General features: G+C 43.6%; 1 protein-coding gene across 2 annotated transcripts; it reads left to right on the top strand.

Moving 5' to 3' along the window:
• The first annotated feature begins 19,405 nt into the window (after positions 1–19,405).
• LOC135539417 (protein jagged-1b-like) lies at positions 19,406–49,532 on the top strand. Of its 2 annotated transcripts, none has more exons than XM_064965292.1 (26): positions 19,406–19,759; positions 20,231–20,533; positions 26,357–26,414; positions 28,662–28,919; positions 29,712–29,772; positions 31,127–31,257; positions 31,578–31,697; positions 33,661–33,774; positions 35,449–35,562; positions 36,821–36,934; positions 37,657–37,703; positions 38,285–38,458; positions 39,204–39,354; positions 40,248–40,412; positions 41,434–41,547; positions 41,991–42,104; positions 42,360–42,473; positions 42,804–42,920; positions 43,282–43,309; positions 43,706–43,791; positions 44,535–44,648; positions 45,045–45,154; positions 45,299–45,532; positions 45,746–45,877; positions 46,104–46,254; positions 46,552–49,532. In XM_064965292.1, exons 1-26 carry the CDS (start codon positions 19,688–19,690, stop codon positions 47,088–47,090), a joined length of 3,735 nt encoding a protein of 1,244 aa, XP_064821364.1. In that variant the 5' UTR covers positions 19,406–19,687; the 3' UTR covers positions 47,091–49,532. The 2 variants fall into 2 exon arrangements, with proteins under 2 accessions (XP_064821364.1, XP_064821363.1); XM_064965291.1 differs by having other exon boundaries at positions 46,549–49,532.
• Positions 49,533–72,089: the final 22,557 nt, after the last annotated feature.

Raw genomic sequence — 72,089 nt, 5'->3', positions numbered from 1 at the left:
AGAGCATACTTAAATTCACACAGGACACCAGATAAGACAGGAGAAAGACTCCAGACATAACACACTGACCCTAACCCACCGACACATAAACGACTGCAGCATAAATACTGAAGGCTGAGACAGGAGGGGTCAGGAGACACTGTGGTCCCATCCGATGATACCCCCAGACAGAGCCAAACAGACAGGATACAACCCCACCACCTTTGCCAAAGCACAGCCCACACACCACTAGAGGGATATCTTCAACCACCAACTTACCATCCTGAGACAAGGCCGAGTATAGCCCACTAAGATCTCCGCCAAGGCACAACCGAAGGGGGGGGGGCGCCAACCCATATAGTATGTATAAGCTTGAAGTAGAAGCCTAAGTGTTATATTCCATTAGTTTACTCCAATTAGGGGAGATAAAACATTTATGTTTTAATTACGAAAACACATCTCCTGCGCTACAGGGGAGCTAAGACCACTTTTATTCTACCCACAGAAATACATACAAGGCCCTCGCTTTTCTCCCATCGGCAAATCTGACCATGCCTCTGTAACAGTATAACTTTAGACCGTCCCCTCGCCCATACCCAGGCGCGAACCAGGGACTCTCTGCACACATCAACAACAGTCACCCTCGAAGCATCGTTACCCATCGCTCCACAAAAGCCGTGGCAACCAGTGATCCGGGCCAACAGCATCAATGTAACAGTATAACTTTAGACCATCCCCTCGCCCATACCCGGGCACGAACCAGGGATCCTCTGCACACATCAACAACAGTCACCCACGAAGCATCGTTACCCATCGCTCCACAAAAGCCGCGGCCCTTGCAGTGCAAGGGGAACTACTACTTCAAGGTCTCAGAGGAAGTGACGTCACCGATTGAAACGCTATTTAGCGCGCACCACCTAAGCTAGCCGTTTCACATCCATTACACCTCTATTCTCTTGCTTCCTGTTAACAAACAAAAGTTCTAACAGGAAGTAGCAGTGACATGCTTAATAATGAAGTGGTATGATGAAGCAGACGCGAGGCTACAATAGTGTTTTGCTAGTACAGAGTGGTATATGTTCCGGGATTCATCCGATAGCATAGAGGAGTTTACCACATCAGCTACAGGCTTCATCAATACCTGCATAGACAACGTCGTCCCCACAGTCACTATACGAACATATCCAAACCAAAAACCTTGAATTACAGGCAATATCAGCGCTTGGCTTAAGGCCGCTTACGACCTTGGACGGGACATCAAAGATGCAAAAGGACAAAATAGAAGGAAGGTGGAATCCGCCGATGTTCGTCGTATGTGGCAGGGCTTGCAGACAATAACGGATTACAAAGGAAAAGCCAGCCGTGAAATGCCCACTGATGCCCACTCCCAAATGTGCTAAATGCCTTTTATGCTAGCTTCAAGGAATACAACACTATCTTGCATGAAAGCCCATGTTGTTGCAGATGACTGTGTGATCTCTCTCTGTTGCCGATGTGAGTAAAACCTTTAAACAGGTTAACACTCACAAGGCATCCGGGCTAGCAGGAATACTAGAGCGCGTTCTCAATGCATATGCAGACCAGCTGGTAAGTGTCTTCAAGCACATTTTCAATCTCTCCTTGTCCCAGTATGTAATCTCAACATGTTTCAAGCCGACTACCATTGTCCCTGTTCCTAAGAACTCCAACAGTAACTGTCAGGAGAATTTTCAATCCCAATGATAATAACTATCAATCAATAGCTTTGACCCAGCCCCAAAGCATGATGTTTCCACCCGATGCTTCACAGTAGCTATGTTGTTCTTTGGATGCAACTCAGCATTCTTTGTCCTCCAAACACGACGAGTTGAGTTTTTACCAAAAAGTTATATTTTGGTTTCATCTGACCATATGACATTCTCCCAATCTTCTTCTGGATCATCCAAATGCTCTCTAGCAAACTTCAGAAGGGCCTGGACATGTACTGGCTTAAGCAGGGGGACACATCTGGCACTGCAGGATTTGAGTCCCTCACGGCGTAGTGTGTTACTGATGGTAGGCTTTGTTACTTTGGTCCCAGCTCTCTGCAGGTCATTCACTAGGTCCCCCCGTGGGGTTCTGGGATTTTTGCTCACCGTTCTTGTGATCATTTTGACCCCATGGGGTGAGATCTTGCGTGGAGGCCCAGATCAATGGAGATTATCAGTGGACTTGAATGTCTTCCATTTCCTAATAATTGCTCCCACAGTTGATTTCTTCAAACCAAGCTGCTTACCTATTGCAGATTCAGTCTTCCCAGCCTGGTGCAGGTATACAATTTTGTTGCTGGTGTCCTTTGACAGCTCTTTGGTCTTGGCCATAGTGGAGTCTGGAGTGTGACTGTTTGAGGTTGTGGACAGGTGTCTTTTATACTGATAACAAGTTCAAGCAGGTGCCATTAATACAGGTAGCGAGTGGAGGACAGAGGAGACTCTTAAAGAAGTTACAGGTCTGTGAGAGCCAGAAATCTTGATTGTTTGTAGGTAACCAAATACTTATTTTCCACCATAATTTGCAAATAAATTCATTAAAAATCCTACAATGTGATTTTCTGGATTTTTTTCTAATTTTGTCTGTCATAGTTGAAGTGTACCTATGATGAAAATTACAGGCCTCTCATCTTTTTAAGTGGGAGAACTTTTTCAATTGGTGGCTGACTAAATACTTTTTTGCCCCACTGTACATGTACATATTACCTCAATTACCTAGACTAACGGGTGCCCTGCACACTGACTCTGTACCAGTACCCCCTGTATATAGTCTCGCTATTGTTATTTTACTGGTGCTCTTTAATTATGTTACTTTTATTTATTTCTTTTTTAGGGCTATTTTTTGTAAAACTGCATTGTTGGTAAATAAGGGCTTGTAAGTAAGCATGTCACTGTAAGGTCGACACCTGTTGTATTTGGTGCATTTGACAAATACAATTTGATTTAATTGGACTTAATACGGTCTACACACACCCGCACATCTTCACGACAGCGCCGCCTCCCCCTCAGGAGGCTGGAAAGATTTGGCATGGGCTCTTGGATCTTGAAAAGGTTTTACAGCTGCACCATTGAGAGCACCTTGACTGGCTGCATCACCACTTGGTATAGCAAATGCACCGCCCTCGACCGCAAAGCACTACAGAGGGGGGAGCAGACAGCTCCCTGTCCGAGCTCCCTGCCATCCAGGACCTCTAAATCAGGCGTTGTCAGAGGAAAGCACACACACTTTTACACTCATCATATGCTGCTGCTAGTCTGTTCTTTATTTTACTCACATTATTATCTATCCGGATGCCTAGTTACTTTACTCTGCCTTCATGTACATAACTACCGCAAATACCTCGTAACCCTGCACATTGATCTGGTACTGGTACTCCCTGTATATGGCTCCATTGTTATGCATTTTATTTTATTCCTTGTGTTCATTTTTTGTTAAATTTTTAAGCATTTCACACTAAAGTCTATACCTATTTTATTCGGCACGTGACAAATACAATTTGATTTAATTTTATTTACCCTACATTAAGCTCCATACAGTATGTCATCCTAGGTTGGTACCATGAATACATTTACATCAAGAACAATCCAAACTAGATCCAACAGCATCCATTTGGTTAATAACGGTTCCAAAGGAACCGTTTGGATTTTGTAATTCCCCCTTTCTTTTTTATTGGGGATTTTTAGTTCTGGTTGCCAGATGCCTCCGTTTTTGAAGTCGCTGCTGCTCCAGCTCATCTTTCCCTCGTGTTTATTGTCTTAAATCCTTTAAAAGGCAGAATAATACGAAGAAACATGTTACGCCTGATCTGATTATTACAGATCTGTCAGTTTCTGTAGACTTACAAAGATAAGGCATCCACACAAAAAAGGAGGGAAAATGCATCCTCTAGCTCGGAACAAAGGGGTCTGCATTATGTGCATAATGACATAGATGGTGTGTCAAAGATCATTTAAAGAATAGGAGTGTTGTGCCTCTTACGCTTTTCATTTCCTCATTAGGTTTCAACAGGGGAAACCTGGATGCTAGCTAGCATTATGGCCATCTGCACATCAGCAACGAATGAAGTTGAACTGGCTCAATATGTGAGTCAGTGACACCGAAAATAACTCTTTTGTTTTGTCCCTCGCGTGAATCTTTGAAGTGGAACATCTTGACTATTTCCAGCATGAGTCTCTTCGCAAACTGACTTCGCAAGACAAATAAAGTAACCTACCCAGCTAGAGGCCTTGCTGCTGTGTGTTTGTGGGTATGTTTTTTTCCGATACATCCCATTGACCATGTTGATGAAATCAAAGATGCATAGTACAGTACTAAACATAGCAAGAGAACAAGGCGCTTAAATGCAAAAAAACAATTTGTGCACGAAAATCTGTGCATCAAGTGTCTCAAAGTATCTAAACTAATATCAGGTGATTCGATTCTAGATGGGCAGTGTCCCAGACACCATAAGATAAAGGACTTCAGTGTAACGGCATTCATTAGAAGAAGGTGAAGACCAAGGTGCAGCGTGGTACGTGTTCATATTATTTATTCTGACTGAACACTGAATAGAATAGCTGAAACAGTTCTGACAGGTGCAACAAACACTAAACAGAAAATAACCACGGCAACTAACAGTGGGAAAACAGGCTACCGAAGTATGGTTCTCAATCAGAGACAACGAAAGACAGCTGTCCCTGATTGAGAACCATACCCGGCCAAAACATAGAAATACCCAACCTAGACATACAAACATAGAATGCCCACCCACATCACACCCTGACCAAACAAAACATAGAAACATACAACGCAATCTACGGTCAGGGCGTAGATAAAAAAATAAACGGAATGGAGCTAAGCACAGGCAAAATGCTAGAGGAAAACCTATTTCAGTCTGTTTTCCACCAGACACTGGGAGATGAATTCACCTTTCAGCAGGATAATAACCTAAAACATAAAGACAAATCTTAAATGGAGCTCCTTACCAAGAAGACAGTGAATGTTTCTGAGTGGCCGAGTTACAGTTTTGACTTAAATCTACTTGAAAACCTATGGCAAGACCTGAAAATGGTTGTCTAGTGATGATCAACAACCAATTCGACAAAGCTTGAAGAATTTTTTAAATAACAATGGTCAAATGTTACACAATCCAGAATAAATTTACACATACATGTTATTAAAACATTGGACCCACACTGCTCGCCCACGTCTGCGTAGCAAGGCGCTAAAATAGAACTTGGTTCTATTTGTGACACTTAGCAAACTGCAAGTCCCGCCTCTCCCATCTCCTCATTGGGTTTTAGGAGCATGTACCCACGTGGGTGACTGAAAAAGCCCTTTGGGCCATGGTCAAAAGTGTTGTCATGAAACATACTTACCTCTATTTATACTGTACCAATACAACTGGGAAACCAGAGTACTATGTTATACAAAGAGTTGTCGTTAAACAGATTGTTTTATATACAGTGGCTTGCGAAGGTATTCATCCCCCTTGACATTTTTCCTATTTTGTTGCCTTATAACCTGGAATTAAATAGCATTTTTGGGGGGTGGGGGTGTGTCATTTGATTTACACAACATGCCTACCACTTTGAAGATGCAAAACATTTTTTATTGTGAAACAAACAAGAACTGAAAAATTGAGTGAGCATAACTATTCACTCCCCCAAAGTCAATACTTTGTTAGAGCCACCTTTTGCAGCAATTACAGCTGCAAGTCTCTTGGGTTATGTCTCTATAAGCTTGGCACATCCAGCCACTGGGATTTTTGCCCATTCTTCAAGGCAAGACTGCTCCAGCTCCTTTAAGTTGGATGGGTTCCAATGGTGTACAGCAAGGGTGTCAAAGTCAAATGGACGGAGGGCCAAATAAAAAATTTAGCTACAAGCCGAGGGCCGGACTGTTCGAATGTTCATTGAAAAATTTTTAAATGACGCATATAGTCTAGTGAACCTAATTGAACCTACTGAAAACCTAACAAATATATTCCAATATGATCAGATAAATAAAGCAATATTTTCTTATGGCTCTGTCAGTAATCTTTAATTTTCAACAGACACAAAAGACAAATTTCCTTTATATAAAAATCCCCATAACATGAACATTAAATGAAATAAACCGGTATTCAAGGCACCATCAGTAGCCTATATTTTCTATTTTAGCAAAAGTGGGCTAAATTTACTTCAAAGAAAAAAACAATAATAGCAATTTTCTATCATCCACTCAACTGAAATATTTTTAAAATATAATTGGATTGAAATACAATAAAATAAAGTGCAAAAATCTATTAATCAAAAACAACACTTTGTTTAAGGAGAAGTAACATGCAGTGAAAACAAATATTAAACTTTAACTTTTAAACTTGAACTGAGTAAAAACTCTAAATATGTGATTGCACAGTAATGTTCACTTGTTTGAGGTTGAGGGTGATACTTGGTGGTGTCCCATCTTTTCCACAAGTTCATCAATGTTCGGGGTAAGGCTCTGAGCTGAGGAAATCCTCAGAATTGAGTGGAGGTGTTCAGCAGTAAGTCGACTTCTGTGTGATGTTTTGTTCAGGTTCATCAAAGAAAAAGTTGTTCACACAGGTATGTGCTGCCAAACATAGACAACGTTTGAGCAGCCTGGATGCGCAGCTGGGGCATTGTGTCGGGGAGGAAACGGGCGAACTCCGCAGCACCCACTGCCGCATATTTTGCCCTCAGTGCATCATTGCATTGGAGGTCAATCAACTCCATTTGGAGGTTTGGTGGTGAGCTTTCCACGTCAACAGCAAATGGGTTACCGAGCAGTTCCAACCTGCTTTTTTGTGCTTCAAAGTCAGCAAATCGGCGTCGAAAGTCAGCGGCAAGCATACCTATTTTATCAGCCAACTGTGCGCTCGGGAACGCACTGGTAGAGAGCTTCTCTTTCATGGTCTGGCAGCTGGGAAAGTGGCTCAAATTTTCTTTCCGCATCTGCGTCTCCCACAGAGTCAGTTTGGTTTTAAATGCCTTCACTGTACTGTACATATCAGAGATGACATGATCCCGACCCTGCAGCTGCAAGTTCATTGCATTCAGATGACTCGTAATGTCACACAGAAAAGCCATTTCACACAGAAACATTTCGTCTCGGAGTTGTGTTGTGTCTTTCCCTTTGCTGTCCAAGAACAGACAAATCTCCTCACGAAGCTCGAAACATCTTTGAAGCACCTTTCCCTGGCTTAGCCATCGCACCTCTGTGTGATAAGGCAAATCACCATGCTCCGTTTCTAACTCCGTCAGAAATGCCTTGAACTGGCGGTGATTCAAACCTTTGGCTCTGATAAAGTTAACTGTGCGCGTGATGATGCTCATTACATGCTCCATTTTCAAGGCTTTACCGCACAACGCTTCCTGGTGTATGATACAATGATAAGCTGTCAGCTCACCTGTCGCGTTTTCCTCTTGCATCTTTTCCCGTATCTTCGCCACCAGTCCGCTCCTGTGTCCACACATCGCAGGTGCTCCGTCGGTTGTCAAACCCACGAGTTTTTCCCAAGGCAGCTCCATCTCATTTACACATCTTGACACCTCTTCATACAAATCATGCCCCGTAGTTGTGCCATGCATAGGACGTAAAGCCAAAAACTCCTCTGTCACGCTTAGGCTGGAGTCCACTCCGCGGATGAAAATTGACAACTGGGCAATGTCAGAAATGTCGGTGCTCTCATCCACAGCCAAGGAATATGCAATGAAATCTTTTCCCTTTTTCACAAGCTGCTCTTTTAGATTGATGGACAACTGGTCTACTCTCTCGGCAATGGTGTTTCTGCTCAGACTCACATTTAAAAAGAGTTGCCTTTTTTCTGGGCAAACTTCGTCACAAACTTTAATCATGCAGTTTTTGATGAAATCCCCCTCCGTAAATGGCCGGGCTGATTTAGCGATCTCTTCTGCCAAAATAAAACTGGCCTTGACAGCAGCCTGGCCTTGTGATTTGGCTTTTTGAACAGAGCCTGTCGAGATTTGAGGCCTCGTTTTAATTCCTCTGCCTTTTGTAGCCTTTGTTCCATGTCCATATTCTTGTTTTTGTCCGCGTGTTTCGTTTCATAATGTCGTCTCAGATTATACTCTTTCAGTACCGCCACACTTTCTCCACACAGAAGACACACAGGTTTTCCAGCTACCTCCGTGAACATATACTCCGACTCCCACCTTGTTTGAAACCCCGGTTCTCAGTGTCCACCTTCCGTTTTGCCATTTTTGATGGGTATCTGAAAGTTAATTTTACTGTGATGCTGACGACTGCTGTGCCAATAAATATTGAAATGAAGCAGCCTACTGCTCGGTGCGTCACCGTTGCATTGTGGGAAATGTAGTATTGGTGCGTGTAAAAGATCTGCGGGCTGCCGGCTTGCTGCGGTCTGCGGGCCGGTTCTAATAATAAATCAAGATCATCCCAGGGGCCGTAAAAAACCTTCTCGCGGGCCGGATGTGGCCCGCGGGCCTTGACTCTGACATATGTGGTGTACAGCAATCACAGATTCTCAATTGGATTGAGGTCTGGGCTTTGACTAGGCCATTCCAAGACATTTAAATGTTTCCCCTTACACCACTCAAGTGTTGCTTTAGCAGTATGCTTAGGGTCATTGTCCTGCTGGAAGGTGAACCTCTGTCCCAGTCTCAAATCTCTGGAAGACTGAAACAGGTTTCCCTCAAGAATTTCCCTGTATTTAGCGCCATCCATCATTCCTTCAATTCTGACCAGTTTTCCAGTCCCCACTGATGAAAAACATGGGTGGTGTTCTTGGGGTGATGAGAGGTGTTGGGTTTGAGCCAGACATAGCGTTTTCCTTGATGGCCAAAAAGCTAAATTTTAGTCTCATCTGACCAGAGTACCATCTTCCATATGTTAGGGGAGTCTTCCACATGCCTTTTGGCGAACACCAAATGTGTTTCCTTATTTATTTCTTTAAGCAATGGCTTTTTTCTGGCCGCTCTTCCGTAAAGCCCAGCTCTGTGGAGTGTACGGCTTAAAGTGGTCCTACAGACAGATACTCCAATCTCTGCTGTGGACCATTGCAGATCCTTCGGGGTTATCTTTGGTCTCTTTGTTGCCTCTCTGATTAATGCCCTCTTTGCCCGGTCCGTGAGTTTTGGTGGGCGGCCCTCTCTTGGCAGGTTTGTTGTGGTGCCATATTCTTTTCATTTTTTAATAATGTATTTAATGGTGCTCTGTGGTATGTTCAAAGTTTCAGATTTTTTTTTATAACCCATCCCTGATCTGTACTTCTCCACAACTTTGTCCCTGACCTGTTTGGAGAGCTCCTTGGTCTTCGTGGTGCCTCTTGCTTAGTGGTGTTGCAGACTCTGGGGCCTTTCAGAACAGATGTGTATACTGAGATCATGTGACAGATAATGTGACACTTAGATTGCACACAGGTGGACTTTATTTAACTAATTATGTCACTTCTGAAGGTAATTTGTTGCACAAGATCTTATTTAGGGGCTTCATAGCAAAGGGGGTGAATACATATGCACGCACCACTTTTACGTTGGTAATTTTTGGACACAAGTATTTTTTTTCAATTCACTTCACCAATTTGGACTATTTTCTGTATGTCCATTACATGAAATCCAAATAAAAATATATTTCAATTACAGGTTGTAATGCAACAAAATAGGAAAAATGTCAAGGGGGATGAATACTTTTGTGAGGCACAGTAAATCCTCTGTGTTACATTGGGCCAGGCAGTTGAGACCTCCTTATTATTGAAGTCCTGTGATGCCCTGGCACCATTCTTTAGCTCCCCACTATGACTCCTCAAACAATACATCTAGAGTGAACCAAAAAGGGAAACCCTTTGTCATAAGAATGCTATCCACCGATGGGTACTCGTGCCAAGCAATTTCATTTGACAAAACAAAGAAGGAGCTTATTTTAATTGCATTCCTTTCAAACAGACTCGACGCCTCTCTCTGCATTTGTCAGTAAACAGCGGCATATTAGTAAGCCCTGCCAAAATAGACAGAGCTTGAATGTTTTCTTCTAAAGGAGGGCTGGCCAGATGAACTTAGAACACATTATCTCAACCTAAACATTTTGGGGTCTCATTTTAACATTGCAAATACAGAGTAGTACTGTTTTTACAAGGGAAATGAAGCCTGGGTTGCCTAAATTCATTGATAGTAGGCCTTTCTGAGAAACGTCTGAACTAGTATCAGAATTATGTGACCTTTACACATTGAGAGTGGACTGATGTTCAGGAAATATCTGAAAAAGGCCAATGACCCAAAGTCCTGCACACAAACAGGCACCTTTCATCCAGAGACAGGCAGAGTTTAACCTGTGCAGGTCCAACAAAGTACCTAATGGTCAATCCCGATGAGCAGCCAGTGTCCCTGTCAGTAAACATATGACACATGACATGTAATTGAACGCAGATGGGGGATACTCTGAATGCCAATGCTAGCTAAACTAACATAACCCCCTGCAAGCATTGGTAGCATTTCAATCATCTAAATATATGCTACTATGGTCAATTTAGTGTATCAAAAGCTGGTTGACTACTACACACCCTCTGGTCAATACATGACTACTTGAATGACTACTTGAGGAATGCAATTTGTTTGACTTGCATGGGATACATACGCTAGATACAACAGTACCGACGTCAGACCACATTAAGACGACACAATGATTTCCCAATGAGGTCAGCCATTCAGCCATCACCCCTGGCTTTCGATGGGACAATCTGTCTGGCTATCCTGAGAAAGTGTGTTGGCTTCGTGAACCAGTAGCTGAATTAATCATTGATGCGGTGCAGGCTGGAATATTACATTGGTAGCTGATTAACCCACCTGTGGAGCCGCCGTTTCGCAACCCGCAGCCACCTCCCTACGGGAGGGAATGACACTGAGGTTATAGGCAGAGATGCGAAGTGGGAAAGCGTGGGAACTTTTCACACAGTCAAAGGGTTTGACCTTAGTTTAGAGAGAATCAGTCATTTATCTATGCACAGAGCAGGCCGCACTGCTCAGGTCTTAAAACGTAGCGCTGTCTCCTCTGGGGGCGGAGGGTGGAGAGAGAGGGAGGGAGAGAGAGAGCGAGAGAAAGAAAGAGAGGGGAAAAAAGACAGAGGGAGTGGATGACTGGGCCAAAATACAGAATGCAATGGGCAGCGGAGATAGACATTTAGAAAGTAATAGACCTGATGTCCAAACTTAAAATATTTGTTGCGGCCCACCTCACTGCAAATTTATAGGAAATGTCCACTCTGTTGCTTCAAGGGGAACTGCAATCATAACTAACTAAATCATGAAATTGGCATGCCTAATGCCTAGTGGAAAAGACAAAAGAGACAGCATTCTTATTCACTGTTCATAAAAACAAGACCAGACACACACAGCCATACTAAGAGCCAGCAATTGCGAATTTGTGACCTTTCAAATCCAGTAAGACAATACTCGTTAATCCACCCTAAAGATTGTAAGGAAGGGTGGGATGGAGGGGTGACTAAACAAAGAGGAAGGTGACCAAAAGGCCAGACAGTGGCTCCAAAGAGTGAGTCATCATTAGGAGACTTGAGTTATGGGAGTGAGACTCTTAAGCCATGTTCACATTTGCAGTTTGAAGTGACTCAAATCCTATTTGCATATCCGATTCAAATCTGTTATTTTTCCTGTAGTCTGAGCAACCAAAAAGCACATGGAATCTGATATTTCAAGCTACCTTAGTGGTTTGAAGTCAGATAGAAATCTGATTCCTGGCCATGTGACTTGTGTCTGAACGGTCAAATCTGATTCATTTGCCCTCAAGTGGTTATTTGGCATATCTTGTTGCTTGCTAGCTACTTTGTTGACAGTTTGACAAGAACATGTGGTAGCTAACTAGCTTGTTAATTGTTTACAAACAAATGAGTGAATGTGCTAGAAAGCTAAACCGCTACCTAGCTAGCTAGTTGGGGCTAGCTAAAAAGGACTTGTTTTGAAAGTTGGATCGTCTTATCCTTTGAGGCTTTAAAGGTGGTCTTACCCTATGATTTTGAACATTCAAAGCAACTAGGAAACATCCATGGCAGGTATTGTTGACACCTTAACTTGCTACATAACTTCTGAGTGATAGGAAGCCAACACCAATCAGCCGACACCACTGCACACACACCTGTCATTACTATGACAACTAGCGTTGCCTTGTCAGCAAATGACTGCTGTCTGAACACACACAAATCCGATTTGGTCACTTGTAACTTGCTGTTTGGACAGTCAGTAGTCCCAAATGGATTTGAAGACAAAACTGATTTGAGCATTAAGACCTGCAGTGTGAACAAGGCTTTAGTCTTTTGCAAAAGAAGAAAGCCCATCAATGATATTGTCCATCTAGCGATGTACGGACAATAAGGTGTCGTTACACACCACCACCAGGGGGTGGTGTAAGTAAGGAGAATAGTTAAAAATAGACTCTTAGGGGTGCGCTCACTCTCTTGGGAGTATGTCGCTTGGGGGACATCAATATCTTTGACAATTGTAGAGGTGGCCAACAATGATATTTAAATTGTTGTGGGGGAGTTGATTTGCTATGGGGGTGTTTAGCCTCGCTGTAATTCAAACTGTGGGGTAAGGAAGGTGAATGGAGAACAACAGTAATGGCGTCATTTTGTCATTCCACCAATGGTTTGTTGGACAAAGCCTATGTGGAAATTAATAGAGTTTTTGTAGGGTCTTTGGATAAAGGCCGAAAATAAGGTCTGTGGTAAACACAGTCTTAAGACATCTTATACATTTTGTTCTATGAGATAATCTTCATCCGCTAACTTCACTTTTTGTGAATTTTGAAGCATTTAAAGCACATAAAGGCTTCATAATTCATAAAGGTCATGTTAACTGACTGATGTTATCTAGGGGTGGCAGGTAGCCTAGTGGTTAGAGTGTTGGGCCAGTAACTGAAAGTTTGCTGGATCAATTCCCCAAGCTGGCATTTATACCAAAACCGTATGCTTCCCCATTAATTTCCCCCATATAAATGGCTGAACGAACCAGAGGTAAGTAATTTACGTTTTTTACGACTACAAACTGGCGTGCTCTATACTGGACAACCAGCACATGAAATTAGAACAGCGATACCCAAACAGTTCCTGGGTCTGGGATTATCAGTGTGCTGATGTGGGCCTAGCAGTTAAGTAGCCTAGCAGTTAAGAGTGTTGGGCCAGTAACCAAAAGGTCTGGTTAGAATCCCTGAGCCGACTAGGTGAAAAATCTATCTATGTACCCTTGAGCAAGTCACTTAACCCCAATTGCTCCTGTAAATCGCTCTGGATTAGTGTGTCAGCTAAATATCATACATGCAATGTGGGAAGTAGGCCAAACCTTTTATGAAGTTTATTGGTTGATATATTTGGAACTGGCAAACCTTTTTGCACAATCCTGTACAATGTAATGATGAGAAATCTTGACTTGGGAAGCATAAATAAGGTAACAAAGGGTTACACAATTTGTTACAACTGCTCAGAAAAAAGAAAATTGCTCCTACACCATCCTGCCTCAGTTTCTCTCTCAGCTCGTAGAGCCACACACACTTGATGGAGCCCTCTGAAAGCAACCACAACTACCTTCTGCGCCCCCCTGTGCTACACACTGGCTGCATGCATCTCAATAGTCTGAAGTGGCTTCCTTTCCTCATGTCCTTTCTTTCATCAGCACTAAGAGGAAATAACTTGAGGGACGGTGAATGAAAGGAACTACGTGAAAGTCGCCCTCCATATTGTGGATGAAGTGCAGATGAAGGAGAAGAGATGACGAGAGCAAGCAACTTTACACTATTGAGATGCATTCATTGTTTTATGTGTGCTGATTAAACAGGTTTTTCCATTTTTCAGTAGTGACCTCCAGAGGCATCAGGCCTATCAGATTTGTCACATTTAAATACAATATACACTGCTCCAAAAAATAAAGGGAACACTTAAACAGCACAATGTAACTCCAAGTCAATCACACTTCTGTGAAATCAAACTGTCCACTTAGGAAGCAACACTGATTGACAAATTTCACATGCTGTTGTGCAAATGGAATAGACAACAGGTGGAAATTATAGGCAATTAGCAAGACACCCCCAATAAAGGAGTGGTTCTGCAGGTGGTGACCACAGACCACTTCTCAGTTCCTATGCTTCCTGGCTGATGTTTTGGTCACTTTTGAATGCTGGCGGTGCTTTCACTCTAGTGGTAGCATGAGAAGGAGTATACAACCCACGCAAGTTGCTCAGGTAGTGCACCTCTTCCAGGATGGCACATCAATGCGAGCTGTGGCAAGAAGTTTTACTGTATCTGTCAGCGTAGTGTCCAGAGCATGGAGGCGCTACCAGGAGACAGGCCAGTACATCAGGAGACGTGGAGGAGGCCGTAGGAGGGCAACAACCCAGCAGCAGGACCGCTACCTCTGCCTTTGTGCAAGGAGGAGCAGGAGGAGCACAGCCAAATGTGCTCAAACTGTCAGAAACAGACTCCATGAGGGTGGTATGAGGGCCCGACGTCCACAGGTGGGGGTTGTGCTTACAGCCCAACACCGTGCAGGACGTTTGGCATTTGCCAGAGATTGGCAAATTCGCCACTGGCGCCCTGTGCTCTTCACAGATGAAAGCAGGTTCACACTGAGCACGTGACAGAGTCTGGAGACGCCGTGGAGAACGTTCTGCTGCCTGCAACAGCAGAACGTTCGCCGCCTATTTGGTAAAAGACTATGTCCATATTATGGCAAGAACAGCTCAAATAAGCAAAGAGAAACAACAGTCCATTGTTACTTTAAGACATGAAGATCAGTCAATGCAGAATTTTTCAAGAACTTTTAAAGTTTCTTCAAGTGTGGTCGCAAAACTCATCAAGCGCTATGATGAAACTGGCTCTCATGAGGACTGCCAAAGGAAAGGAAGACGCAGAGTTACCTCTGCTGCAGAGGATAAGTTCATTAGAGTTACCAGCCTCAGAAATGGTATCCCAAATACATGCTTCACAGAGTTCGAGTAACAGACACATCTCAACATCAACTGTTCAGAGGAGACTGCGTGAATCAAGTCATGGTCGAATTGCTGCAAAGAAACCACTACTAAAGGACACCAATAATAAGAAGAGACCTGTTTGGGCCAAGAAACACAAGCAATGGACATTAGACCGGTGGAAATCTGTCCTTTGGTCTGATGAGTCCAAATTTAAATGTTTTGGTTTCAACCGCCGCGTCTTTGTGAGACGCAGAGTAGGTGAACGGATGATCTCCGCATGTGAAGTTCGAACCGTGAAGCGTGGAGTAGAAGGTGTGATGGTGATTTATTTAGAATTCAATGCACACTTAACCAGCATGGCTACCACAGAATTCTGCAGATATCCGCCATTCCATCTGGTTTGTGCTTAGTGGGACTATAATTTGTTTTTCAACGGGACAATGACCCAACACACCTCCAGGCTGTGTAAGAGCTATTTGACCAAGAAGGAGAGTGTTGAAGTGCTGCATCAGATGACCTGGCCTCCACAATCACCCGACATCAACCCAATTGAGATGGTTTGGGATGAGTTGGACCCGCAAAGTGAAGGAAAAGCAGCCAACAAGTGCTGCTTGATGGGTACACCATCAAGACTGTTGGAAAAGCATTCTAGCTGAAGCTGGTTGAAAGAGTGCCAGGTGTGCCAAGCTGTCATCAAGGCAAAGGGTGGCTACTTTGAAGAATCTCAAATATTTATTCCTCTGTAATACTACTAGCCACCTTCCATTATTATGAAGTTGGCTTTAGACAGCCCAGACAGGTTCCCATTCTCACAACTAGCTACCAATGAAGTTAGAGTAGCTAACTTGTCAAACAATCTTAGCTGGCATGCCTGCTGGCAATGTTGGTAGACTTTAGAAAAGCAAGCAATTACTAAATGTATAAGACTCACAGTCCTTTCAATCTTTTACCTAGATTTTAGCAGAGATGCGGAGAAGCATATTTAGATTCTAGTCAGGAGGATACAGACAGCTCAAGAGTTATGCTGAGATATACAGTGGGGCAAAAAAGTATTTAGTCAGCCACCAATTGTGCAAGTTCTCCCACTTAAAAATATGAGAGAGGCCTGTAATTTCTATCATAGGTACACTTCAACTATGACAGACAAAATGAGAAAGAAAATCCAGAAAATCACATTGTAGGAATTTTAATGAATGTATTTGCAAATTATGGTGGAAAATATGTATTTGGTCAATAACAAAAGTTTATCTCAATACTTTGTTATATACCCTTTGTTGGCAATGACAGAGGTCAAACATTTTCTGTAAGTCTTCACAAGGTTTTCACACTGTTGCTGGTATTTTGGCCCATTCCTCCATGCAGATCTCCTCTAGTGCAGTGATGTTTTGGGGCTGTTGCTGGGCAACATGGACTTTCAACTCCCTCCAAAAATGTTCTATGGGGTTGAGATCTGGAGACTGGCTAGGCCATTCCAGGACCTTGAAATGCTTCTTACGAAGACACTCCTTCGTTGCCCGGGCGGTGTGTTTGGGATCATTGTCATGCTGAAAGAACCAGCCACGTTTCATCTTCAATGCCCTTGTTGAGGGAAGGAGGTTTTCACTCAAAATCTCATGATGCATGGCCCCATTCATTCTTTCCTTTACACAGATCAGTCGTCCTGGTCCATTTGCAGAAAAACAGCCCCAAAGCATGATGTTTCCACCCCCATGCTTCACAGTAGGTATGGATGCAACTCAGCATTCTTTGTGCTCCAAACACGACGAGTTGAGTTTTTACCAAAAAGTTCTATTTTGGTTTCATCTGACCATATGACATTCTCCCAATCTTCTTCTGGATCATCCAAATGCTCTCTAGCAAACTTCAGATGGGCCTGGACATGTACTGGCTTAAGCAGGGGGACATGTCTGGCGCTGCAGGATTTGAGTCCCTGGCGGCGTAGTGTGTTACTGATGGTAGGCTTTGTTACTTTGGTCCCAGCTCTCTGCAGGTCATTCACTTCACCCCGTGTGGTTCTGGGATTTTTGCGCACCGTTCTTGTGATCCTTTTGACCCCACGGGGTGAGATCTTGCATGGAGCCCCAGATCGAGGGAGATTATCAGTGTTCTTCTACGTCTTCCCTTTCCTAATAATTGCTCCCACAGTTGATTTCTTCAAACCAAGCTGCTTACTTATTGCAGATTGAGTCTTCCCAGCCTGGTGCAGGTCTACAATTTGGTTTCTGGTGTCCTTTGACAGCTCTTTGGTCTTGGCCATAGTGGAGTTTGGAGTGTGACTGTTTGAGGTTGTGGACAGGTGTCTTTTATACTGATAACAAGTTCAAACAGGTGCCATTAATACAGGTAATGAGTGGAGGACAGAGGAGCCTCTTAAAGAAGAAGTTACAGGTCTGTGAAAGCCAGAAATATTGCTTGTTTGTAGGTGACCAAATACTTATTTTCCACCATAATTTGCAAATAAATTCATTAAAAGTCCTACAATGTGATTTTCTGGATTTTTTTCCCTCATTTTATCTGTCATAGTTGAAGTGTACCTATGATGAAAATTACATGCCTCTCTCATCTTTTTATGTGGGAGAACTTGCACAATTGGTGGCTGACTAAATACTTTTTTGCCCCACTGTATATTCAGAAAAATATACTTTTTTTTACATAGAATTAAGCATATAAGCTCTAGACTGCAGGAAAAAGGTGTTATAGGTGTTTGAAAAATGCTAACCCATCATCACATACTTTGTGGTCCCTCAGATTTTTTGGGAGAATTTGAGGTCCCCGTGCATCATGCAGCCCAAAAATCTGAGGGAGTCTACATCAATATGATACATTGGGTCAAAATTCTCTGGTTTGTAAAAGAAGCCTGGAGACAAAAGATATCTATGGACATGTGATACAGTATATTCAGACTTCTGTTTGTAGCACATGCTTGCGTTGGATACAATTTTGTCATCATGCTTTTGTTTGCACATTGATGAGACTGAAGGGGCACTGGAAGGCCAAAAACACCAGATGCAAGTGGGCACCATATCAGCTTAACCCCTTAACCACTGGCTTCTGCTCCAATTACTTATCTTTCTTCTTTGCCAGGAGCAAAGCAAAGCTTTCATCAGGATCATAGAGTGCATGCTGTCTCCTTTCCCTAAGTAGATTGAGAACAGAGTGAATGGACAAACGAAAACCGTCGCAGAGATTTGATCCCTGCGGGCAGCAGGTAGGCAGCAGCAGCCCACTTGCCTTTTCAGATTTAGCCGAATCACCGAGGCATTTCAGATTTAACCGAATCACCGAGGCACGAGCAGAGAGGTTCGTCGTTTGGCCACAACCGTCGACTTAATCCATTGAAAACCTTTTGGGGCCTATCTTTGCCTCATTAAACCATCCTTCTCTGTTGTTGTCGACGGGTGAATGTCACGCAGTTATCCAGGCAACACTTACCCCAATGCAAAAGGGGGGGTGGGGTATCTCTATTGAAAAAAGGGGGTTGTCTCTATTGAGTAAAGGGGCCATAATCTATTCATGGGGGCTCTTTAAGGGGGAAGAGCCCAGCTGCTCTAATTTGAGAATGAAGACTGTCCCATCTTTGTCTCTATTTCATACGAGAATCAATGACCCCCCTACTACACCCCTCCACCCTCCCATCGCTCTCCAGTGCACTCCCCATTATGTGATTATTTTCATGCTCAAATTTTGAACGTTGTAAAAAGGGCTCTCACATTCACCGCAATAGGTGGACCCGGCCATAAGTCTCCCCTTACCATCACGGGTGCCCTCCTGGTTTTTCAATCATAATTTGAGGCACCACCACAGAAAAACAGCAAATCTCCTTATAGCACACAGCTGTCAGTTCGGGATTTGGCAATATAGCTTGGCTTTCTTTGTTGATGGGGCTCCACAATGGCCGTGTCAGTGGGGTCAACTATAGGGGTATCCACGACATAATACGATATTAATGTGGATCATATGGATCCCAGCTCACTGAAAATAGGCAATAGAGTATGAGAATGCGGGAATGTTCCTTGTCAAACAACACAATTTTGTTGGACATATCCCATGTACTTGTCAACAAGGGGTTTTCACATCATTGCATCATCTTGGTCAGGTTTAGTAGACCTATTAGAATATATAAATGTTGACCAATATAATCAGAATAATTAACTGTTGACCAATAAAATCAGAATAATTAACGATCTTGCTCATTACTACCAGATTGGTTTATATTTACACAAGATCAATAGGCCCATTTCACGAGGGTTAATCTCAATATATAACTATGAACCAAATGCTAAATACTTTTCTGTGTGCTCTATGGACTTATTTAAAAGTAGCATCCGTGTTTGATGGCACTTGCGCAGTTGATTGTGGAGTAAATACACGACGCACGATAGACGTGCATATTAAACATTGGGTGTGGCTTCGATCTCAGGGCCTCTCCCACTTAGGAATATTAAACAGCGACTCATGTATTGCCCCCGCCCCCGCTTCCCCTGAACTTGCTGTAAAGTCTGGGACAGTCATTCGGACACAGACGTCGCTTTCTTAGCTCGTGGGTATTGTTGTATCAGAGGCGATCAGAAATATATAAAGAAAAATAACAATAGTCGAAAGGACAAAAGAGTGAGACAAGGGGGCAGGCCATTTTGCAGTGGAAATCTATGCTCTTTTGAAAAGGTGTTGTTCTCCACTCGTGCATGTTCAAATCGGAGGAGTATATAGAGCCGTAGGTCGGCCGGACGTTTAGTTTCGCAGTGAACGGCACTATCAAACAGAAGGCATGATTTTGAGACTGAGTTCAATCTGTGTTGCCTTTTCTATTCATGTCTTCTTGCAATGCATGTGGATTAAGGTACGTGGATATTCAAGCAGACTTCTTACCTTTTGTCCATACAGTAATGCTCTAATTTTACAGTTTTCAACATGCACATTTTCAAGAACTGGTTGTGGCTTTAGGAGGATGCACTGGAAAACTTAAGCATGTTTTCATGTCGCCATCAATTTGATGTTCCAAAATAAAACACCAGAAACGCGTGCCTCTGTAAAATAACAGTATGGGAATTTCTTTGCAATAGTTTGTTGCAAGTTAGTGACTACAAATCAAACAATTAGCGATTGTCGATATTAGCTTGTTAACTTAAACATTCGCTAACTGCAACACATCTTATCAAGCTTGATAAGATGTGTTGCAGTTAGCTACTTCTACAGTTGGAAACGTTCAAGCTTGCATACATGTCGGTTGACAGTTTGAAATGAAGGTATAAAAAGGCAAGACCCATTGAAATAACAAAGTCATGTCGCTCTTTTTTCCCCAAAAAAACAGGTGGCTGTGGCATCTGGACACTTCGAATTGCAAATTGTATCGATGCAGAACGTGAATGGCGAACTGCAGACTGGCGTGTGCTGCGATGGATCTCGGAATGCCGCCGATCGCAAGTGCACGAGGGACGAGTGTGATACCTATTTTAAAGTGTGTCTAAAGGAGTACCAGTTGAAGGTCTCTTCGGCGGGACCATGCAGTTTCGGGACGGCTTCTACACCCGTGGTCGGAGGGAATAATTTTTCTTTGCGGAGCATGAGGAGTGACAAGTCGAGGATTGTATTACCTTTCAGCTTCGCTTGGCCGGTGAGTTGATTGCGTAGTTATGTTTGTGTAACATGTTCTTCCTCTCGGGCGCGCGAGTTTGTTGAGAACTTGAACCACAAACAGTTTGGCTCAGCCAAGTCCAATTTAGATTAATGGACAGGAATACGCAACAAAAACGATGGGCAAATAAGTCACTTTTGGATATGCCAATGCCAGCATGTCATTTGAGGCTAGCAGGCTACAAGTGCATGAGCCACGACAAGACAGGAACGCTTTTTGGGGGGTTACATTATTCTTACAAATACAGTATATTAGTTCAATCGGATTGGCAGAGAATATGTCAAGGTGAGGTCGTCCATAAATTTGCGCTGTCTGAATACTCATCACTAGTGTTCATGCGTCAGTTCTTGGGAATAGGCCGACATTCTAAATGGGCAATTCCAAATAGGTTTAATCATTTATGAAGAACTGTAGGGTCGCATAATTTTACCAGTGACGCGCTGCCTAAACGAGATTCATTCCACACGGTCTTTTCCTAAAGAGCGCGGCCAGTCGCCGAGCGTCAAACAATGGCTTCTGCAAGAATAGGCAATAAAACAGCTGGGTTATCTAGCCACGGCGTTTACACACAATGCGCTCTCAGGAAGCAGAGAATTCACTCAATGAACTCTATGCATTCCTCTGGTTGACCGTTCTCGTGTGTGTGTGTGTGTGTGTGTACGTTTTTCTTTTTTACCATGCCACATTTTTCATGACTTGAGCCATCCATTTTGACCATGTTTTGAGCAAAAGCAATTCTGTGGCTGTGTGAGATTATACTGTCGTTTTGAGAATTGAGAGGAAAAAGCTTGAATGAGGTAGGCTAGATGTACACAGAAATTGTTTTCAAGGATTATGCTATAGTTGAACGGAAGAACATGACAATTAAAGTGGACTGACAATATTTCAATGCAGATAAGTTGCCCTGGCAGCATCAAAATATGTTTTGGACTCAATGATGTGGCCCCCAAATGGTTTTCTAGACATGCTCCAATATCACTATGAAAAGACCTAGCTAAGAAGCCATTGTCCCATTGCATACTTCCTTTTCCATCCAATTTCTACCTAGCAATTTGGAAACATGGTTAATTACTCAAGCTTGTTTGCCCAGAATTACCACAAAGACAAGCTCAGAGGAAAAATGTAATGAAAAATTGAATGGGGAATTGGCATTTTTTCACACTTTAATTTGTTGTCATACAATAACCCCTGTTTTGTATGAATTGTACACTTTTAACTCATCAGCATTCAATGAAGAGGTGCCAGGTCATCAATGGGATGAAGTGATTGGATGTTTGAGGGAGTTGCTAGGTAACGAGGCCTCCCACTGGGAGAAATGAAACTGGGAGCAAGGGAGAGGGAGGAGTGCACCTGCAAGGGGGGCATAGTTGATGGAGCCAGCTTTTTTTCCCTCCAGACCCTTTGCTTACAGTGTTCTCCATGGCTAGACCCAATGGATGAATAATGATGTGTGTTGTAGAAGGGCGTTGTTGGATTTGTATAGATTTTCACAGAATTAGGATATTTTTAAATTTTTTATTATAAAAAATAAAATAAAATCTAGGTGGATTGCAAAGAGGATATTCCTAGAAATAGGGGACTTTCGGAACTATGCCAACATCTTGTTCTGTTTAGTTGGTGGCACAGGGCACACGTGTGGACACTTGAGATTCTTGAATATTTCCAAATATTCCATAAACTGGACAGTCAGCCAGCATCTATGCCACTACTGTATAGGGGCAGTCGACATTGCTTAAGTCACAAAGGTCTGGCCGCATATCCTCGCTCCTGACCTTAACACAGGCAGTATAAAGGCCTCTTGTTCCCCCACCGCCCTTTGTCAACCTGGGTCTGAGCGGTTGCGCTTGACCGGACCCAAGACATTCCATCTTTTAACCCTGCCACCCTATAGTAACTGGCGTGTTAAATGGAGCAGTCACCGTCCCCTTACTTCGAAGAAGCAGGGGCGTATTTATTAGTGCACACTGTAGCAAAACATTTAACAACGGAAAATGCGTTGCAACAAAAATGTGTTTCTTATTGGATGACTTTTGATAGGTCCCGCCCCAATTTGGCCAGTTTGCTTCTGTTGGTTCCTATTGAAGAATACACCCCAGACTTGGCTAGACGTTTTGGGCTAGGCTAGAGTGGCCCTGGGTCTGTTTTATACGTCCACAACCCCAACCCCAAATTGGCACGGGCGAACCAAAACAACCTCACTATGTGCGTCAGTCTGTTTATTGGGCCCTCGAATGGCAGCCTCTTGCCGTGGCCAAAAGTATCGCCAACAACATCTCACTTGCGGTTGTTGAACTTTCATTCCCCCTCTTCTTCTTCCTTTTTTTTTTTTTTTTTTTTTTACTCTTGCATGTGACACAGGCCACTGTTCTCCTCTCTTTCTTTTTAGTGCTTGGAGAGAGGAGCTCTACTCTCTCTCTCGGCCCCTGGCTCGACGGCCCTAGCCAGACAGAAGCAGTGACAGCTTATGTTAACGGCGGGGGGGGGGGGGCTGAACAATAGCCTCGGCCCGGCCGGGCTGGCAGCGAGGATTATGGGAGATAATGGGAGGCCAGGACGGGAATAATGTGGCTGGGGGGGAAGCAACAGGATGCAGCAGTAGACTCAGCAGTGCCGTGGTTCTTTCGGGGCTCCCAGACTAAACCGTTGTGCTGAAGTTGCCATTATTTTGAAGTTCGGCCCCTATTGCCCATCGGTCGCCTTACACTCGTAATGCCGGTAGGCCTATTATTCCACCACCAGCCAGCAGTCCCCAGAGCCAAAGCCTAGAGAAGGATAGAGGCCAGCAGGGATAGTTGACTCTGACTGGACATAGGCCCCCTCACCACCCCCCCCCCACCCACGGTCAAACAGCGGGCTGGAGTTCAGAGTGACAACGTTGATGCTTGGATTTTTATTTTTCCTGTTCATTTAGTTTTGGCAATCTCTTTTTCTGTTTCTCTCCATCCCTCTCGATCTCCCTTACTGTCGTAAAAGCCTCATCTGCCGTGGGGGGGGTGGTGTGTGTGTGTGTGGTGTGTTCAGGAGAGGCAGTGGGGAGTGCGTAATAAAGAGGGAGAGATGAAAAGGTGGCTGAACAGAGAGCGGTCCGGCAGTACAGAACTGATAAGCACACAGTGACTTATGGGGTGATGGTAATCAGAACAGCCTGCTTCGATCTTCTCTGTACTTCATCTGTGCACATTCAGCACAACACGTTCCGATAGAAGTTTTATTTTTAGTGTTTATGTCAAACTGGACATTGTGAGCCAACATGTATATGGGATATTTTAGGTTTCAGAAGCATTGAAAGCTAGTAAATGTCAAAACACTATGGGCCGGTTTCCTGAACACCGATTTCAAGACTAGTCCTGGACCAAAAAAAAAAAAAAACGATTTCAATGGAGAATTTCTGTTGAATGCTTTTTAGTCCAAGACTAGTCTTAACCTGTGTGTGTGAAATTGGCCCCATATCAGTTGACCTTTGATAAAGGGCGTCTGATGGTGAATAAAGCATGACTTTATTTATTTTTATCCACCAATGTGGTTTCATTCAATGTGGGCAACTATGATTTGATCTTTTCTTCCCCCCAAAAGAATCGCCTTATATCAGTTTCCCTTTATAGGTCGACCAATCAGGCCACCATAGCGTGAGCCCTACTCCTACCGCTCTGCAAACACAGGCACTTACTCAACCTGCCGACTCCCTTCCTGGACGTGCCCAGGCTTGTCTGCTTGTTTCACTTGCTTTTGAACTATTTTCCCACACTTATCTCTGCCTCGTGAAAGTGCTGGGCCGTGCCTCTTGTCCTAAACCAAAACTGGGTACAGAACATCTAGTTAGGCACCGTTCCAAAAATACTCAATCAAATTGCAGCAAGAATGGAGTGACGTAGGGGAGGAAGTGGGACAATGTTTAGAGAGGCACCACTATTCTGGGGACAGAAGGGATGGTGTGCTTTGGTTTCTTACCTGGCTGCTATTTACTGTTTTGGTAAATGTTACTTTTTCACTGTCGAAAGGTGGCCTGTACTAACCCAATGGGTTTGGGAGGTGGAAATGGTTTGAAATTCTTTTTCTTTGATATTTGTGAGGAAAGGACCGTTTTGAGGGGAGCTGTTTTTTTGTGTGTTTTTTTTTTTTAAGGACGGTGCTTTTAAAATGTGAAGTTAGCCAAGTGAAATTCCTCAAGTTTTGGATAGTAAAAGAAACTTGATTTGACTTGGCTACCACTGTTTTTAGCTCGTCTCCATTTCAATGGTTATGATCATGAATCATGATATGCATAATGGCTGCACACACAGTTGGAGCTGCTGTGTGGTTTTCCCCAAATCTTGACATCATCTGGATTTCCTGTGAGTAATAACCAATGATTAGACTGACATCCATATAAGATAGCGATCAGTGATTCAATGGAACAATGTAGCTAGCTGCAGCCGCTGCTAGGCTGTGCAGTGCTATGTGTGCCAGCGAACCAGTGTCGTGTTTGTTTAAATGGGACAAAGTGGCAAGGCCATAAGCCCCAGACAAGAGGCCGGGCATGCCTCCAAGGGAGAGGGAGGCGAAAGAGCGAGCGAGTGCTGTTTTCCCCCGACCGCCCCAGACCCCCTCCCATCACCCTGTTTCCACCACCACACACTTTCCTCCCCCCTCTCATATTTTTGGAGCTTCATTGACAAGTGCTACAAGGAGTGCTCGTGTGAATGTTGGCAAGTGAGTGTCGCGAGTGGAGAGAGGCCCATGCACTCTGACTGGGAGCCAAGTATGGACACACACTTGCATTCAGACACGCACACACACTTATTTGCGCACACACAAATCAATATATTTTGTACCCAGATGAAAACTCATGATACTGTACACAAACAGTCTCAAATGAATGAAGGCACGCATACACACACTGGCACACACACTCCTTCCCTCAGCCCAGCCCTCCACGGCTCTCCGCTGTCCGTTATCCGATACCGGTGAGAGCGATGGGGGCCTTAAGAGAGACAAAGAGTTTCAAAGAGGTGCCGAAATAATGGACCCCCGTCCCCCCCCGTCCCGTCTCCACGGCGTGCATACACACACTGAAATGGCCTTTTTATACATACACACACACACACACAGCAGAGATCTCTATTCTAACTATTACAGCGCCCTCAAGTCACTCCACACAACTACTCACGGTGCACTAGAAGGGAAAAATAAAGGGAAAGAACCCAGGATGTTTTTAAACAATGCCAGCGGTTTGCTCTCTTTATCGCCACCCCTTGAATTCTCTATCCGGGGAGGGGGTAGGAAAGCGGTGGGTTAGTTTTGGGGTGGGTCGCTGTAAGGGAGAGTGGCTTAGCCCGACCGGATCAGAGGGCTGCTGGCGCCTCGGGGGAGGGGGAGGGGGGGGTAGCCGTGCTCTCTCTAATCTACAACATATGGAAAACGGCCAATGGACAGACTGAGTTAAACACCACCATACCCACTCACTTGCGGCTCGTGTGTGCGCTCACGAATGGGAAGGAGTTTGGCTGTATTTACACTATTCCCTGTGACTGTGTGCCTATAAAACATTTACATACTGCGTTGTTATACCAGCTCTAAGAACAGTTATTACCTCAAATGGACTTTCTCTCCCCCAATTCTTTATATTTCTGCTAATATGGTCTGTCCATTCAAACAGTAGGTTAAATAAGAAGTAGCCTACAGCCAACTCTGTTAGCAGGAACTATGCAGAAAGGAATCTAAAAGTAAACATGTATCAGCCAGTGGTGAAGGAGTTAACGCAGCTGTGACTTGTTATACCTGACACCTCTCTCTCTCTCTCTTATCAATCTTATCTCTCTCCAGAGGTCCTATACATTGATCGTGGAGGCCTTGGACTTCAACAATGACTCTTCTACGGGCAGTGAGTATTATCCCCCACCATTATGTTACATCTCTCACTCTCTCTGCTCCATTTGGTTTCACATTACAAAAGCAACATGACCCCGTGACCTGGAAGTGGTGGTCCCAGGACAAAAATAAGGAATCTGTAATGCGGTTACTTGTGTGTGTGTGTGTAAAGGGGCAGAGGTGTGTGTGTGTTGGGTGGGGGGATTAATATATTGGTATGGGACATTTAGGGGTCAGGGGAATTATACTTGTGCTTATAAAAATGTTTTTAAAGGCTTTATGCCTGATGGCAGCTGCATTCCCCCCTGCATTTGAAAGGCCATTGGTTGGCATTACTGACCAACAATGGGCAGAACTATCAGGCATAACTATCAAGCATGACTCATTCCCTCTCTCTTGAATTCCCCTACTATCGATATGGCTCTCTATTGCGTAACATTACAATTGTCTCATTCAGAAAACAGCAACGGTAGTATAGACTGGTAAGGGAGTGAGTGAGGAGGAGATGGAGAGGGATCACACTACAGATTTAAGCGTTGTTTGTTTTCAGTCCGACCGTTAGGCACTCAGTGGGAGTTATGGCTGTGTGTTGCATTTGGCATCCCTCAGGGAACCATTATAGTTCCAGTGTTAATTCGGCCCCAGGGTACGCTGACCCCTGTCCAGGTGTGCTTTGGCCCAGGAGGAGGAGGGGGGGGGGGGCAGTTGTTCCACCACAGCCAAGTCTACATCGAGCATGAAACTAAGCATTGCATTTGGGCCAATAAAGGCCAAATGCGAAGAGGTTAGTGTGAGGTTGAATACTTTATTTTTTGAAAGCCCTCCCACTGACAAGCACACACAACAAGACAGCTAGATCAATGAAAACGTCTGCCAAGGAAGAGGGCCAAACGAGGACAGGCCAAATATTGACCGTCTCACTCAGCGTCGACAAGCAAAGTGACCTGTGTACGTGGCCAGTTAGCCTCCATTAAGCAGACTCATTAAAAGCCTATCACAGTTGTGATGTTAATACTAGCCAAATACACTGCTACGGCTAACCTTAGTCTAGAGTTGGCGTCTCTAAATTGTGCTTACGTAAGCTTAAATTACAAGTTACCGAGGTAACTATCATGTCGGTGCCGACTTGACTCATTGCCCCGAGCAGTATTCATCACGAAACTGAGAGGTTTAAATGTTTGGTCAAATCTCCAGGATGGTCCAGTACGGTTTTCTTGAGGTTGGCTGTATTTAAAAAATATGCTACGTTAGCTCTATTTCTCACACCGTAAACTGTCTAGGAATTTCCTGTTTGATATGGTGGGTCACAGTTTGCTTCCAGGTCGTTTTTTACAATTTTATATATATATGAATATATATGAATATTTGGTTTGAGGACCCTGGGTTAATTTTGTCTGTTATTTCGCCAAACCACAACCCCCTCGCCGTCAAACTATTCCGGGCCTCAGGTAGTGAGAGGGTGTCACCTCACCCCGACCACACTTTGCACTCCACCGGCGAAATACCACATTGTAGCTCAGGATTCTAGAACGGCCTGGAATATTACTACTATGGCCCGCCATTACAACTAACACTGCCGTAACAAAGCAGCTTTCCCTCCAAGAAAAGAGGAGTAAACAAACTCGAAGCTTACGTTTTTGTTCATTTTCGCGCCCCCTTGTCAAAGCTCGCAGAGGCTGAACGGAATTTAAGTGGGCAGATGATATTTTTAAAATTTTCTATAAAAACATTGCTTTGGGGTTTGCATTACTGCCTTTCTATATTCCTAGAACGCCAGAGGGTTTCTTCATGGAAAATGGGATTAGGAGGCAGTGCCCTAACACAGTGTGACATAGCTGCGCTGGTATAGTCTGGATGGCGTCCTCTCTCCCTCGAGCGCTGACCCCGGTGAGGTCGAGTTTGTTTGGGTGCAAGGGTAGCAGAGGGTGGCGACGTGGGCAGGGACAGAAGGGGGCATCACTAATGTCTGTTGGCAGCAGTAGATTTGGATGGCAATTCATGTTTGGGCATTTACCCACTGATATTGGGAGACCCTGTACTAGTAAGACTGAGAAATGTCCCAAAGCAAGACGCTTTGTCTTGCTGAATGGGCATTCTCATCCTCATGTGTTGACATCTGTGTATATATTGTGTCTGTCTGTATGACTGCATTTATGTCTTTGCCTCACCCTTATGCCCATGTGTTTCCTACCAGTCCCTCTGACTCCTCTCTCGCTCTCTCTCTCTCTCTCTCTCTCTCCAATACATTTCCCTCCATCAGGTGGGGGAGGCGAGATGATCGAGAAGGCCGTTCAGTCGGGCATGATCAACCCCAGCCGCCAGTGGCAGAGCCTGAAGCACAACGGGCCGGTTGGCCAGTTCGAGTACCAGATCCGGGTCAGCTGCGATGAGCATTACTACGGTTTCGGCTGCAACAAGTTCTGCCGTCCGCGCGACGACTTTTTTGGCCACTACAACTGCGACCACAACGGCAACAAGACCTGCCTCGAAGGGTGGTCCGGACTAGAATGCAGCACTGGTAAGAGTGGGGGGTTTAACCAAAGTAGTTGTCTGTAATTTTACAGCAACGTGAAGCCAAACGCTAAGGCCATTTTTTTACCACGAGGTTAGACAGTTGAACAAAGCTCAAAAGGCATTGATAAGTGACATTCATCAAGAATCAATTGGAATATATACTTTAAATGATCAAAATGTTCTATAAATAACAGTGGGCCTTTTCAAGGGCAAGTTGTGCATGTTAGCATGCCATCATTAAGGCAAGGAAGGGAAGTCCAAAACTAGCGAAAGTGACAATGGACTGCAATTGTGTAGAGGTGAATCTGACCAGAGAGAGAATGAACACTAGACTAAATGATATCATTTAGGGGTGGGGTCAAGTTGGCTTCTTTACCCATTGACACCAGGGCACATTGTCTTAACACAGCAGATTTTGGCCACGGCCGGCCTGGCAGGCTTGTACAAATAGTTAGCGTTGCCGTTTGGAATTTGGGCTGTTTGCAACACACCAGTGCACCCCCTAGGCCCTAGTATCCTAGCGGGGAGCGATGGCAGAGCTCTGGGATAAGTCTTGGATTTTGTAGGATTACTGCCCCGGTTGTGGTTTAGGACATTCCCACGAGTTTGGAGATAGGGGAGGGGGAACCGTCTGACATCATCATGCTGACTCTTTGTGTTTTCTCTCTCTCTCTCTCTCTCTCGTCACTCTTACTTTTTTTCTTTTTTCTGTGAATTTCTTGCTGACTCTCACTGTCACCCCACTTGGACTTTCTTTCTCCTTTATTTCCTCCCTCATTTTCTTTCTCTCTCTCAGCTATTTGCAGGCAAGGCTGCAGCACTGAACATGGTTCCTGTAAATTGCCCGGAGATTGCAAGTAAGCACCTATTTTTATTTTATTTCAGTTAGTAAAACACTCACTGGAAAGTGCCAAACTCAGAATCTTGCTGCAACTTGTTGTCACAGCAACATCCTTGTACCACATGGAAATAATGCCATTGGCGGGGGGGAATTCCCAACACCATGGGTTCTGCCCACTTTGGATTGGCACCAGACTCAATGGAGACGTAGTCATTTTTGTCTTTGTCTTTTTTTGTCTTTTTTGTCTTCATTAGATAACACTATACGTTCTACACAATACTATACGTGGCAATCAAAGTCACAACCCTTGATCATGATGTGGTCATTAGGCACCAAACAGAAGAAAACAGACTGAAGCAGGAAATGACTGTTTTACATTGCATGCCCTAATAAACACAACCCGATGAATCCCCCTCTTATCCAGAGCTGTGAAGGGCCCGAACCTTTGCGTGTTTTGGGAAGGGAGTGTATGTGGGGTGGGTTGGAGATTATCGCGACCCCTCTCGACCCCCTTTGCGCACGTCTGCCGGGGGCCCCAAGAGTGGTGAGAGCTTAATGGTGGCGGTGGAATCTGGTCTCGAAGACCTCTGTCAAATTCAAAGGATTTTTTTCTTTCTTTCACCTGTCTGTTTCCCCACCCCCACCCTCTTTCACCTGTCTGTTTCCCCACCCTCTTTCACCTGTTTGTTTCCCCACCCCCACCCTCTTTCACCTCCCTGTTTCCCCACCCCCACCCTCTTTCACCTCCCTTCAGCGCCACGCTTTGATGTCGTGTTAGCCTTTTCAGTCTCGCAGCCAAGAAACAATTGAAAGCGGCGCGAGGAGACATTAGCATGTTGTGGAGATTCTGGGGAAGCTTCTATGGCTTTTATCTGAACTTGAATACACATCTGATTCTTAAGGAAGGCTGGAGTGGAATGGGTACTTCACATTTGGGTACTTCACATTTCCTCCATATTTGCTAGATTTTTTTATATATATATATATTGGGTAGCTGGGATGATTATCCATTGCCTCAAGCTAGGGTGGGGTGAGCTGGGCATGGATACCAGGGATGATTTATAAGGGGTGGGGGTGTGTGTGTATTTGATTTGCTCTGTTATGACTCATTTGAGAAGCTTTCCCCTGCTAGTTCACTGCCCAGACAATAATTTTTACTTACTCAAGGAGCAGTCTTAGCCCTGCCGAACCCATTCCTGTGTGTGTTAAAAGATTTTGATACATTGTCTGTGTTTTTAAGCAGGATAGTGTAGAGCACTGAACAAGTTGTTTGTTTTTTTATTTTTTATTTATTATTATTTATTTTTTTGTTAAGCTCTGTCATCCCGGGCATTGAGTACTTATCGAGTGTGTGTGCGTGTGTCCTACAGGTGTCTGTACGGCTGGCAGGGCGAGTACTGTGATAAGTGCATTCCTCACCCGGGCTGTGTGCACGGAACCTGCGTGGAACCGTGGCAGTGCCTCTGTGACACAAACTTTGGCGGCCAGCTCTGCGACAAAGGTAAGCATACACATGCAAGAATAGCAAATGCACAGAGGTATACTACAAAGCGTGATCATTGAGTTGGCCAGCTAACTTTGTAAACGACCAGAAATAGGCCTACTGATTTTCCGGTTCATTAAGAAAGCTAAACTTGTGTTTTTGGTTGTTTCAATCACAACATGTCAATTTCAAGCTTATCTTAAAGAAATTTATTTATTTGGGCAAGTTAGCAGGCTAACTCATTGATCCTGCTTTGTAGTATACCCCCCTGGTCTGTAGATATACAGGTGATAACTGGTGCCCTCACCAACTCACACTTTTCCCTCCCTGTCTTCCAGACCTGAACACATGTGGTACGTTCCAGCCCTGTCTGAACATGGGGACCTGCAGCAACACTGGACCTGACAAGTACCACTGTGCCTGTCCTGACGGCTACTCTGGTGTCAACTGTGAAAAAGGTGAGTTGCCTGACACGCACACACAGGTGTACTTGCGTGTGTGTAAGTCTCTTGTAGTGTCTAGGGTCTGGTTCCACTCAATGTTTCGTCCTTATGAGAGTGAAATTGGAGTTGAAAACCAGGTAGGATAAGAATAACTTTATTGTTCCCAGAGGGAAGTTGGTCTTGGGCACTCAAAGCGCATCTGATCTACTATGCTGGAGATTTTTTTTATTTATTCTGTCTCTCTGCTGTCTCCCACTCAATCTTTTGTATTTTGTGGTGAAGACAGAGAAAAAGGTATTTGTTTTCCCAAGAGCAGTCGGTGAGATCCGAGTCATGTGGTGAGACTGGGTTGGAAGTCGAGGGGGTCATAGTTCAGGGGTTGGGGGGGGGGGGTCAGTCCCATGCTTAACCCCATCCAGGGAGGTTCCGTTCGTAGGGCGGTCTCCCGCGTCACTCCGGCCAGGAGGTGACGACCTCATTAAGGCGTCGTCAAGAGAAAAGGGAACGGGAGGAGACCCAGTAACAGAGCTAACCTTTCTATGAGGGGGGATTGTATTCTACCTTCAACAAATCTAACAGTTACCTCACATCTTCAAGTTGTTTAAATGTGTCAAGGTTGGTTTCTATAAAATGAGTTTTGATCATAGGAATGAGTTGTATATGTAATTACTTTTGACGTTTCAATGAAGTTGGGTCGAATTCGCTCATTAGGATAAGTAGATGGCCCTTGTTTTGTATGGGGGTCAATGGAGACATGACTCAGCTAATTGAGGAGGAAGCTCCCTGTAGGCGTTGTCAGTCAAACACGCCCGCTCTGTGTTTGTCTAGGACAGTTGCCACCTCTGTAGTGAGGGTTTGAAAACTATTGCCGGTCATCTTGAGCGCGAGGGAGGGAGTGGAGGGAGGGAGAGAATGAGGGAAAGAAGAGGGGGATTCCAGCTTCCAACCAAGCCTGAATTCTCCTTTTCTTTTTCTCTCCCAGCCAGACCCAACAACATTAAAACCCCCCTCCTGTGCTCCTCTCCCCCCTCTATCCCCCTCTCTTCCTCCCCCTGCCCCTAGCCCGCTGACACCAATCAACAGTCTTCTCCCTCTCGCCTCCCCCTCGGAGGTAGTCCCAAATGGCACCCTATTCAGTGCACTGCTTTTGACCAGGGCTAATAGGGCTCTGGTCAAACTTAGTGCATTATATAGTGAATAGGGTGCCATTTGTGATGCGGGTCGGTCTGCCTGCCTGCCAAGGAATGCAGAGCACTAATTGATTTGAGCAGAGGAATCCGTCGTAACTTGTGAGTTTGCTATTCTCTTCCCTCCTGTCTTCTCTCGTCCTCCCGCGGAGGGATGGACAAATGATTTGCGTTCGGGTGGAAGTCATGGCGCGAACGCTCTGCGGGTCAGTGTGCCATGACAGACGTTTTCCTGCTAGCTGGCTAGAGTTAATGCTAAGACTATAGGGCTCTGGCCCTGGGGGGCGAGTGACATGGGAGAGGGGATTTATTTTAACAACGTAGTGGGGGAATGGACCCTGTCTGTCTCGCTTTCTCTCTGTGCATTTTATTCTTTGTCTAGTTGTCTTTTTCCTCAGTGAGGAAATGTCTCTTGTTCTGTTTATTTCTCTTGCACTCAGCACTCTCCTTTATCCTTCCCTATCTCTCCCTCCCTTGTCTGTCTCACTCTCTCGCTCCTCGTCTTGCGGTGTGGTCCAGAGCTGGTTAGTGAGAGGTCAAAGGGGCTTTCCACTCCACTGGCTGTAGCCTAGCTGGGCCAGAGAGAGCCGCTGGGAACCGACAGCAGCGAGGGGGGAAAACCCACCCCACCCTCCTGCAGTGTGAGAACTGAGTTTAGGAGTTTAACTCTCTCTCTCCTCTCCCTCCTCTACCTGCTCCATCTACCTTTCTCTGTTCTTTGCCTTTCCCCTCTCCCTTTTACCCACTCAATCTATCTATCTCTCTGTTTCGCTCTGTCTCTCGGTCCATAGCAGAGCATGCTTGTCTGTCGGAGCCCTGTTTTAACGGAGGGAGATGTGTGGAGACCAGTCAGGGCTTCGAGTGCCAGTGTGCCCCCGGCTGGAGTGGGACCTCCTGCAGCATCAGTAAGTAATACATTATAGTGTGTAAATTCAATATTATAACTCAGTGGGTTTACCCTTGTACATTCACCGGGCCTCTAGCACTAGAGAAGCCTGGCCTCGTTGGATTCCCCCTTCGTACCAATGACATATTTTGGACGTCAGCACAAAAGCAACAATGGCATTATAATGAATGTGTTGGTTTTATGACGGTAGTCAAAAATGGTCCATTGTCAGTTATTGAACACATTATTTGTGGCCTCGCTCGTGCTTACAGCATGGTGCTCATCTCCACGCCAGTTGGACCTTGTTTAGTTGTTATCCCTCGTTCTAACAGTCATCACACATCCCCCCCCCCCGCTTGCTTTGCAACGCTTCGCACAAACGAGTCGCTTGCAGCTGAAACAGGTTTCGTGGGTTTTGTTGCGAGCTCATTTGCCCACCTGGCAGTTTCTCCTTGGCTTTGCGCAATTCCTCTCGTGGAATCGTCGCTGCTGCCTCGACCCCCTCACATCTCTCTAGTAGGCCGTATGCTCGACTCATGATGAAGTCTCTCCTGCTCATGGGGTTCATGCACTGCTTAAACAGCACGTGTGTGTTGATGGCAGCCAAGTCAAGCATGTTGTAGAACACTGTGAAAGGCCAGCGGCAAGTTCCTCCTTTCACTGTGTACAGCTGTGCCATTTTGATCCCAAAAATCCACAACCTATGGAATAGAATAAAGTAAAAAGCAGTAGGATCTTTTTCTCATAGGGAAAAACAACAAGTGTGATACAGTAGAGCATAATGCGTTGTATAAGTTGCTTTATATATGGCGACGCACACAGTGGTAGAAAAAATACCCCATTGTTATACTTAAAGTCACCCAGTAAAATACTACTAGAGTAAAAGTATCAAAGTATATTTAAATATACTTAAGTATCAAAAGTACAAGTTGATGCTATACAATTTTTTTAATATTTTTTTTTCCCCTAATATTCAGCAAACCAGATGGCATGATATTAAGCTCCCGCCTCGCTTTGTTCATGGTGCCAACCAGGCTTGTTTTCTTTGCGAGCAACTTGTTCTCCAATGACGGTGACGTGAAGAAATTGTCAGTGTTGACATTTCTCTCCGCTACCGTTTTTGAGATTATCATTTGAATAGATGAGTAGAATAGAATGGCCAGCTCTGTTCTTCATTCACAACTGGTGATTGCATAGTTCGCTTTCCCTCGCTCATCAACCCATTCTCCCCCATCATAATTTACTTTCTTTTTTTCAGCTCTTATGTGTGAAATGAGTTTCCATATAGTTTAGGTTCAGTTTCGAGGCAATTATCAGGGGGATTATCAACTCGGCACGGCACCTCCCAACTGTCGAGAGGAGGAGGGGATCAGGCCCTACTATCGGGAGAAAGTGGCGCAACTGGTGGGGGGACCATACAAAACATGACAAACCCTCCTAAACCTGCTTATAACTCCAGTTCTATTTGTGGTTGTGAGAATCTTAACCCCTATTAATAATCACATGTTGTTATGTAGACTTTATTTTGAAAAAGTCCATGATGGTGGGACTTTTAAAAATAAAAACAGTATATTATTTTGGGTCATCAAGACACCATCAGCCTTTCAACAAGCGCTAAAGACCTAGCCATAGTCGTGGAATGACAAATCAGACGTCCATGTGTAGCCGTAACACATTTGTTTCCTCCCTCCAGATGTGGACGAGTGTTTCCCCAACCCCTGTGGCCACGGGGGCACCTGCCAGGACCAGGTCAACGGCTTCAAGTGCACCTGTCCCTCCCAGTGGAGCGGCAAGACCTGCCTCATTGGTCAGTCAGTCCTCTATCCCGTAACACCCTCCACCACCTCTGTCATACAGCCACTGAGCTCTCATTCATCCTCTATTTCCCCCCTAAAAAAAAATATATATATATATATATATATAACCTCTATCCCACACACCCCTGCACCTCTATCATACAACCACCTAGTTTGCTGTCATCCTCTTTAATAAATAAAAAACATTTACCTCCTATATCCCACAAAACCCAACTCCTATTGTATCCCTTCTGACACAGAAACGACTGTACTTTTAAATCCTACAAACCTCTACCTTCTACCTCACAACAGCCTAGTCCTTTATCCCACTACCACCTATATATCCTATAACCTACTACCATAGAGAGAGTATTGATCTCTATGCACACTACGGAGTTGATAGATTATATACTGGTACAGGGTCAAATATCTCCTCTCTCTAATGGTTAAAGTTAGTTTCCTAGATCTGTGGTTGAGGCCAACTTCTAACTTACCTTGCTACAAATAGAGGATGTCCTTAGCGCACAGATCTAGAACCAGCTTACACTCTCCAAATCTGAACCTTATCCATTAGGGGGTGAAATCTCAAAACTGACCTTTAGAAAAGCTTCTAAGTTGCATGGCGCTCTAGTGTAAAGATTTGGAAGCGGGCACGCCAGCATGGGGGGGAAAGTTCCTTCGGCATTCCATTCCATGGCTGCTTTTGGGAATCCTCAGGGATAAAGTGGGGTTTCCTAAGCCGGGGATCATCCTTTGAGGAATGGCAGTGTGTTTTAAAGGGCTTAGAATGAGGAGCGAGAGGATGGGTGCCACTAACTCTATTCACTACTGCCTTAATTCTCTAACTACCCCCCTCCTCCTTTCACCCGTGTCTTCTCTTACTCCTCCTCTTCCTCACCTTCCTCACCCCTTCTTAGTGTGAGGAGCAAGAAGATGGGTGCCACTAACTATTCACTGCTGCCTTGATCCACTACCCTTCACTCCCCGGCATATTTGTGTTTGTAAAATTGCCTTTTTCCATGGGGACAGGCTCCGACGCAGTTTGAATGCAAACCACAGCAGACCACCAGAAAAGACCATAGAAATATAATTTCTTGAATGGGCATCCCCAAGTCAATGGGTGGGTGATGGGGGGGGGGGGAACCATTAAAATATCTATTCCTATGGCTGCCGACCCCTCGCAATCTCATCCCAATCCCCTTTAACAGGAATGAAGGAATGAAATGTTTATTTTTGTCTTTCTGACCTGTTTGTTTTTATGGATTTCAGACGCCAATGAGTGCGAAGGCGACCCCTGCCTGAATGCCAACTCCTGCCGCAACCTGATTGGAGGGTACTTCTGCGAGTGCCTCCCCGGTTGGATGGGCCAGAACTGTGAAACCAGTGAGTGTTTTCAATGAAAAGGCCTGTCACTTGTTCTAATGCAGGGGTGGTCAAGTCTGGTTCCAGGAAGCAGCGGGGGATACAGGCTTTTGTTCCAGCACAGCGCTAACATGGGTAATTCAGCTAATCAACTAATCATGGTTGGCAATTGAAAGCATGATTAGTCGAAGTGTGTTCGTGCCTGTGGTAGAACAAAAGCCTGCTCACCCTGCCATTCAATCTCTAAAGTCCAAAGTTGCACACCCCTTTTCTAAAATGAAGAAATGGCACTGTCAAGTGCCAGTAGCTACTTTAAGCAACTGTTGTAGGGCCAGTTTTGGATGCGAGTTCATGAGAATGACGGCTAGGACTGATGCTGGAACAGTGTTTCTCTGAACCTGGACTAGTAGTTCTTGAGTGGTCAGTCTGAAAATGGACGACAGAAAAAAACTAATAATAATAATAATACACTTTTTTAAATGTGTTTTTATCTGGAGTTATTGTCTGCTTGCACAGCCGGGCAGACGATAACGTGCAGATAACATGGGCGCTCAAACAATTGTGTGAAGCCCCAGTGCACAGGGCCCGCATGAATTGCACCTCCCCCCACCCGTTCTCGAACAAGTGTTATCTTGAGGAAGCTTGTCGGAAATCTTATCAAGGACTCGCCTCGGCGGAGCTCAAATTGTATACGTTTTATAATTTATTTTAATTTATTTTATTGTTACAAATTGTTTCCACAGATATCAATGACTGCCTGGACCAGTGTCAAAATGGGGGGAAATGCAAGGTATGTTTATTGGGTTTCTCCGAAATTGCATCTTTTCCCTATATAGTGCACTACTTTTGACCAGAAACCTATCATGGGGAATAGGGCTCCATTAGGGACACAGATGTTTTCTTATTTTTCCGTAATGTACCGGTCCTGGTCGATATACATATTCCGGACTCTTCCTGGCATATTGGAGTTGTTTTTGGCTTCTTTCTCTCGCCTGCCCCTCTTTCTCCCCCTTTTTCTTTTATGGCGAGTTTAAAAATGGCAAACTGCTGAGACATGCTTTCAGAACACAGGCATGACAGAGTTGCTCGGGCAATGCTAACAAAGAGTGGGGCAGAAAGACATGAATGCTTGTGTAGGAGGGGAGAATGGGAGGGAGGGAATAGGCGGAAGGTCTTCATGACTACAATAGATCAGATTACCATAAACATTCTCGTCCCCTGCCAGGAAAAATAAATCTTTCTTAATTCTTTTCCAACTCTTTCACAATGGCTTGTTTTCCTCACCGCCCTGTTCCGTACCTCCCACACTCATCCCCAACACCCTGTTCTCTCTTTATTTTTTTCCTTTCTCTGTTTTCCTCCCCTCCCTAGGACATGGTGAATGGGTACCGTTGCGCTTGTCCGTCGGGCTTCGGCGGCGAGCACTGCGAGAAGGACGTAGACGAGTGCGCCAGTGGCCCGTGCTTGAACGGCGGCCGTTGCAAGGACGACGTCAATGGCTTCCAGTGCCTGTGCCTGCCCGGTTTCTCTGGCAACTTCTGTCAGGTGAGCAGAGATTGGCACCACACCCCCTCACTGTGCCCAGAGCCCACCCAGAATTGGCCTAAGTCACCTTAAACCACAACACTGATCCAGGAGCAGATATTGCTCCATCCTTGTAATGGTTTATGGTTAGAATTGGAGGTAGTATAAGCTGATCCTAGATATGTGGTGAGGGCCAACTTATCTTGAGTAAATCGTGAGTAAGTTGCAGTCACCTCAAACCACTGATCCACGGTCCGATGCCGTATTTCTCCATACCTTTTTCATGGTTAAGGTTGGAGATGGGGTAATCTGATCCTAGATCGATGGTTAGAGCCAACTTTCCTTGACTACCTCCCTCTCTCCTGTGTGAATCTCCTCACCATAATGTTTTCATTGATATCCTCCTCTTCAGTTGTTTCCCTCCCATTTTATTCCCCTCGTTTAGATTTATTTTTTTTGTGCTACCTTTCCTTCCCCCCCACTATAATCGCACCTGCGTTTCTCTCTGCGACCGTTTCTCTTTGCAAATCTAAACTGGAGCTTTGTCGCGCTTGTTAACACTTGTGAACCTTCCGTCTGGGCTAAGTCTGTCTTCTCTTTTCCCGCCTCCTCCAACTCCCCACCGCTAAGCGTTTGTTTATGGTTCTTTAGCAGGTTTCCGTGGTGAAGTCCACAATGGGTTATTATGGAAAGGGTAAAATGGCAGGTATTACTTTACATGGCTTGTGTCTAAACCATTCTTTTGTTTTTGTTCTTGCCTTCTCAGTTGGATATCGACTACTGCATGCCGAGCCCATGTCAAAACAGGGCCCAGTGTTTCAACCTGGCTAGGGATTACTTCTGCAAATGTCCCGAAGACTACGAGGGGAAGAACTGTTCCCATTTGAAGGACCACTGTCGGACCACACCATGCAAAGGTTCATATTAGCATTTTGGTTTAGCCTTGTGCAGTCTTTACAGTACTGTAGAAGTCGGTTTTCAGTGTTAAAGCCTAGGCAGTTTTGGCTAGCTTGGCTAATGCTAATGAAAGCTAATCCCAAAACTTTTAGGTCACTTGTCTCCCTTTGCTTTTTTTATAGCCAATTGTAAATCTGAGGGGGGGCTTTTTAGCCCCGCAGAGTCTGTAATCTAATCTGCTAACTCAAGGTCATTGTGCTGGGTGTGTGTCACACCATTGTGTGTGTGTGTGAAGACCTAGGGTTAGCAAGCCCGCACGGCACTAACCCGTTCTCCGTCGGTCCCCCAGGGCCTCGTTACCATGGGAAGGGTTAAGGTTTGGTTTCATGTTTTCGAGTCGCTACTGCTGCCAGACTACTTTTTTGACAAGACACTCCCTTCAAGAACACCCCCCACGCCGCCCTCCTGCTTCTGACAAATTGCCTCTGCTTCTTAAAATGTTCCTCTCCTCCCTACTAGACTTTGTTCGTCTCTCCAAAACGCCCCAGAAAAATCTGGCAAACTGTGAAGTGCTCTGTGTGTGATCTTCTTGCTGAATACTCAATAGACCCCCTTAATTTTCTCACTCTGTGCCGTGTGTATGCGCGCATTATTGAGAGCGTAATTATGACAGTCTAAGGGTTTATACCCTTGTACTTAGTTTATCTATACACACCACAGATTGAAGAAATTAGGAGGGCCTTGGCATATTTTGTATCTATTGAATATTTATTTTATTGGAAGCTGTAGCACCCAAAGCGTTTGAAGGTTTATACGATGTGTGGTAACGTCAGTTCTGTACAATGGATATCAACATTTATGTGATTGCCATATATGCACACTGTCCTGACCTCGCCCTTTCTTTCTCCCTCAGTGATTGACAGCTGCACAGTTTCCGTGGCATCCAACAGCACCCCTGGGGGCGTGCGTCTGATTTCGTCCAACGTGTGCGGGCCCCATGGGCGCTGCCGGAGCCAGGCTGGGGGCCAGTTCAGCTGCGAGTGCCAGGAGGGCTTCACCGGGACATACTGCCATGAGAGTAAGTGACTCCCCCAGTTCCACCAAGGAGTGAAGAACGGTAGATGAATGGCTGGAGGATGGCTAGGGAGGTGGATGGATGGATGGAGCCTTGGATGGATGGTGGATGGCTAATGTGTGTATTAAGGGGTCAATGTGGGGGTGTGAGGGAGGCATAGATAGAGGGGGAAATGTGGCAGAATTGTGAGGTTGAAATGGAGAGAGAGAATGTTATTGCAGGGGTGGTAGAGGACAGGATGGGCCCTTTCCGACCATAAGTACACCACAAGAATCTCCCTCCCCGTTATAAGGATCGTTCCTGTTTCTTGGCGTGATCTCTGTCACGACACATGCATCCTTGGGTTCAAAGCATGCTCTCGCTCCTTCCAAACCCGGTGACTTTGTTCTCACCAACAGTTCTTTCAGGGGAGAGTGGTGACCCCTTGATGATAATTATTAGCTCCCTGTTTGATGGATGGCTGTTTATAGCCGCCGGCTCCCTAGCCCAGAGAGGTCAGGCAGGCTAGCCCTGGCCCTACAGTCACTGGGTTATCTAATGGAGGCCCCAGGCGAGGCCTATGCTGTTTCTCAGACACAGGCCTTGATTAATGACCCTGCTCAGCCTTCGCTAGCCTGTCAGGGGTTGGGGAAGTTGTTAAATGAAAGGGGCTCCATGCCTCCCCACCCCTAACTCTCATTCTCTTAAGCCAGGAAGTCTGCCTGTTCTTGCCCGGCCTTGTCTCTCCCACGCACATACCCAACACCGAGCTCTCTGTTGTGGTTTTGGGTGACAGAAGGAGTTTTGGGAAGGGCTTTTGGTAGAAGGTTACTTGACCAGAGACGACAGTCAAAATAAATGGGACACTAGGGAAACCGCAAGGCCTCTGAATTTGTAATGTGGAAACAATGCGAGTTGTTCCCATAATTGTAAATGGTAAATGAGTCCTTGAAGGGATTTCATGGTGCACACCTTGATTGCGTGGCTTGATATTGTTTATTTTCTCAGACTTTTCTTTTCTTTTTTTTCTTTCACTCACTCTCAGATATAAATGACTGTGAAAGTGGCCCGTGTCAGAACGGGGGAACGTGTATTGACAAAGTCAGCCTGTACCAGTGCATCTGTGCCGAGGGCTGGGAGGGACCCAACTGTGACGACAGTAAGTACATTTTTCTTCTCAATACTGTTATGTAGTCATATTTGTTTTATATGAATAATGGCTTTCACTTTCTTTGAACCACCGGTGGATAATACTTTGTTGTTGAAGTTATATACAAGTTATTTAGTTGCCTGTCACCCCACAACGTAGTACAAGTATTCAAAAAGTGAATGGCTCTTTTTGTTTGTATCATTTCAAAAGTATTCATACAGTGGTACACAAGTCTATATATGTGCTTATGCATTACATGCAGGTGGAACAGTGCATTGACTTATTTTATTTTATCTGACTTGCTTCTTGCTATTGAAGCGTTATCAGCATTATAATGCTGGGGGGGGGGGTAGGCAGCCCGCCCAAGGATTTAAATGGCCTTGGAGATGACAAACAGACAGTTAAACATGAAATGATTATTTTATTTTTTTCTTCTTTTTTTGTCTCCTCAGACATTGACGACTGCAACACCAACCCATGTCGCAACCGTGGCACGTGCCGAGACCTGGTGAACGACTTCTACTGCGAGTGTAAGAACGGATGGAAGGGCAAGACATGTCACTCAAGTAAGCCCCCTTTACTACAGTATCGCACACTTTTTTTATTTTTTTTATTCTTTGCCTTGGGGCGGCGATGTGAAGTGTTGTGGTGTGAAATATGCGTGTGGGTGGGATGTAAGCGTGTGCATGCTTGTATGTGTTCGAAAGGGTGTGTTTATGTGCATAAATAACACATACCTGAAATAATTGGTTTTAAGGCCTAATGGTTTCCTGACATTGACTATGCATAGTTGCTAACATGTAGTATTTTTTTGCTTCCAGGAGAGAGCCAGTGTGACGAGGCTACGTGCAACAATGGCGGAACGTGCTACGATGAAGGGGACACCTTCAAATGCATGTGTGCCGCCGGATGGGAGGGTGCCACCTGTAATATAGGTATGTAGTGTAGCCGCCAGTGCTAAATTATTATTATAAATTCCTAAAAATAGACATTTTGAGTCTGACAAAACTCTTGGTTTAGATTGTCCATTGCTAAACTGTAATTGCTGAGGTAGCTGCCTCTGTTAACTAGTAGTATAGCTGAAGGCTTGGTTCAAAACTAGGCCAAAGGTTTCTTTTGCCCATGTTGTATTTGCTAGTTGGCAGATAGGCTAAAGGTTGTGTTTGCCCATGTAGCATTGGGAGGCTAACAGGATGGCTAAATGTTGTTTGCCTTTGTAGAATTGTCTAGCTAGCATGTTGGCTAAAGGTTGTTTGCTTCTCCAGCTAAGAACAGCAGCTGTCTGCCTAGTCCTTGTGAGAACGGAGGCACCTGTGTGGTCAGTGGAGACTCTTTCACCTGTGTCTGCAAAGAGGGCTGGGAGGGCCTGACCTGCAACCAAAGTGAGTGACCCCAGAGTGTGTGTGTGTGTGTGTGTGTGTCCGTGTGTCCTCACTAATACTAATAAATCCTTAGTAGATAATTGTAGTCTTGTGCACTATTAGTTGTTCATAACTTGATAGTGTAAAATTCACTAGAACTACATTTTAACCTGCCGTAGTAGATAAAGGACGAAGGCCAAACTGTATTTATGTAATGAATGTATCGCGCTAAATCTTAACTATAGGGAAAAACATATACTTTTTTGTTTTATTTCTTAGATTAATGTTATGTGGCCTCTCAGCTAGCCACATTCATATTGAGTTAGTATTCTGACATGCACTCTGTGTCTAACCCAACTTTCTTTTATTTCAAATTTTACAGATTCCAACGACTGCAATCCCCACCCTTGGTAAGTCAATCCCAAACCAAATTAAGCCTAGTAAACATATCTGCCCACAGGAATGTCCTGCTGCTGATAATACACACAGACTTGCACATACACTCCGCGTCGACAAAGAGCCACAAACAACTCGCGTAACTTTGTTTGCTCAAGACTTCACAATCAGACATTTTACCTTGTTCCACTTCCTCCTCTACCCAACGCCATTTTTGAAAGAATAATATAAATGTATCTGTTGAAGGAACTATTTTTTTGTGGTGAAATCATTTAACAGAGAGGATTCTGAGTGATGCTTATTTAGATACTTTCTAAGACATGGAATTATATTTCCCACCCATTTAGTCAATTCTTATTGGTTAAGAGCTATGACCCCTGATGACTCTCTCTCTATCCTTTTCTCTGCAGCTATAACAGTGGAACCTGTGTGGATGGAGATAACTGGTACCGGTGTGAGTGTGCTGCGGGATTTGCCGGACCAGACTGCCGGATTAGTGAGTATTAACCCTTTGCAACCCCCCCCATCCCCTCACTATTCTTAAGCTGTGACAAAAGTCAGAGTTAAGTCGGGGCTAAATCGGGTTTAAGTCTTTTGGCTTTGGTGATGCTTGTAGGACAACACAATGGAGGATGAGGCTTTATAAGTTGGCTAGATAAGTTCACGTTGCTGTTAACCCTTTGATCCAGTTAAAGAGAGCTCAGATGGAAGAAGTTGATCACCTGCACTCATTCCCTTGACTATTCAGAGTTAGTCCAACTGTTAACTAGCACCACGGACTTGGAATGAAACTAGGGTATAGTTTTGAATGCATTTATTTTTTTATAATGAAGTTACAAAGTACTATAATTAGCATAGTTTGACAGCATAGTCGATTAGCATAGTTTGGGGTGGCAGGTAGCCTACTGGTTAGTGTTGGACTAGTAACCAGAAGGTTGCAAGATCGAATCCCCAAGCTGACAAGGTAAAAAAAAAAAAATATCTGTCGTTCTGCCCCTGAACAAGGCAGTCATTGACAATAAGAATTTGTTCTTAACTGACTTACCTAGGTAAATAAAAAATATATGTTTGTTTTTTGGTCTGTGGCTCTGGGAAATATCAGTCTAAGCAAAATGATACCAAGACATCACTCAGTCTGTTAGTCAGTAGGATAGATGGACCGATGCATATAGATTGATGAACAGATGAAGTGACAGAAATAGAGTAGTACCCTAACAGTTGCCAATCTTGTCCCATCAGACATCAACGAGTGCCAGTCGTCGCCCTGCGCGTTCGGCTCCACCTGCGTTGACGAGATCAACGGCTACCGCTGCCTGTGTCCACCAGGGAGGGCCGGCCCCAGATGCCAAGAAGGTAAGACCTCTACCCTTCATGTGTTCCTTTGGAGCATAGGCTCATACTGTCTTCAATAAATACATTTTCCATCATAATCATCCCTGTTGGATTCTGCCATGACAATGGACTGTATCTTAGTCAGTAACTTGGTCTGAGTTTTTGTTCCTTGTGCTATAGCTCTTTAGGTGCTGTTTACCTAACTATAAACAGGACATCAGATAAACAATGTATAAGTGCACGGTACAATAGCTTTATTACCATAAACATCACAAGAACCTAAGTCTTAACAAGAATCAATGTAGGTGTAAACAGTCAACCTGAATGAAACACAATACATCTATGATTTTGGGCATCTATAGCAAATGTTTCAGGTTCAATCTTGAGAGACTAAAATGGCCACCTCTTGCTTTGCAGTTACTGTGAGACCCTGTGTTGTCAACAGTCTAGTGGCTGTGGACGGGACCAAATGGGATGATGATTGCAACACCTGCCAGTGCCACAATGGGAAGGTCACCTGTACAAAGGTACGAAACCACAGGTTTTATGACAAGCTTTTTTTCTTTGTACCATATTAAATACCCATTGTGATGTGAGCTAACTATGCAATTAATGACCACAAATTATCACCATCACTGACCACAGTTAACCACATTCCTGTCTCCCTCCAGATCTGGTGCGGTCCCAAATCCTGCCGGGTCCACAGTAAAAGTCACAGCGATGGCGAGTGCCCAGTTGGTCAGACGTGTGTGCCCGTCAGGGACGAGCGCTGTTTCGTCAAGCCATGCCCCAGCCAGGGCGAGTGCTGGTCGGCCTCCCACAGTCTCCCGCCCCATGCGAAGTGCCACCCTGAGAGCAACTGTGCCAACGTCACCTTCACCTTCAACAAGGACACCATGCCACAGGTGAGTTGGTGCAAGCCACATCATAGAAACATTTTATTCAAACTTAAACTAGGAAGTCAATTTAACCAATGGCAAAACATTGTCACAGCCAGTTTGGCAGTATTTCTTATACCTTGGTGAGACTAGGAGCAGTATACAGTTTTGGATAAACTGTGATTTTGATACTTGTGAACTTATACATTGAACCTTTTGACCTCTCTCTGTGTGTGGCAGGGCTTGACTGTTGAGCACATCTGCGGTGAGCTGAGGAGTCTGTATGTGGTGAGGAACCTCTCGTCGGAGTACTCGGTGTCCATGACATGCGAGCCATCGGCCACCACCAACAACGAGATCAATGTAGCGATTGTAAGTACCTTTTTGGCTCAAATTTTGCCCTCAATTCCATGATTATCAAGAACAAGCAAATGGCCGTTTTGAAACAATAGTCATTTAGCAGACACTCATCCTAAGAATAACTACATTCGCACAAGGATGAATTTGTCCTGTTTCTCACAGTATACTCAATATTATTTTAATGCGATATGGAAGTTAGTTTACATTGTTATTTTACTTGTATTATTTATTTTTTTAGTCAACGGAGGACCCCAGACGAGGCAAGGCCCCTATCAAGGAGATCACGGACAAATTCATAGACCTGGTCAGCAAGCGAAACGGAAACAGCACTATCATCACAGCCATCGTTGAAGTCCGTGTCCAGAGGAGGCAGACCCACAACCCCAATGGTGAGAGCACAGGGCACAGGCAGTCATTTATTGTTTTTGCAAACACATTGACCTTCACCAGTGGTGGGATGGTTGTATGTACCTAGGTTTGAAAAATTCCTGAATGTTTTCCAGAAATACAGGTTGAAGGATTTGGGGAATTTTGCAGTTGAAAAGTGTTAATGGGAAGAGGGAGAATATCACATTGCTGCTGCTGTCAACTTCTGCTTAGAGTATAGTTTTTGATATCAGTCTCCCTCGTTTGTTCTAGTCTTCGATAACTGATGCCTTCCCTCCCTCCATTTCTCCTTCCAGCAGACTACTTGGTCCCCCTGCTGGTGTCCGTAGTCATCGTCATCTGGCTCCTGGCTGTGGCCTCTGCGTTTATCTGGTGCCTCAAGCGGCGCCGGAAGCCCAGCACCCACACGGGTGTTAGCACCCAGTCGACGTCCCCTGCGACGACCGCCGAAGACACCAACAACGCAGTCAACAACGTGCGTGAGCAGCTCAACCAGATCAAGAACCCCATCGATAAACACGGTCCGACCAACGGCCTACCCCCAGTTAAAGAACACCCCAACCACTATCACTACGAGGACAAGAACTCTCTTATCAACGCCAAAATTAGAACAAACAACTCCGACGTGGGTAGCCACCATTCGGATGACGAGGAGTCTGAGAAGAGGCTTCAGAAGGCTAGGTTCCCCAGGCAGACGCCGTATACTCTGGTGGACCGGGAGGAGCGGAGCCCACAGCCAATCGGCACGGCCGGCAAACACCCCAACTGGACTAACAAACAGGATAACAGAGACTTGGAGTCGACGCAGAGCTTAAACCGAATGGAATTCATTGTATAGCGCACAGCTTGGCGACCTTGGCCCGACCACTTCAACCGGTTTATCATTGTTGGAAGGTCAACTGAGGGGCGCTCCAAAGTTGTTGATACTGTTGTCATATTTTTGAATCAAAAAGTTGTGATTTACCCTTCACAAAGAAGACAAATTTCCATGTGTTTAATTTATGTTTCGACAAGCTGGCTTACACTGGCAATAATGGTTGGCTGTGGTTTGGCTGGATTTCCGGGTGCTGCGTTTGCTTGCAGTCTTTTGCAAAACCAGTTGACTTCGAGGCAGCACTTCTGTAAATAGAGATATCGATGTACGTGTAAGAACATCTCTACGTTGTTCGGTAAGCTGCTGTCGATGGCTTTTTGCAAGCTTTTTCCCGGTAGTATTGTGTACGATGAATATTAATGTGGGTTTAGCCTCGTAACTGGTTTTGTAGTTGTACGCGCTTCCGCATCACCATACCACAGCAACTAACAAAAAATATTATTTATTTTTGTTTGGGGCAGGTTGAGTCTGTCAGCAGTTGCTGCCGATATGAAGAATTTGTGTCAATGTAGAATGTTGTATAGATCTGTAAATATTTTTTTTTTTATTAATCATTGTTTATATTTGATTTATTAACTTAATAATCAAGAGCCTTAAAATATCATTCCTTTTATTTATATGCATTGTTTAGATTTGAAGGTTTGACAGCTTTGTAAGCTTCCAACTTCCTTATTTTTGAAAATATTGTTTCAATATATACAGTCGGGTCCAAAAGTATTTGGATATTGAATATTTTTGTTTTGTACTGTGGATTTGAAGGTTAAAGTGCAGATGGTCGGTCAGCTTTAATTTGAGGATATTTTCATCGATACATTTTCTTTTACATGGTCTCCCCATTTCAAGGAACCAAAAGCATTTGGACAAATCCACGTATGTGTATTAAAGTAGTTAAAAGTTTAGTATTTGATCTCTTATTCCTAGCATGCAATGACTACATCAAGGTTGTGACTCTACAAACTTGTTGGATGCGGTTACAGTTTGTTTTGTTTCAGGTTATTTTGTGCCCAATAGAATTGAGTGATAAGTAACGTCCCATGTGGCTCAGAGTATGGTGCTTGTAACGCCAGAGTTGTGGTTTCGATTCCCATGGATGGACCAGTATGAAAATGTATGCACTCACTACTGTAAGTCGCTCTGGTTAAGAACGTCTGCTAAATGAATTAAATGTTAATGTAATGTCATTTTGGAGTCACTTTTATTGTAAATAAGAATAGAATATGTTTCTGAACACTACATTAATGTGGATGCTACTATGATTACAGATAATCCTGAATGAATCGTGAATAATGATGAGTGAGAAAGTTGGAGGAACAAAGATCATACCCCAAGACATGCTGACCTTTCACCACTACTAATAATGGGAGAATAGCATCTTTCGGAAGGGTATGATGTTTATGCCTCAAACTTTCTCACTCAATTTTTCATGATTCATTCATGATTTTCTGTAATCATGGTAGCATCCACATTAATGGATGGAAACACCCTCAAATTAAAGCTGACAGTCTGTAATTTAACGTCAGTCATTGTATAATTTCAAATCTAAAGTGCCGGAGTACAGAACCAAAACATCAACAAAAAGTTTCACTGTCCAAATATCTTTGGACCTCCACTTTGTTTCATAAATGCCAAAAGTGTTCTTGAAAGAATAGTTTATTTTTTAACAATTTGGATGGGCATTTCTGTCCCCCAAAAAAACAAAACATGTTTTTGTACGATGTCTGTTTGAAACCATTTCTATGGTAGTTTTGCCAGGACTCTTTTGTAAGTACTTAAATGTAAGTGGGATGGCAGGGGAAAGGACTAAACATGGAGGATGATTTTGCTGCTGCAGGGTCATTTGAATCAACTAAATGTGGCAGACTCATTGCTTGCCAATTAAATACTTTTAAGGGAACAACTTTTTTTTTTTTTTTTTTAGCTTGACGTTTGCATGTACAGCATAAAATGTGTCAAGGACAGAAAAAATATATTCCTAGATACTCTGGGATATTATTTGCATATATATATGGTAATTCACTCTAATGAATGGTGGAATTGGTTTTGCGTGCCCTGGGTGGGTGGCGATTTCAATGGAATGTTCTGCAATGCGCAAACTCTGGTCACCGGGCCATGCAAAACGAACTCGACCAATGAGATACTTGAAGAGAGGAGGTCCAATAAGAACACTGTAGAACTGTCATGTGACACACAGCCTTTCTAGATCAGAGACCACAAGGCTGTAAACTTTTAATAGAATTTTTTTGTTTGCCCTTAAGATCATGATATAAGAGAAAGTATTTGTGTACATTTCACTTTAGTGCGTTACGAACTTGAGAATTATAGTATTTTGGGAGGGGGCAGTTGTTCCTGCAAGTCTTTGTTTTGTTTTGGAAAGTAATATTTATTAAAATATTTTGTACAAAAACCGATGAGTCTGTGTTTTCCATTGCTTTCTGAGGCAAAGGGTCTGTCTGGTGGCACAAGTCGGCGGGTGTAGACTCGACGACATGCCGGGTGAGCTGCATTTGCTGTTGAGTGTCAAACAATGACGACTTTGTCTGAGGCTCGACCATCCCTGTCCTCTCTCACACATGCACGAACAGTCTCAGCAGACCCGTGAGAGAGTTTAAAAGGCCTGTACACAGCCCTAACCTGCGTGGGAACAAGCCTGTCTTTCACCTAAATAAACAGCATGAGACACTTGCAAATGCATTTATAGAGGAATCACTCCAAATGGAAACAAACAAGCAAGCTTTTTCCTCCCACTTAACTTTGAGATTTGTCTCTACCTATTACGCTGTGGTTGAAAAATGGGAAAGTAGCAATTGTGTGTTTTTATTTAAGCAATAAGGCACAATGGGTTGTGGTATATGGCCAATACACCACGGCTAAGGGCTGTTTTTTGGCGCAATGCGGCGTGCCTGGACACAGCCATTAGCCGTGGTATATTGGCCATATACCGCAAACCCCCGAGGGGCCTTATTGCTATTATAAACTGGTTTCCAATGTAATTAGAGCGGAAACAAGAAACGTTTTGTCATATCCGTGGTATAAAGTCTGATATACCACAACTGTCAGCCAATCAGCATTCAGGGCTCGAAACAGAGTTTATAATTACACAAACTTTGTCTTTGTGAGGAGAGTGATAGCCTACTTTTCATACAAAACAGAGTCTGACACGAGTGAGTCTTCAGGATTTTGAGATTATTTGGGGTATGTTTTGTCTTTTCAAGATTGCAACCTCCCTGTTTTTATTATTTTGGGATGCAGAACTTCAGAATTTATAATTTCCAACTCTCAAACTGTCCTAAATGGCACGCTATTCCTTATATAGTGCACTAATGTTTGTATTGACTCTGTCTACTTAGTAGTGCACTTTAGGGAACAGGGTGCCTTTTGGGATGCACACTCCACCACTGTGGTCTCTCAGCTGACACCCAGCCAACGAATGCCAATTCCTCTCTTCCTGGTTTCTCAGCCAGTGGGAGACTCAGCAAAATGTGCTTTTATTGCCCCTGTCTCACTTTAAAGGGGTTGAGGTTTGTGGGTGGTTGGGTGTGTATCTATGTCTTTGTTTATGCATATGCGTGTTTGTGTCTTTATGCTGCTGGTGTATGTATGAACGGAAGCTCTATCAAAACATTCATGACACACCCTACCCGGTCTTGTCCTCGGTCCCTATAGTCCTGTATAAAACCCGAGACAACCCAATTGATCCCATGTCTGATATCGACATTGGGAAACCCATTTCATGGCTACAAGGTCATGAAATCAAAACCACTCTGTGTACTTTCCACAAGGTCTGTAGAAAGCGGATGTTTTGGTTTTCAGACAGATTTTCAGCCCACGTGGGGACTCTGCCCAGGTGACTTTTTATGCTTGCTACATTAGGTTACACCAGGGTTGGGTTTGTTTTGTTTGTTTTTTAACTGTGTAGAAATGAAAATGGACCTACAGTTTCTTGACTATGTCCAGCTTGCTAATAATCACCCAAATGAAAGCTAGACAGTCAGGTAGCATTGAAAAAATAAAATAATAATATGGATAGATTTTGACGAGGAAATATAACCAATTCTCAATGTGGCCCTTCGGACCTCATTGAAGACTGAATGCGCCCCCAGGGCAAAATGAGACATCCCTGCATTTACCGAGGTAAAGTAGGTTTGATATCAGACATTCAACAGACATTCGCCGTTAGCCTATTTAAACCGAATACCTTACTGTGAAATGCTTACTTACAAGCCCTTAACCAACAATGCAGTTTTAAGAAAAATAAGAGTTAAGAAAATGTTTTTACTAAATAATTTTCAGTAAAAAATAAAAGAGCAGCAATAAAATAATGAGGCTATATACAGGGGGTACCACTACCAAGTCAACGTGCAGGGGTACAGGTTAGTCGAGGGAATTGAGGTAATATGTACATGGACTATGCGTAGATACTAAACTGCGAGTAGCAGCAGCTTCAAAAAAGTGGAGGGGGGGGTGTCAATGCAAATAGTCCGGGTAGCCATTTGATTAGCTGTTCAGCAGTCTTATGGCTTGGGGGTAGAAGCTGTTAAGAAGCCATTTGGACCTAGACTTGGCACTCCAGTACCGCTTGCCGTGCGGTACCAGAGAGAACAGTATATGACTAGAGTGGCTAGAGTCTTTGATCATTTTTAGGGCCTTCCTCTGACACTGCCTGGTATAGAGGTCCTGAATGGCAGGAAGCTTGGCCCCAGTGATGTACTGGGCTGTACGCACTACCTTCTGTAGCGCCTTGCGTTGGAGGCCGAGCAGTTGCCATACCATGCGGTAATGCAGCTAGTCAGGATGCTCTCGATGGTTCAGCTTTATAACATTTTGAGGATCTGAGGACCCATGCCAAATCTTTTCAGTCTCCTGATGGGGAATAAGCATTGTCGTGCCCTCTTCGCGACTGTCTTGGTGTGTGTTTGGACCATGATAATTTGTTGGTGATGTGGAAGGAATTTGAGGAATTTGAAGCTCTCAAGCTGCTCTACCACAGCCCCGTCGATGAGAATGGGGGCGTGCTTGGCCCTCCTTTTTCTGTAGTCCACGATCATCTCCTTTGTCTTGATCACATTGAGGGAGAGGTTGTTTTCCTGGCTTATAGGCTGTCTCATCATTGTTGGTGAACAGGCCTACCACCATTGTGTCGTCAGCAAACTTAATGATGGTGTTGGCCATGCAGTCATGGGTGAACAGAGAGTATAGGAGGGGACTAAGCACACACCCCTGAAGGGCCCCCATGTTTGTTTGTTTTTTAATGTTTTTTTTGTGAATTTTACCCCCTTTTTCTCCCCAATTTCGTGGTATCCAATTGTTAGTAGCTACTATCTTGTCTCATCACTACAACTCCCGTACGGGCTCGGGAGAGACGAAGGTTGAAAGTCATGCGTCATGAATATTGACCTGTTTAAAGGCTACGGCGAGCATGATCACACAGTTGTCCTGAACAGCTGGTGCGCTCATGCATGCTTCAGTGTTGCTTGCCTCGAAGCGTGCATAGAAGTCATTTAGCTTGTCTGGTAGGCTTGTGTCACTTGGCAGCTCGCAGATGGGCTTCCCTTTGTAGTCCGTAGTAGTTTGCAAACCCTGCCACATCCAACGGGCATCAGAGCTGGTGTAGTAAGATTGAATCTTAGTCCTGTATTTACGTTTTGCCTGTTTGATGGTTCATCAGAGGGCACAGCAGGCTTTCTTATAAGCATCCGGTTTAGAGTCCCGCTCCTTGAAAGCGGCAGCTCTAACCTTTAGCTCAGTGCGGATGTTGCCTGTAATCCATGGCTTCTGGTTGGGGTATGTACGTACGGTCACTGTGGGGACCACGTCATCGATGCACTTATTGATGAAGCCGGCAACTGATGTGGTATACTCCTCAATGCCATCGGATGAGTCTCGGAACATATTCCAGTCTGTGCTAGCAAAACAGTCCTTTAGCTTAGCATCTGCATCTTCTGACCACTTCCGTATTGAGCAAGTCACTGGTACTTCCTGCTTAAATTTTTGCTTGTAAGCAGGAATCAGGAGGATAGAATTATGGTCAGATTTGCCAAAATGAGGGCGAGGGAGAGCTTTGTACCCATCTCTGTGTGGAGTAAAGGTGGTCTAGAGTTGTTTTTTTCCCTCTTGTTGCACATGTAACATGCTGGTAGAAATGAGGTTAAATGTATTTGTTTTTCTGCATTAAATTCCCCGGCCACTAGGTGCCCCGCCTCCGGGTGAGCATTTTCTTGTTTGCTTATGGCTTTATTCTGCTCATTGAGTGCGGTCAAAGTGCCAGCATCAGTTTGTGGTGGTAAATAGACAGCTATGAAAAATATAGATGAAAACTCTCTTGGTAAATAGTGTGGTCTCCAGTTTATCATGAGATGAATGTCTCAGTAGGTAGGTTTCCATTCAATTGGCAACACATTTTCATGCAAACATTCTAAAATCTGCATAACGAAAATGTGCAAATTTTGTGTTTCCACCAAACGGACTAGTTACATATAACAATCAGTGCGTGATAACGTAGTGCACACAAAATGTACTTTATCGCTTAAGTTTATCGCTTAAGTTTTCATGTACCAAATAAAAATCTAAAGTTCAATGTGTTTCCATCGCATTTTCAACTCTACGGATAGTTTTGTAACGAAAACTGTTAAATAGCGTTAAATAGCAAATGTGCCTATTCTGGGCTTGGTACGTGCGCTCTAGGCAACAGTTTACATATACAGGTAGTCTACATGATGAGATTATTATGGATTAGAGTGATACTTTTTTGGGGGGTCAAAAGTCAGTCAAGCATTGATCATCAAGTCAAGAGAGATGAGCATCAAGATCACCATGCACTTTCACTTTCACCAATCTGTAGCCTAATAAACTGCATGGTTTCCCGAGTCATAGTGGGAGGCCCACACAACATATCATTGTGTGACTCCAACTTTACTTCTCTATGATGGTTATTATATCAATATTTGCACATAAAGGAGTTTCCAGACACAAAAAGATTCTACCATGTCGAGCAAAGGAATTATCTGTCGGCATTTATGAAATTGCACTGAAACTTTTTGCTTCCATTACAGCTGTCTGATTTTTTTAGTTTAAATGGTATGTATGACTTTACTCACATAACTGTGGATGGAAATGTGGTTAGTGATGTGGTTAATTTAATATACATTTTTTATTAATCTTTTAACTGCAATAACTTTCTTATTGATTGTTACAAAAACCTAAAATAAAATTTAAATGATGAGCAAACGCCTGGCCTACTTTTACAACCTTTGGTTTGCATAAACAGTTAAGTGTTGATTTGATAAAAAATAATCAAATCATATCAAATACATCTAAATCTCTTATCCTCAATCCATTTTTCATGGCTTGTCAAAGAAACATCAAAACAAGTGCAAATTATTGTAAAAATGTCCAGCCTACTTTTACAACCTTTATTTGAGAAATGCATTTAAATCTCTTGTTTGCAAAAAAAGCATAAATTGTCATAGAAATATCAAAACAAGTGGTTTCATAGAAATAATCAAATCATGTAAAATTGCCTCTAAATCTCTTATCTGCAAAAAAAATGTAATGGATTGTCAAAGAAGCATCAAAAATAAATTCAAATTATTCAAACCCTCAATGGAACTGACACACGTAATCATCTGCCTCAAAGCAATTGCACTTTCACGCCAGCGAACTAAAACATTGGCTTGTGAATGATCCTTTGTAGTAATCAGATGAATGGAAATTGTTGTCAATGTTTAAATAGGCTAATGGTGAAAGTCAGCTGAATGTCTGGTCTGTTTTACCTCGGTGGGTTACTGTTTGTGAGGAGCAAATGCTGTTGTGGCTGTATTACCAACCTGGTCTCAGAGCATTTCGTATTATTCTGTATGTAAATCCGAGACCCTCATTTAGTATGATACAATACAAAATGTAAACTATGTAATCATTTGTGGATGTCCATCACCCATTTCATATGATATGTAACAAATGACAATTTTGATTATAGGTTACGAAATTGCGAAACATACAATGTCACGAATTGTCAAACATACTATATGTAATGTAAATAAAGGTGAAATTAAAAATATATATTTTCTTATGAATTTGCTAAATGTATGATGTATTACGAATTCTAGATGGGTGGCGAGATGGATAACGTTAGCTAGCTGGCAAAAGTTAGCTTGGTGAAGGGTTAGGGTTAAGTTTGGGAGTTAGGTTAAAGGGTTAAGGTTAGGGGAAGGGTTAGCTAAAAGGGTTAAGGTTAGGGGAAGGGTTAGCTGAAAGAGTTCAGGTCAGGGATGGTTAGCTAACATGTAAATTGGAAAAAAGTTGTAAGTAGTTGAAAAGTTGCTAATTAGCTGAAATGCTAAAGTTGTCCTTGATGAGATTTGAACTCACAACCTTTGAGTTATATGCTTAACCCTGACCAATCACACTACTTTAGTTTTTTGTCTTATGTAACCATACCTCACCTAACATATCATACTAATTTAAGAGGTCCCGATTTGATTTCACTATGTTACGTCTAGTCTATGAGACCAGGCTGATATTACAATACTTTAATTGTCACAGAAACCTGATTCTAGTATACTCAATTACAAGAGCAACGCTGTTAAGATGCTCGACATGGCTGGCTTGATGATAAATTAGCTCCTTACATTTTGATTAGGACATCAAACTAAGTCGCTTCTTCTTAGCATTGCTTTGGCTGAGAAAAGAGTGGGTTTGAAGTTGTTGAAGGAAAATGCCTACTCAAAAAGATACACACACACACAAAAACCGCGCCCCTCATAGAGCAGTCTGTGTTATGAAAACACAGTTGTGTGCATGGATTCATGTGCACAAGTATGTGTGCACTCTTGTGCGTGTGTGGCCGTACATACTGTATGACTCAATCTGGGACAGAGTGTGTGGGAACTGCAGGAGTCGGAGAGAGGAAAGACTCATGATGTCAACTCTCCCTCAGGCTAGAACTCACCCAGAAAGAGAGGGATGGAGAAAGAGAAGAGAGAGAAGAGAGGGAGGGAGTCATAAGCAGCAGACAATGACCATTCTCGCTGCCAACAACTGCTTTCAAAGCTTCTGTCTTCCACTTAGCATTTTAAACGTGATTTCACATGGTTTTACAAACACGCCCCATATATTTTTGTAAGCGAGCATCTCTTTTCTTTGTTGGATGAATGAAGCTTGGATGTTGTGGTGTTATATTATGGTTTTGTTATGGTAAAATGTAATGTTATGATGACTTGACTGACCTACATTTCGAAGTGTGGTATTACTGGACTGTATCTCACAGTGAGGTATAAATATCTCTGAAATTGATTACTGAAATGTAATTAAAGCTCACTAAACAAATCAGTAGTAACAATTTCAAACCTGCAAAGGTATCCAAAACAGTATCAAAACAAAGGGTATGTCAGCAAAACACCACTTGAAAATTGCCCCACAGTGTTGTTGAATGATAAGTATTGTAATTAAGATAAATACTTAATTATAAACTGAGTGGTTTGAGCCCTGAATGGTGATTGGCTGACAGCTGTGGAATATCAGACCATGTATCACAGGTAGGAAAAAAACATTTATTTTTAATGAACTAATTACATTGGTAACCAGTTTATAATAGCAATAAGTCACATCGGGGCTTTGTGATATATGGCAATATACCACGGATAAGGGCTGTGTCCAGGCACTCCGTGTCATGTCGTGTCGTGCATAAGAAATGCCATTAGACGTGGTATATTGGCCATATATCACACCACCTAGGGCCTTATTGCTTAAATATACTTATTTTCATGTAGTGAATTAGACCATTTTAATATGATTCGGTTGTATGATTCAGATTATAAAACCTGTTCTAAAAGTTTCATTTTCTACTGGATGTGAAATCAAAGGACATTTCAAAAAAAACTATGAAAGAGTATATGTCATCACCGTAGCACGTATTACAGCTAAATCAACAGAAAGAAAGGGAAAATACATCAGGCAGTCATGGCTCATAAGGTTTCTTTCAAGTGAAAATGAGAGCTTTGGTTAAGGAGATGAGAACCTACACGCAACATCAAAGCTATAGACTTCCGAGAATATCTTAAATGTTTGTTTTTAACGTATTATACATCTAGGGGGCCAGTAAATCTACAGTATACAGACTCAGATTAAGTTTAGTCCTGGACTTTCAGAGGAGAATCTCCACTGCTTTTTCAGAGCAGTATTTGTCTTAATCTGGTTTCCAGGAAACCAGCAGATATTGCAATGAGCAAGATGCAAGACTTTGCTCCCACACAGTCACACACAGTATCTGCGCATGTACACGGGTTCTCTTCTCGATTTTAGAACATGGTAGCCACACGGGCAGTGGTGAGGGAAAAAAATCCCGAAATTAAAGATAACTTAATAGAAAATGACTGAAGTAAAATATAAATAAAATAGTGAGGTACAGATACCCCCCAAAAAACTACTAAAATATTTTTTTAATTATTTTTTTATTTCACCTTTATTTAACCAGGTAGGCTAGTTGAGAACAAGTTCTCATTTGCAACTGCGACCTGGCCAAGATAAAGCATAGCAGTGTGAACAGACAGCAACACAGAGTTACACATGGAGTAAACAATAAACAAGTCAATAACACAGTAGAAAAAAAGAGTCTATATACATTGTGTGCAAAAGGCATGAGGAGGTAGGCAAATAATTACAATTTTGCAGATTAACACTAAAGTGATAACTGATCAGATGGTCATGTACAGGTAGAGATATTGGTGTGCAAAAGAGCAGAAAAGTAAATAAATAAAAACAGTATGGGGATGCTGTAGGTAAAATTGGGTGGGCTTTTTACCGATAGACTATGTACTGCTGCAGCGATCGGTTAGCTGCTCAGATAGCAGATGTTTGAAGTTGGTGAGGGAGATAAAAGTCTCCAACTTCAGCAATTTTTGCAATTCGTTCCATTCACAGGCAGCAGAGAACCGGAACGAAAGGCGGCCAAATGAGGTGTTGGCTTTAGGGATGATCAGTGAGATACAACTGCTGGAGCGCGTGCTATGGGTGGGTGTTGCCATTGTGACCAGTGAACTGAGATAAGGCGGAGCTTTACCTAGCATGGACTTGTAGATGACCTGGAACCAGTGGATCTGGCGACGAATATGTAGCGAGGGCCAGCCGACTAGAGCATACAAGTCGCAGTGGTGGGTGGTATAAGGTGCTTTAGTGACAAAACGGATGGCACTGTGATCCACTGCATCCAGTTTGCTGAGTAGAGTGTTGGAAGCTATTTTGTAGATGACGTCGCCGAAGTCGAGGACCGGTAGGATAGTCAGTTTTACTGGGGTAAGTTTGGCGGCGTGAGTGAAGCAGGCTTTGTTGCGGAATAGAAAGCCAACTCTAGATTTGATTTTCGATTGGAGATGTTTGATATGAGTCTGGAAGGAGAGTTTACAGTCTAGCCAGACACCTAGGTACTTATAAATGTCCACATATTCAAGGTCGGAACCATCCAAAGTGGTGATACTAGTCAGGCGTGCGGGTGCAGGCAGCGAATGGTTGAAAAGCATGCATTTGGTTTTACTAGCGTTTAAGAGCAGTTGGAGGCCACGGAAAGAGTGTTGTATGGCATTGAAGCTTGTTTGGAGGTTAGATAGCACAGTGTCCAAGGACGGGCCGGAAGTATATAGAATGGTGTTGTCTGCGTAGAGGTGGATCAGGGAATCGCCTGCAGCAAGAGCAACATCATTGATATATACAGAGAAAAGAGTCGGCCCGAGAATTGAACCCTGTGGCACCCCCATAGAGACTGCCAGAGGACCGGACAGCATGCCCTCCGATTTGACACACTGCACTCTGTCTGCAAAGTAGTTGGTGAACCAGGCAAGGCAGTCATCAGAAAAACCAGATGCACTCCACAACATTTGTATAATTTCCGCCAGTCGTTTTGAAAGTGGTGTTCACGAACCAAAACGGGTCACCATTTTTTGTGAACTATGTCATCCAATTGCGTACTACATCATCCATCTCATGTGATATGTTACGAATTTTGCAATTTGTACGATATAATATGAATTTTCCAATATGTGTGATATGTTACAAATCCAAATTGTGTGAATTTGTTGTGCTTAAGATTCCGGATTGCATCTTTAAGTAGTACTTTAAAGTATTTTTTACTGAAGTACTTTACACCACGGGACCAAAACAGCAGAGAAGTTGAGCCTTGAGCTTTAACGCTCCTTGTTGTTGCGGAAATTGACCCACTATGCTGTTACCTTCTGCATCTACGTCATATCGCTGACTCTACCTTTAAATGTGCCTGACATTTAAATAGTCAGTCATTTAGTTAGTTCCTATCTAAATGAGTTAAATGTCTTATTTGTGATTCCTATAGCTTTCTGTAGCTGTGTGATGCCTGTTGTTGTTTGCCATTAACATGTTTGTGGGGGGCAATATCAGCAACATGTGGAATAATAACCTGCTATTAGAGTCTCTGGCGACTATATACCTGCCATAGGTGGATAAGTCAAGTCTTGTCTTGGGTCATTGATTGAGTGTTTTTTTCTAATTTGAGAGACTTTGAGAGGTTCTGGACCGGTTCCGACTGACTGATTTTGTCGCTCTGTAAATGTTGTAGGGTGCCGTGACTTTTAGTGCCAAAAAAGCCCAATCTGTCTGCTCTCCACTCTCACTCTCTCAGTGGAAATGACTTGATGTGTCAGGTTCCAGACGTCACATTTGCATAGGGTGTGATGTGTCATTTTCGGGCCTTTCCACACAAGGAACTATTTCCTGTGCCTGTGAAACTCAGCTGTCCTTGGAATAGTGCGTATTAAACGGGAGAGTCTAGCAGATGCATGAAACAATAGTAGTTTTATCTCGTTGGGATGTTCTCAGCCGGATTTAGAGCTCTCAACATGGGGGAAAAAAAGGAAACAATTGAATAGAATTGAAATAAGACCACTTTCTCTTGGTCCCAGACAAATGGGTCTGGACAAATTTGAATAGTGTCTCTGCACCATTTAACTCGCCTGTACCCCTGCACACTGGCTCGATACCCATGCCCCCTGTATATAGCCTTGTTATTGTTATTCTTGTTGTGTTACGTTTTATTTTAGTCTACTTGGTAAATTTTTTATTCTTCTTGAACTGCACTGTTGGTTATGGGCTTGTAAGTAAAAATTTCACAGTAAAATCTACACTTGTTGTATTCTTCTCATTTGACAAATAAAGTTTGATTTGATTTGTTTAGGAGAAAATTCTCTGTCTTCAGTTATATGGAATAGTGATAATATTGTATTGTAATTTAGTATGATCATGTTTATTTTACAGTTATAAGGTGACATCTTATAGTAAATTGTTTATAATTGTATTGTTGCTGTAGAAAGCATTTCAGTCATTTCAAGCCCTATTGCTCACTTTTGTTAAATATCTTTTTTTTTTAAAGATTTTAAATATTGTATGATTATTCATATTTTTTTTTTAAATATTTTTACCATGTCCTCAACAATGAGTACACTTCAGCACTTAAACACTTAAATGTATAACTATGTTTACCAGAAAGGTGAGTTCCTGACCTTTCTAAAACTATGTAACATTACCAGTTATTGTTTATGGCCATCTTATGAAAAAGTATTATGTTTGAGTATGTCCATTTAAGTGAAAATCTACATATTGCCCTATCATTCAAGAGGTAACCTCTGACCTGCATGATGCCACTCCTTCTTTCACGGTCTCAATTAATATTTTGGCAAGTCCTCTCTCCTCACCAACTCCTCAACCATATTGGAGGAGAAGGTCCAAGGACCCTCCCCTTGAAACTTCTCCTCCAATATGTTTTGAGAAGGAGTTGAGGACAGAGAATGTGACACATTGAGGAAAGATTAATTGAGAGGAGACAGTTTCACCTTAGAGTTACCTTGCATTCAGTGCATTCAGAAAGTGTTCATACCCCTTGACTTATTCCGCATTGTGTTGTGTTACAGCCTGAATTCAAAATTCATTTAAAAAAAAATTCACCCATCTACACACAAATACCCCTTAATGACAAAGTGAAAACATGTTTTTAGAAATGTTGCAAATTTATCAAAAATTAAATAAAGAAATATACATAAGTATTCACACTCCTGAGTCAATACTTTGTGAAAGCATCTTTGGCAGCAATAACAGTTGTGAGTCTTTCTGGGTAAGTCTCTAAGAGCTTTCCATACCTGGATTGTGCAACATTTGCCCATTATTCTTTTCAAAATTCTTCAAGCTCTCTCAAATTGGTTGTTGATCATTGCTAGACAACCATGTTCAGGTCTTTACCATAGATTTTCAAGTAGATTTAAGTCAAAACTGTAACTTAGCCACAAGATTTGGTATTTTATGTTATTGTCCTGCTGAAAGGTGAATCTCCCAGTGTCTTGTGGAAAGCAGACTGAACCAGGTTTTCCTCTAGGATTTTGCCTGTGCTTAGCTTGTTAAAGCTATGAGTATTTATAACGTCTTAAAACTGTGTTTATAAAACCGTTAACATTCCTGTAACACTTAACTTAAAAGGATCATTGAACTAAAACGCATCACCACAGTTTTTGCTCTGCAGTAAACATGCTCTATCTTGAAAATGTGACTGATGACATGCACACTTTGGAATAATGAACAAAAAACAAAACTATTGTTTCTGAGTGAACTATCCCTTTAAAGCCTGCAGGTGAAATGTGTTATGATACATTATAATGTAGAGTTATAATTGCCATGAAGATGTATGACCCCCTTATAAGGTCTGATAACCATCCCATAATTAAACTTCTTATTATGTAAACATCCTGACACGGAACTTGGTGATGGAACACTTTTTCTCAAAACCCCTATCCAATGAAAGCTAACCACACAGGTTGCTAAGCCACAGGGAATCCTGGTACAAACATAGATTTTGAGACCGCACCCTGTTCAAGGTGATAATTGACCGTACGTCAATTATCACCCCCCTGCAGGAGGAAGACTCTAGGGAACGTTAGAGGAGTGTATTAGCAACGTTAGCAATGCGTTGAATGAAAACGTAACCTCGGAATGGGTGGAGGTATTTCAAATCAAATTTTCAAATCAAATCAAATTTATTTATATAGCCCTTCGTACATCAGCTGATATCTCAAAGTGCTGTACAGAAACCCAGCCTAAAACCCCAAACAGCAAGCAATGCAGGTGTAGAAGCACGGTGGCTAGGAAAAACTCCCTAGAAAAGCCAAAACCTAGGAAGAAACCTAGAGAGGAACCAGGCTATGTGGGGTGGCCAGTCCTCTTCTGGCTGTGCCGGGTAGAGATTATAACAGAACATGGCCAAGATGTTCAAATGTTCATAAATGACCAGCATGGTCGAATAATAATAAGGCAGAACAGTTGAAACTGGAGCAGCAGCACGGCCAGGTGGACTGGGGACAGCAAGGAGTCATCATGTCAAGTAGTCCTGGGGCATGGTCCTAGGGCCGCGGTTCAGTTGAAACTGGAGCAGCAGCACGGCCAGGTGGACTGGGGACAGCAAGGAGTCATCATGTCAGGTAGTCCTGGGGCATGGTCCTAGGGCTCAGGTCCTCCGAGAGAGAGAAGGAGAGAATTAGAGAACGCACACTTAGATTCACACAGGACACCGAATTGGACAGGAGAAGTACTCCAGATATAACAAACTGACCCCAGCCCCCGACACATAAACTACTGCAGCATAAATACTGAAGGCTGAGACAGGAGGGGTCAGGAGACACTGTGGCCCCACCCGAGGACACCCCCGGACAGGGCCAAACAGGAAGGATATAACCCCACCCACTATGCCAAAGCACAGCCCCCACACCACTGGAGGGATATCTTCAACCACCAACTTACCATCCTGAGACAAAGCTGAGTATAGCCCGCAAAGATCTCCGCCACGGCACAACCCAAGGGGGGGCGCCAACCCAGACAGGATGACCACATCAGTGAATCAACCCACTCAGGTGACGCACCCCCTCAGGGACGGCATGAGAGAGCCCCAGCAAGCCAGTGACTCAGCCCCTGTAATAGGGTTAGAGGCAGAGAATCCCAGTGGAAAGAGGGGAACCGGCCAGGCAGAGACAGCAAGGGTGGTTCGTTGCTCCAGAGCCTTTCCGTTCACCTTCCCACTCCTGGGCCAGACTACACTCAATCATATGACCCACTGAAGAGATGAGTCTTCAGTAAAGACTTAAAGGTTGAGACCGAGTTTGCGTCTCTGACATGGGTAGGCAGACCGTTCCATAAAAATGGAGCTCTATAGGAGAAAGCCCTGCCTCCAGCTGTTTGCTTAGAAATTCTAGGGACAATTAGGAGGCCTGCGTCTTGTGACCGTAGCGTACGTGTAGGTATGTACGGCAGGACCAAATCAGAGAGATAGGTAGGAGCAAGCCCATGCAATGCTTTGTAGGTTAGCAGTAAAACCTTGAAATCAGCCCTTGCTTTGACAGGAAGCCAGTGTAGGGAGGCTAGCACTGGAGTAATATGATCAAATTTTTTGGTTCTAGTCAGGATTCTAGCAGCCGTATTTAGCACTAACTGAAGTTTATTTAGTGCTTTATCCGGGTAGCCGGAAAGTAGAGCATTGCAGTAGTCTAACCTAGAAGTGACAAAAGCATGGATTAATTTTTCTGCATCATTTTTGGACAGAAAGTTTCTGATTTTTGCAATGTTACGTAGATGGAAAAAGCTGTCCTTGAAATGGTCTTGATATGTTCTTCAAAAGAGAGATCAGGGTCCAGAGTAACGCCGAGGTCCTTCACAGTTTTATTTGAGATGACTGTACAACCATTAAGATTAATTGTCAGATTCAACAGAAGATCTCTTTGTTTCTTGGGACCTAGAACAAGCATCTCTGTTTTATCCGAGTTTAAAAGTAGAAAGTTTGCTGCCATCCACTTCCTTATGTCTGAAACACATGCTTCTAGCGAGGGCAATTTTGGGGCTTCACCATGTTTCATTGAAATGTACAGCTGTGTATCATCCGCATAGCAGTGAAAGTTAACATTATGTTTTCGAATAACATCCCCAAGAGGTAAAATATATAGTGAAAACAACAGCGGTCCTAAAACGGAACCTTGAGGAACACCGAAATTTACAGTTGATTTGTCAGAGGACAAACCATCCACAGAGACAAACTGATATCTTTCCGACAGATAAGATCTAAACCAGGCCAGAACTTGACCGTGTAGACCAATTTGGGTTTCCAATCTCTCCAAAAGAATGTGGTGATCGATGGTATCAAAAGCAGCACTAAGGTCTAGGAGCACGAGGACAGATGCAGAGCCTCGGTCCGATGCCATTAAAATGTCATTTACCACCTTCACAAGTGCCGTCTCAGTGCTATGATGGGGTCTAAAACCAGACTGAAGCATTTCATATACATTGTTTGTCTTCAGGAAGGCAGTGAGTTGCTGAGCAACAGCCTTTTCTAAGATTTTTGAGAGGAATGGAAGATTCGATATAGGCCGATAGTTTTTTATATTTTCTGGGTCAAGGTTTGGCTTTTTCAAGAGAGGCTTTATTACTGCCACTTTTAGTGAGTTTGGTACACATCCGGTGGATAGAGAGCCGTTTATTATGTTCAACATAGGAGGGCCAAGCACAGGAAGCAGCTCTTTCAGTAGTTTAGTTGGAATAGGGTCCAGTAAGCAGCTTGAAGGTTTAGAGGCCATGATTATTTTCATCATTGTGTCAAGAGATATAGTACTAAAACACTTGAGCGTCTCTCTTGATCCTAGGTCCACGCAGAGTTGTGCAGACTCAGGACAACTGAGCTTTGAAGGAATACGCAGATTTAAGGAGGAGTCTGTAATTTGCTTTCTAATAATCATAATTTTTTCCTCAAAGAAGTTCATGAATTTATCACTGCTAAAGTGAAAGTCATCCTCTCTTGGGGAATGCTGCTTTTTAGTTAGCTTTGCGACCGTATCAAAAAGGAATTTTGGATTGTTCTTATTGTCCTCAATTAAGTTAGAAAAATAGGATGATCGAGCAGCAGTAAGGGCTCTTCGGTACTGCACGGTACTGTCTTTCCAAGCTAGACGGAAGACTTCCAGTTTGGTGTGGCGCCATTTCCGTTCCAATTTTCTGGAAGCTTGCTTCAGAGCTCGGGTATTTTCTGTGTACCAGGGAGCTAGTTTCTTATGAGAAATGTTTTTAGTTTTTAGGGGTGCAACTGCATCTAGGGTATTGCGCAAGGTTAAATTGAGTTCCTCAGTTAGGTGGTTAACTGATTTTTGTCCTCTGGTGTCATTGGGTAGACAGAGGGAATCTGGAAGGACATCAAGGAATCTTTGTGTTGTCTGTGAATTTATAGCACGACTTTTGATGTTCCTTGGTTGGGGTCTGAGCAGATTATTTGTTGCAATTGCAAACGTAATAAAATGGTGGTCCGATAGTCCTGGATTATGAGGAAAAACATTAAGATCCACAACATTTATTCCATGGGACAAAACTAGGTCCAGCGTATGACTGTGACAGTGAGTGGGTCCAGAGACATGTTGGACAAAACCCACTGAGTCGATGATGGCTCCGAAAGCCTTTTGGAGTGGGTCTGTGGACTTTTCCATGTGAATATTAAAGTCACCAAAGATTAGAATATTATCTGCTATGACTACAAGGTCCGATAGGAATTCAGGGAACTCAGTGAGGAACGCTGTATATGACCCAGGAGGCCTGTAAACAGTAGCTATAAAAAGTGATTGAGTAGGCTGCATAGATTTCATGACTAGAAGCTCAAAAGACGAAAACGTCATTTTTTTTTTGTAAATTGAAATTTGCTATCGTAAATGTTAGCAACACCTCCGCCTTTGCGGGATGCACGGGGATATGGTCACTAGTGTAGCCAGGAGGTGAGGCCTCATTTAACACAGTAAATTCATCAGGCTTAAGCCATGTTTCAGTCAGGCCAATCACATCAAGATTATGATCAGTGATTAGTTCATTGACTATAATTGCCTTTGAAGTAAGGGATCTAACATTAAGTAGCCCTATTTTGAGATGTGAGGTATCATGATCTCTTTCAATAATGACAGGAATGGAGGTGGTCTTTATCCTAGTGAGATTGCTAAGGCGAACACCGCCATGTTTAGTTTTGCGCAACCTAGGTCGAGGCACAGACACGGTCTCAATGGTGATAGCTGAGCTGACTACACTGACTATGCTAGTGGCAGACTCCACTATGCTGGCAGGCTGGCTAACAGCCTGCTGCCTGGCCTGCACCCTATTTCATTAGTCTAGGCGTAAGAAGGCGTATTTCAAATTAGTCTAGGCGTAAGAAGACTACAACAGAAATAAGTCTTTGTGTTTTATCCTCAATCATTTTGATGCATTTTTGCTTCCTGCTGGAGCAGTGTTATATACACTCAGTGGCCAGTTTATTAGGTACACTCATCTAGTACCGGGTCGGACCCCGTTTGCCTCCAGAACAGCAGGAATTACTCTGGGAATGGATTCTACAAGGTTTGGCGTTTAAACGTTACTCAATTGGTATCAAGGGACCTAATGTGTGCCAGGAAAACATTCCCCACACCATTACACCACCAGCCTGTACCGTTGACACCAGGCAGGATGGGCCCAAGTCCTGACTCTGCCATCGTCATGACGCAATAGGAACCGTGATTCGGACCAGGCAATGTTTTTCCACTCCTCAATTGTCCAGTGTTGATGATCACGTGCCCAAAGGAGCCACTTCTTCTTGTTTTTAGCTGATAGGAATGGAACCCGGTGAGGTGGTCTGCTGCAATAGCCCATCCGTGACAAGGACTGATGAGTGGTGCGTTCCAGGATGCCGTTCTGCACACCACTGTTGCACTGCGCCGTTGTTTGCCTGTTATCTTGCACGATTCTTGCCATTCTCCTTCGACCTCTCATCAAAGCGCTGTTCTCGCCCACAGGACTGCCTCTGACTGGATATTTTTTTTTTTATCTCAACATTCTCTGTAAACTCTAGACCCTGTTGTGCATGAAAACCCATGGAGGCGGGCCGTTTCTGAGATACTGGAACCGGCGCGCCTGGCACCGACGTCTATATTTTTAATTGTCAAATAAATCGAATCAAAAGTCTCTGAGAATCCTAAATAATGAATCATTCCCAAGTCATTTCGAGTCCTTTTTCCCCCGAGAACAGTGCCCGTCAGGTGTGGCAGGATTCGGGATGTCATCATCTGCATCTATTACTTCCATTTAAGGAGCTCCTGGGGCTTTACTGGAAGAAGATCACACACACACACTGACACACACTGACACACACTGACACACCCAACCACGTCTGCAGTCTCAGACACCCACCTACACACGCCTTAGTTGGACACATACACACAGACAATTAGACAAACATGCAAGTGCACGCACACATTTCGAGACATACACACACACAATTTCCCATATATCCGTCATGGCACAGCTGTTAGTATAATGCTTTACCTGCCATTACAAGTATATGGGTGTAACCTGTGTGAGCAGACAAAAGGCTGGGAACCTATCTGAGATACGTTTCTCTGTTTGGTTGCTAGAAATATAATATACACAGAATAATGTAAGATTCATTTACCTTATCTAACCCCAACAGGTATAATTCACAATGATACAATCATAATGCATTATAAGACTTGTCATAAGCACGTATGAACAACTTTACCGTGCCGATAAGGAGTAGCAGATAGTGTAGCATATAACACTATGGACTGGTTTCCCAGACACAGATTAAGCCTGCCAGAGAACCTGAGGGGGGCCGAAACTGTGGACATTTGAAAAGAGATCTTAAAACACACCTTTGTAGCTTTGCATTCCCTTAGCGTGCTCTTTAGTCATTCAGTTTTTATTGTTATTCTTTTCTTTTTTCCCTCTTTTGTTTGTTGTGTAGTAAATATTTCAGTGTTCATTTTCAGTGTTTTTATTAGTTTTTTTCGTTTGATTCGTTTTTCTGTGAAGCACATTGTGTTGCATTCCATGTCTGAAATGTGCTGTATAAACAAAGCTTGATTTGATTTAGTCCCTGACTAAAAAAGGGTGCTCATTGGCTAATCTCCAGTGAAAGTTGGGCTTGAACTGCAAATGTAAAGTCCCGAGATGAACTGGAATCATGCATTGATGCCAGCAGGATATTTGCACGTAAATTCAAGTAACAGTCCTTGTCTTTATCCCAACTTCCCAAGTCAAAGATTCCACTCCTAACAACTACCATATGTCGCTCGCTGTACTCTGGACCTGTCCAGTTGTGTGGTCCGTCACTCTAAAATGAAAGGACCAACCTGCTAGTTGAGTCACCCAAACCAGGTTCATACAAGTTTGTGTGTGTGTCTGCCTGACTGTTGTGTTTGTTTGTGTGTGTGTGTGTGTGTGTGTGTGTGTGTGTGTGTGTGTGTGTGTGTGTGTGTGTGTGTGTGTGTGTGTGTGTGTGTGTGTGTGTGTGTGTGTGTGTGTGTGTGTGTGTGTGTACGTGTGTGTGTGTGTGTGTGTGTGTGTGTGTGTGTGTGTGTGTGTGTGTGTGTGTGTGTGTGTGTGTGTGTGTGTGTGTGTGTGTGTGTGTGTGTGTGTGTGTGTGTGTGTGTGTGTGTGTGTGTGTGTGTGTGTGTGTGTGTGTGTGTGTGTGTGTGTGTGTGTGTGTGTGTGTGTGTACGTGTGTGTGTGTGTGTACGTGTGTGTGTGTGTGTGTACGTGTATGTGTATCTGCTTGCCAGCCTGCCTGACTAGGTGCTGCTGAGTGAAAACGGCTCAAAACTATTGCTTTCTACTGCACTTTCTCTACTCTGGTAGAGTCTGGTTGTATGTAAACAGTATGGTGTGACACCACCGGGCACTTCTGTGGTCGTCTGTCCAGGGTCCTCGGGGCCGCTAAACCTGGAGCTAAGTCTCGCAGAATTCTGGGAAACGTAGTTGGTGTGGCCACCAAGCCACTGCATGCATAATATAGCCCAGTCATCATACTATACTCATAAGCAGTGTTGACATTTAACTGCAATAAAAACGTTGAAGCATGCTAAGAATTTGTGGTACTGAGTTTAGTCGTGGGAGGGATATGTTCAGTTTACATACTATAAGCAGCTTTTATGAAGACTTGGATGCATATGCTTTTAATTTTCTCTCGCAAAACAGCTCAAGGGGGGCGTTCTCCCAGGGAGCCATACAAGCTAGAACCACCACTGCATGGCATGGTATGACATGACATGGTTTGGTTTGGTCTGAGGTATTGTGTGGTAAAGTATGGTTCAGCTTTGCTGTCTCTGAACACGAGGTAAAAATAACTTGAATAGGAGGTATCCATTTCCCTTCTCTGACTACCCCAACAGCTATGCTAGATCCCCCTGCTACAGGGAATGATTACTTCTGGAAGTGGGGTGGTTTGTGTGTGTCTGAGTGTGTGTGGGTTTGGGTAGGTTTGTGTGTGTGTGTGTGTGTGTGTGTGTGTGTGTGTGTGTGTGTGTGTGTGTGTGTGTGTGTGTGTGTGTGTGTGTGTGTGTGTGTGTGTGTGTGTGTGTGTGTGTGTGTGTGTGTGTGTGTGTGTGTGTGTGTGTGTGTGCGTGCGTGCGTGCGTGTGTGTGCATGAGTGGGTGCAAAGTAAACACTTGTGTGAGTGTGTGTCTGGTGGCATTTTGTAAACATGACTCTATCCAAACATCTCCAGGTCATGGTGCTGGGGCGAGTCCCAATGCTGGGCAGTGTGGAAATGAGTTAAATGACCTTGGGGAACCACGGTAGAGGAGGGGGAGGAGGCTAAAGTGATTCAAAGCCAATACTTTTGACCATTAGCAGCAAAAGCAGTATTGTCACGGTGGAGTTGCTCTTTCCTCGATTTCCACGCTCCGCTCTCTCCCTCCCCGCATTTTGAAATCTAATCCTCTGGCAAGACCTGAAGAGCCTGTCGATATCGAATTATCCAAATTGGAAAATGTGCTCCGATTCTTACGGAACGTTAGTGCTCCAACTGCGTGAGACTAATATCTTCATCTGATTTGAATTGAGAGAAGAATTTGTTCAGGGGGGGGGGGGGTGCATACTTGAATGTCATTAGCTTGTTTTGTGTGTTTTTCTTTCTTTTCGACCAAAGAAAATGAACTCGCTCATGTTGTTGCTGTTGCACTAGGGATCAAGAGCTGTGTTTGCAATTGACATGGAGGGCTTTCAATATGAGCCTTAGATTAAAAAGAAAGAGCAAATGTAAGAGGGCACTGAAATTTCTGGTACTTATGTACTTCTTCAGTTGTTTTATCACCTATTTCACATTAGCTCTATAAACACTTCCTCACTTTAATACTTTAACACTTGAACCCTTACATTCAACTCTGCAAACCTCTCTCTCTCTCTCTTTCTCTCTGTCTATTGTAAACCTATCGAGGACCGCTTGTTATTTTCCACCAGGGGTTCCAGCCAAGGGAATGGCTTAAGCCCTCACAAGACTGCCAAGCTGGGAGTCAGCAGTGCCGCACCGTGCTGTGCTGAATACTGGGGCTGCTCTGAGGGAAAAGCCGTCTCCCACGGATATTAGTGACCATTCATCCAGGAGCCTGGGAAAGTGGCTGCGAGTCGTGCCTCTATCAGGGACCAGCCGAGGGCCCTGGCAGGTGTTCCACTCCCCAGTCCCAAGCAGTGATCCCCCACCCCCACCCCCCATTGGCACCTGGTGACTAGTCCCAAGCCTTAGGCGCTGGTCAGTCAGATGATCAATCCCTGCAAAGGATGGTTAGGTCAGGTGTTGCTATCTGGTCTTGTTAAAAAGTATTTTTTTTTGCAAGGTAGTTGGCCAAGTAGCTCACCAGGGTTGTATTCATGAGTTTGCACGGTAGCAAAACAGTTTGCAGTAAAAAACAAAACAAGATTTTCTTATTGGACAAATGTAGGTAGGTCCCTCACTGTTTCAGCCAATTGGTTCCTTGAGGTTTTTTTGCCGCTTTTGTCCTTTCAAACATGAGGACACACTCTTTTCACGCCATTTCGCCCGGTGGCCCGTGCTATACACCACTGTATGGGTGCGCACAGAGTTGAGAACAAGCCAAGCACACAACTGCTAAACCATAGAGTACAGGTTGGCTAAAACCTAACTACTGTCATGGGATGTTACTGTTTCATCAGGGAGCCACAAAGATGCGGTAAACCAATGTAATGGTTGAATTTACATTATGTTTGCTATTTCATGCAGTCACAGAATAGAAGGAATCTAAACATAAATGATTTTGTATTCGAACTTCACATTGTGTAGAGTTCAGAGATATTATTCATGCAATGTATTGAAACTGGGTGTATAATTATGCCTCCAGGATAATATCGTTTTTAATGAAGCCAGCAACGTAATTCATGAATCTCACTGATTGACAGTATATAGGTATTATTGCATGTTGACTAACCAATCATATTAAAATGAGATTAAATCTCGTCATGATTAGTTTCATACCTTTTATTCAGTTAAATTTAGTAGATTGGCTTCATAGCGGCTTTGGCGTTGTTGGTTGGGGAAACTGGTCCAGACAGTTTTTAGTTCAAATAAAGCAAAATTATGAACTATTGTGAAAGGGCAATTGTAAACTATTAAGTATAAACCCACCACCCATTCATGAATGTGGTCTCAGGCGGAGGGTTCGGCAGGAGAACGTGGCAGTCCTTGCACTTTGAAACCCACGCCCATCGTGACGTATAGCACCGCCCTCCGGGGCGAAGTGAGAAGGGTGTGTCCATTCAAGCATGGTGAGTGATTGCCAGTAAAGGACTCCGTGGATCAGCCTATCAGGCAAGGAGTGGGCGTAGCTCTCTGGTCAGGGCTGAAGTCAAGCCCGGACTTTCTGCCCATTTAATCATCTACCCTTACCGTCTCTCACCCTCACCCTTTCTCATCCTCTTTCTCACTCTTGAACAGGGTTGAGTGAGATCCCATTTCAACCCATTTAATGCAAGACATTAATACACTAATTGAAAATGGCCCATAACTAAGACTAGGATTTATGCTTAACAATAAGATGTATTCCTCCCACAATATTTTTGAACAATAAGGTTTTATTTCTCAGTTCAAACATGTTGAATTTCAAT

This window comes from Oncorhynchus masou, chromosome 5, assembly GCF_036934945.1.
Source record: "Oncorhynchus masou masou isolate Uvic2021 chromosome 5, UVic_Omas_1.1, whole genome shotgun sequence".
Taxonomy (NCBI): Eukaryota; Metazoa; Chordata; class Actinopteri; order Salmoniformes; family Salmonidae; genus Oncorhynchus; species Oncorhynchus masou.
The sequence above is the reverse complement of the archived record's forward strand: the minus strand, read 5'-3'. Positions and strand labels throughout refer to the sequence as shown.

What these genes read in the sequence shown, in the direction of transcription:
- LOC135539417 (XM_064965291.1), top strand. Translation starts at nt 19,688, where the DNA reads ATGATTTTGAGACTGAGTTCAATCTGTGTTGCCTTTTCTATTCATGTC. An exon ending in TCTCTGGCAACTTCTGTCAG is followed by an intron (nt 38,459 to 39,203) that starts GTGAGCAGAGAT and finishes TTGCCTTCTCAG; the next exon opens with TTGGATATCGACTACTGCAT. An exon ending in GACTGCAATCCCCACCCTTG is followed by an intron (nt 43,310 to 43,705) that starts GTAAGTCAATCC and finishes TTTTCTCTGCAG; the next exon opens with CTATAACAGTGGAACCTGTG.